Raw genomic sequence first — 69,689 nt, forward strand, 5'->3', positions numbered from 1 at the left:
GAACAGTCGAAATAAGATTTTTTCAGAACGAGGAAAAATTTCGAGAATATTTTAGATTTAGACTGTCCAGGGATTTATTTGAAACTGTATTACAATTTATAAGGGATGAAATTACTAAAAACCTTACAACAGAAGACAACATCCGATTTCTGCAGAAGAAAAATTAAGCGTAACTTTGAAGTACCTAAGTTTTTTTTATTTAGAGAAAAAATAAAAATACAGTGTTTAAGTACAAAAAAGAAAACTTCTTAAAAATGTATATCACAAACGTATCTTACATTTCTGCATTGCTATAAATTAATTCTGGCGAAAATACAAACGAATGCACGCTCTGAGATCCTATATTGGGTTCCAAAGAATTTTTTGGTCACAAGAAATATTTGTTATGTATAGGAACCAATGTTATGAATAGAACCAATTCATATACCTAATTAATTTGCAGCCAGCTCAGTTTCATATCGCGAAACAATATTCATGAGTTCAGCTTTTATTCTTGCCTTTTCAATCGTAAGAAATTTCGATACTGTGGAAGCCACACTTTCAAAAAACATGTGTAAGTTTAGAAGGATCACCTGATTTTTGAGCCAATGTCGATGATGTTTCCGACTTTTTAACAAGTTTTTCAATCAAAGCGGTTCGTTCCTCTCGTCCCATTTTTAATTCACTCTGAGAAATTTCTGTTTTTAGACATTGACTGTTTTCGATTAGGAGACTCCTTGTCAGACTGAAATGTGAATGTCAGAAATTTCTTCAAAATTTCTCTTATGTGGAAGTTATTGACCATTTGTATTTTATATTACCATTACATTGACCAAAATGGTTTCGAAGTAAAGAGACTTAGCAAGTGTATACTTCTGGCTCCTGGCGACAGGAACCAGGAGTAATAAATCGTATAATACAATAGTAATAGAAATTAGATGTTCGCTTTCCGTGAAGCATATGGTGTCTTTGAAGGGCACTACTGAAAGGTTTATAGTATCTTTTGTTAAAGGCAACCTGCTTTTCTCTTTGAATATTTACCCAAAGTATTGACCTGAAAACAGGTCAATTAACAGAGAACTATGTACATATTTAAAAATGTGAAAATAGAATATTAATAAATAATATATTTAATCAAAGCATACTTTAATAGTGATCTTCTTCTTCTTTAGGTGCCGTGTCTGTATTCAGACGTTGGCCACCATCATGTTTACAATTTCCTGAAATCTCTCTCTATCGGCTGCTGCGCGAAATAATTCTTCTACTGTGCAGCCACACCATTGTCTAATATTACGCAGCCATGAAAGTTTCTTTCGACCAATCCATCTCTTTCCCTCCACTTTTCCTTGTATTATAAGGCGAAGCAGATGGTATTTAGGTCCTCTAATTATATGGCCGAAGTATTCTGTTTTTCTCCTCTTTATGATGCTTATGAGCAGACGTTCCGAATTCATCATTTGAAGAACATCTTCATTGGAAGTGTGCGAAACCCACGATATCTTTAGGATTCGTCGATAGCACCACAATTCGAATGCTTCTATTTTGTTTAGCATTGTGGTTTTTAACGTCCATGTCTCACAACCATACAATAGGATAGACCATACATAACATTTCAGCACCTTCTTTCGAATATTCATGGACAGGTTTCTATTACATAAAACTGGTTTTCAGGTCATAAAAGCCTTCCGTGATATTTCGATCCTAGTTATTATCTCTTCATCAGAGTCACAGTTTACATTTAACCAGCTGCCAAGGTACTTGAAATGATTTACCCGTTCTAACTCCTCTCCATCAAGAGAAAGCTGACCTTGATCTATATTAATCTTTCCAACTGCCATCCACTTTGTTTTTAAAATGTTGATTTTAAGGCCTCTCCGATAGCTTGCTTCACTGACTAGATTTAGTAGTGTCTGAAGATCTTGTAAATTTTCAGCAAGAATGGCTGTATCGTCAGCGTATCTAATATTGTTGATTACTTCTCCGCCTAGCCTTACTCCCTCTTGTCTGTCATCCAAAGCCTCCCTAAAAATTTCTTCAGAGTACAGATTAAAAAGGGTGGGTGATAAAACACAACCTTGTCGTACTCCACGTTTTATCGGCAGTTTTTCAGTACGACTGTCTCCAATTTGCATAGAGGCTACTTGATTGTAATATAAGTATTTCAGCAGTCTTATATCGTAGTGGTCAAGTCCTGCTGCCTGCAGGCAATCGAAAAGTGTATCATGTTGTACTCTGTCGAATGCCTTCTCGAAGTCGATGAAACAAACATAAACGTTCTTTCGGAATTCACAACTTTTTTGTAATAGAACGCGCATACAAAATAGTGCTTCTCTAGTTCCTAGACCATTTCTAAATCCAAATTGCTTATTACCCATTCTAGTTTCGCACAGAAGGAATACTCGGTTTTGTATAATACGTAAAAGTATCTTAAGTGTGTGACTCATCAAACTGATTAGTCTAAAATCGCTGCATTTGGTGGGCCTGCTTTTCTTTGGTAATGTTATAAACAGTGACTCCAACCAATCATCTGGTATTTTTCCTTCGCTGTAAATTTTGTTAAAGAAGGTAGTCAAGTAGGTAATGTTTTCCTCATCCAAAAGTTTAAGTAGCTCAACAGGGATTTGATCTGGTCCAGGTGCTTTATTGTTTTTGGCTTGTTGTATTGCTTTTATGACTTCTGACTTCAGTATACTGGGACCTCTGTCTAATTGGTTGTCACAGGTAGTATTTGGAGCATTTTCTCGAGAAGCATCGTCAAAAAGGTCACTGATGTGTCTCTCCCATTCTTTGCACTGTTGTTCGTGATCACAAATTCCGTCTGCGGTTTTAAGTACGTGAGCATTTTTCTGTTTTCTATTTCCGGAGGTATATTTAAGTTTCTTGTGGAGGTTGAAACTGTTATGCTTTTTTTGGAGGTCTTCTATTTCTTTACATGAATTCTCGAGCCAGGATTCTTTGGCCTGTTTAATTTTTCAGGGATAATAGTGATCAGGGATCTGTATAATATGGCAAGAAAAAAAATTGTGTTACGTGTTGAATAATAACGATACACTTTATTTTGTACCAACGTTGTTTTATTACAATGCATGCCTCAGTTTAATAAATAATAGCAATAATACCAATTAATTTAAATACCAATTAAATACTAATAATATCAATTTAATACAAGTGACTTTTTCATTTACTTTGTGCAATTTAAAATATGTCAAATCATCTAAACTTATTTTTGTTTGAATGAAATTAGTTTACCACCATATTGTATTTACACCGTGAGTTCAGCTGAACGTTTGCGTCCAAATCAACCCCCAGCTGATTCCAGCGCACACCGTCGACCTACACTGCTGTCGGTCTTCAGAGCGCGTAACTCAGCAGAACCTAACAATCCGTTAACACAGCGTTTCCCAAATAGTGGGTCGCGACCCGGTACCGGGCCACGAACGCAAAATGCCGGGTCGCCTCGACGTTTCACATCTTGCTGTTTAATGCCGCGCTCTGACTGACGCCAGGCTTTTCTGAGAATCAAAGCCGTAGCCCCAGAATGTGTTTGGGTTCATTGTAGTATCCCAGAGAGGAATTAGCTGTCAAAAAAATGCGACTGTTTTTAACCAAATCTATGCAAGAGTGTGTAAAATTTATAAACTTCATAAAATCTCGCCCACTGAACTCAAGAGTATTCTCTGCTTTGGTTATCAAAAGGGAATGTTTTTGAAATACATACTTATTCAATTGAAGGAAGAAATTTCAATGTTCTTAGAACAACATCCACCAACGGCTAGGGATACAATATTTCAATTTAAATACAGTTTTCATTATGTCAATTGGTTAATCAAGGTAGCCTATCTTTGTGATGGAGAGAGAGAGAGAGAGACATACTTTATTGATACAATGTATCAAAAAGCCATCGACCGAAGTCTTTCAGCCATGGTCTTTGTGATATTTTTAACTTCTTGAACAATTTAAATATGACATAACAAGGTAGCAATGTGACTGTATTTAAAGGACAAGAGAAGGTGGAAGCTGCAACAAAAAAACTTAATTTGTGGACACGCCATGCGGAAGCATCATATTACAAATCTTTTACAAAGCTAAGAGTATAACGTGAACTCATTGCCAGATGAGATTCCAGCGACTTTCAAAGAACACCTGCTAGAACTGGAGGCAAATCTAAAAAAATATTATCAACAGCAACAAAGCATGGATAAGGAATCCATTTACAATGGACGTAGAATCCGAGACAGAACTTGCGGATTTAGATATTGACTCAGTAAATTGAACTATCGTGTGATAAGGCACTAAAAGACATATTTGATAAAATACTACTGATAGATTTTTCCTTTTGTTACGACCTATAAATGTGAGTCAGGGATTTCAACACTGATTTTCCTCAGAAATAAATATGAGAACCGTTTTGAAGTCGAACTGGAACTGAGGATAAAATTAACATGTTTTCCTCCAAACTCGAAGCTCTTATTTAACTAGAAACAACTGCATACTCCTCATTAATAAAGTATTTGATTTTGATTTTGATTTATTACAATTTTGTTTGGGCTAATGATTCTCTATTAAATTATATAAAAGTATAATAAGTATTTAAATATGTTTTCTTGTACACACACACCAGGGTATGCAAAACAATTAGTGGGTCACGAAGGATAAGAACAAAAATAACCGGGCCGCGGAAAAATAAGTTTGGGAAACGCTGCGTTAACATACAGAAGCCATTCCTTTGATTTGGACTGACGTGCGCGGCGTTCGAATGACTGTGAGTTGTGCGTCGCTCACTGTTCTAACAAACCGTGGCTTTACACGACGGGGAAGCTCAACGGTCTGGCTATCCCTTTCCTTCTCATGACCTAGGTATTCATAGGCCACTACCTGGTCGAGGGATCTTGTTCCTATGCATATCTCTCCGCTGTTTTAGATATATTTATTTTCAGTGGCCCTTCTAGCAAGGAAAGGTAGAGCTGATTTAAAATTTCTTTGGTCTCATATATCCTATCAGCTCTTAGAACAATATCATCTGCCAACCTCAGGTGCCTAAGCTTTTCTCCGTTTAAGCATTAGATGAGCATAAGATTCCGTGTAAGCACAACAAAAGAACATTTCTTAATTTAAATTTAAAGAAAATAGGGTAATTTTAGAGTTGAAATAAGTGAAAGTTAACTGATTTTTCGAGCACAATACGGCAAAGGCAAAATTTTGAAGCTGAACAATAAAATACAACTATTTGTATAGTTTATCCTTGTTAATGTCTGTCTATAGAATAGTATTTGTTATTTGTTAAAGCTAAATTCATTTGTACTGCACAGATTAATTTGTTATATTGATATGTTTAATTGACTTGTTGATACGTGTAATCCATGTCCTTCATCACCACTAAGGTATTTGAGCATTAAATTGAATTGTATTGAACAAATTTGAATTTTATTTATTTCCTTCTGCTCGTGTTTGTTGTGGAACATTGGATAAAGGCAAAGGTATTTCTGATCTCAATCACGAACCCTCTGATCTCAATTCAGAAACTAAACTTTTATATTTTGACCTTTGAAGCCAATACCTTGTCAGTTTGAAGCCAAGATGAAGACCACACTATAGTACCACTACATTTCTAAATTCTTTAAACATCGACTTATTGTCGACATTGTTGTAGCCGAAATGGCCTAATTATGGTCTTTTGACCTAACTATGTAGCTAGTTCCAACTACTTTGGATCTACAGTTTCTGCCTGATGATGGACTTATTGGTCCGAAAACGTTTGTGTGTTTTTTGTACTATAGATGTACCCACTTCAATCCAATTTGGATCATTTTAGATAAAAATTTTAATAAATTATACCATCGACCTACAAGTGAAGTTTTACTTCCTTAGTAAAAAACTGTAACTCTTCGTCACTGGAATTTATTTCTATTCTACAATTTTTAGAACTTTGACATTTAAAATTCTAACTGCTTTCAAACCCCAAAACTGTCAAAACTTTTGTCGTAATTTATTGCTCATTATGTCATCACCATGACAACGCGAAAGTTAAGGATATTTGATTATATATGAAAGTGTGTCAAAAACAGTGCGAAAAAGTAAGTCCCATTTAAAATACATTGTTACTTCACGCACACTTTAAACACTTCACGCACTGCTATCTATAATGACAGTTTTCACAAACTAAAAACTTATACATATTATGACATAGAGTAGATAAATTAAGTTTTTTAAAGTTATTTGGGTAGGGTGTGTTTTCTTGTGTTGTGTAATTTCAGATATACCTATGTATATTATTGTATATACATACATATCTACTATATAAATGACTGCTGTTGTATAGCCAACTGAGAAAATATCATAACTTTACTAAATATACAATTTCCCCCTCTTACTTTCACAATATAATCCTACTTTAAAACGTTTTCACGTTATATAAAAATTGTACTAGACACTGAACTTGATTCGTTTTCACTCTTTCTTTTGTTATAAGTCAAGGAGGTAAAGAAGAAGATTTATAGCGAAGTTCCTCAATTAGGATACCCACGGGGCACAGCATGATACTAATGCCGCTAACCAGTGTTAGATTATAGAGCTGCATAAAATGAGAAATCTTTAACAGTTTATCTTTTGAAGTTGAGTTTGAACTACAGGTAGCAATCGCTTCATAATTTGAAAATTATTTCAAGAAATGTAACATCTATTGCAAAAGATTTTAAACGCTTTTTTATTTAAAAGTATCTTGAAATCTATTAACCCTCCGTTTGTCGCTAGGATAAACGGGGCATCAAGAGTCGCTACGGTGTCAGAGACCGACAATTTAAAAAAAATAGTTATTGCTATAAAATTCATACAAATATTTTATATTGTGTATAGAAATGACTGAAAAATATTTTTGAATATGTTTTATTGAAAAACAACAGATATAAAATGAAAAACCCTAGTATAACAATTTCATCGATTTCAGTTTCACTTCCCTCATCGTCAAAATAATTTTCATCGTCGCGTCGCTAGGAAATATAGGCCATAATTCCAACAAATGTTTTTGTTCGGCTTCAAAGGACATCTATAAATAAGATTTGACCAAAACTTATCGATAAAATGCAATAATAAGATGCTAAATCTTTACCTGAACTGCAAGTTATGCCAATAAAGTAATAACCACACCGTTAGTCGCTACGGAGTATTGCACCGAAAGTAGCTATAAAACTCGCACAACTCTACCCAAGTAGGTAAGAATGTATACTAACACGAGGTTAGTTGATAGGAAGAGGTAAAGAAAGTGGCGATAGAAAAAACCAGTTATTTTGTAAATCCCGAATGAATAATTCTGTCGTCGGTGTGTGACACCGATAGCGACTAACGGAGGGTTAAGTATCAACAATAAATAAAAGTAGTGACATTGACAAGCAGGATTTTAGGTAAAAGAAAATACAATTATTATAAAACTACACAGGAAATCGATATACATGTTATAACTACTAACTAATTAGTTTACAAGTTTACTCTAAATGGTAAGTCCCGCTTGGTGATATCTGCAGTGCTACGTTTTTTGATGACTTTTGTAACTTCTACGTTACAACAAACTTCAGCGCTTGTGAGAAGTATGTATTTTTCTCATTTGTTGTACAATTACCAGAGAACGGCAGTTCTCGCCAGTGGCGCACACCAGCACCCCCCTACACGCGACACTATATATACACGAAATTTTCGATTCTCTAAATCTGACTGATTTGAAGGATGGGACAAGTCCCATCTTAAAGCTCAGGAAAAGACTCACCCATTCATATGTCAACCATCCATTTTGGTTCAAGGGTGTGGATTTTACGGCCCTTTCTATTTAGGGTTTGTTTTTCGTTCTCGTCCCCAAAACTCCCAAAAACTTCAAAAATTTAAATCCGACCTTTGCGGCTTCTAATAGTACTGATCATTACCTTTCCAACGCATGTCTAATTTTGAAAATCGGTTATACCATTCAAAAGTTACCGAGCTCAGAATTATGATTCAATTTTTATTTAAAAAAGGGAAAATGTGGATATACATGTATGTATGTATGTGTGTTTAAAAGTTAAACCGATTTGAATTTTTTTTTGTGTTTAAAGAGGGGGTCAGGGCCGATTCCGAACCGGTGTAGTTTGTGACTTTTGACCACCCATAAGCCAGCTAGAAGACTTGGTAGGTACAAAGCGGCATATTTTTCGGGGGTATATATCCTCGGATCAAGAAGAGACAGGAGAACCGAAAATACACTAAATTAATAGTGTTGAGTTAAGCTTTCAAATGTTGTATAAGCCGTCAGGATCAGATATACACACGGCTCAGTATAGCCGAAAAACTGAAAAACGATACTTTGAAAATTTTGGTTTTTTGACAATTACTCAAAATTTCAACCTACGAATTGCGCCAATTACTAAGCGTTTGTAGAAGGACTCTAGACGAATCTAAAGGTGTATACGTCATATCCGGAAAAATTCGAATTTTTAAGTTATAGGCTTCATAAATATGATCAAATCTATTTCCTACGGGAAAAACGGTTCCTCAAGCTCAATAATTCCTGTAATAGCTTCAGTTATCATACTTGACCTTAGATCCATCAGATATTTCTGGTAAATACGTTTCAAACTCATGTTTACTGATCAAAATTGGTTAAGCCTTTTAGAAGTTATTAAGCTACAAAAGTATAATCCAATTAACGATTATTCCCGAAATAAAACCGCTAATCGCCTTAAAAATGAGTGGCGCATACAATATTCCAGCTACAAAAGATCTGATATGAATATTACGTGGCGCGAAAATGTATTTTCATTTTGATGTAAAACAAAATTCAAGTTTTATTTTAAAATATGTTTCCATAATATTTGCTAAATTTGAAGTAAACGCGCCACAAGAGTTTCAAAATTCAAACTGTATCAAAGTTACTCTTTTGTGGCGCGTTTACTTCAAATTTAGCAAATATGATGGAAAAATCTTTTAAAATAAAACTAGAATTTTGTTTTGCATCAAAATAAAATTACATTTTCGCGCCACGTAATATTCAAATAAGATCTTTTGTAGCTGGAATATTGTATGCGCCACTCATTTTTAAGGCGTTTAGCGGTTTACTATTCTTGTGTACTATTTTCTATGGATGCTATACAATAAGCAACTTCTCTCACTACTTACATACATTCAAAACGAACAATTTACAGTGGAGTGAGAAAAGTCGGCCATTGCAGTGAGAAATATTTTTTCCCACGGGTTCTTCTACGGTTTCCATACATATGATTACCAGAAATTAGGTTTCAAAACTATTCAAAAATAACTGTTAATTAGAATTTTCAATAAATAACGTATATAAATTTTAAGAATATTAAATACCTAGGTACACTTGAGTCCAGGAATGTTTACTAGTGCGCATCATTTAAAGCATACGAAATAAGTCGATGATAAGTCGGAAATTGAAATTTACTAATAGTGGAGTCAATGAAGGTTTTCACCTCCGATTTCGTTGAACCTTCATCGATTTTCATGAAAATTGGTGAGTAGTTAGAAGATACTTCAAGGAACAAAGGTAACATGATGCCAACTTGCGCTTTTACCTTGGGGGTGGATGCCACCCCTTCTCGGGAGTGAAATTTTTTTTATTAAAAATAATACCAGAAATCGATAGAGGGGCAACTTCTAAGCAAAATCTTTTATATAAAGTTATTAACATAAATCAATACTTTTTGAGTTATTAAATATCAAAAATTTTATTTTTTCTTAAAAAAAATGCATGTTTTAAAGCTGTTTTTCACGTATTACTCAAAAACTATAACCTTTTGTAAAAAACCTATTATTACCAAAATTAAAGACAATAAAAAATTTAATACAGTCCTCACTTAAAAAACTAAACTAATGTTATTTCAAAGTGAGTTATGGATAATTGAATGTATATTTTTTTCGACGGGTACTCAAATCTAAGTATTCAAGCTTACATAACGGGAAAACGATGCATTTTATATAATATACTTGTTAAGCACTTGTCAAAATACTTTAGAATACCTATGAAATGAGCTTCAGTAGAAGTTAATAGCATCAAAATTAAACAAGTTATGGTGAAAATAAAGAACCCTTTCGATTTTTTTAGGAAAAAGTGAAAAATAGAACATAGCCATTTCCACAAAAATTAAAATTTGTAGTAATCCTCACCAAGAATTTCTTTATGTTAACATAGTTAATGATTTCAACAATTTTGACCGGTTTAGAATGCATATTTTAAAAAAAAAGGTATAATTTAAAAAATCAGAATTTTTAAAATTATCGTACTTCTCATTTTCTATTGATAATAACTCTAAAAATACTCAATATACGTAAAAAAATCATAAATCACTAAATTTTAGTTTTTTCTGTTCCAAATACTTTATCCATTTTACTATTTCCGTAGAGTAAAAAAATAACCGAGATAGAAACGTTTAATATTTCAATTTTGCTGCGAGAACCATGCAACCGGGGCCATTTAACCTTGTATTTTTTAAAAAGTAAGAGGTATAAAAGACTATTTTTAACATTCTTTAATAGCTCTTGGAATCAGCTTTTAATTAATTTTTAGGTAAACCTTATATCTTAAAAATTAACGGAGTTATTTACAAAAAAACAATAATATTTTTTGGAAAAATTTTTAAAGGATACATTTTCAAACATTTTTGGTGCATAAATTTTAATGTTATCAACTTGTTCGAGGGCTTATTTGATAGATATTTCTATGAACTTTGACAAATGTTTAATAAGTTTATGTTATAAAATGCACCATTTTCCCGGTATTTAAGCTTGAATACTTAGATTTGGGTACTCGACGAAAGAAATATACATTCAATTACCTATAACTCACTTTCAGTTAACAATCAAAGGTTTTTCTAGTAAGGAGTTTATTTGATTTTTTATTAGCCTCAATTTTAATAATAATAACTTTTTTGCAAAAACTTATATTTTTTTAGTTATTTATGAAAAATCAATTAAATACATACATTTTTCTCACGAAAAATTAAAATCTTTGATCTTTAATAACTCAAAGTTTTGATTTATTTTACTAAATTTATATAACAAATTTTTCTTATAATTTGTCCCTCTATCGAATTGTGGGGTTATTTTAAAAAAAATAATTTTCACCCCCGAGGAGGGGTGGCGGCTACCCCAGGGTAAAAGGGCAAGTTGGCACCATGTCACCTTTGTTCCTTGAGATATCCTCTAACCACTCACCAATTTTCATGCAAATCGATGGAGGTTCAACTAAATCGGAGGTAATAGCTCATATCCACCTTCAGTGACTGCACTATAAACGCAACAGCAAGTGACACTAAGTGACTTGCTGTTGCGTTTAGTAAATTTCAATTTCCGATTTATTTCGTATGCTTTAAATGATGACGCACGGATAAAGATTCCTGGACTCAACTGTATATTGTATATGTATGTCTTTCTATTTTATTCCAATTTATGCATATAATATACCTAAAAGCACCTAAATTATTTAATTTTGAAGTTTGAACTCTTGAGAAAACCGCATCCATAGAAAAAGTACAGTGTACAACACATGAGAAAATGACATATTTCTCCCTCGTTTGATTTGCGACACGCGCCTAGTGCCTCGGCTCGTGCCAACACACTTCTACGCGCGTGAGAAATATGCCTTTTTTAAACGCTTTTCTTAACTTCAATAGTTTGCATCAAATTTTAGACGTTAATTTGACTGACTTTTCTTCAATGCAAATGAATGAAAATTTACAGACATATGCGTTTGCGGGAACAATACACAAATAATAGTCAATAATTTTTTTTATGTTTATTAATTGTTTAAAAAAAACATTTTAATAAAAAATGCTTAGATTCTCTTTTTTTACAATGTAGAAATTTGAAACTTTTACGGATTGTAGCTAATGATATGAACTATACATAATTTCACTTTTTACGTTAATTGTTTACGTTATGCTTCATAAATAAACAATAAAGTTTTAAATGTTTTGCCGATCCCGACTACTTTCCATGTTTGTACATCATGTTTTATACATATTTTAATAAACATGACGATATATTTTAATGATTGATAAGTGTAAGACTAAAAAGTAAAAAATAAAAAAATATGAAAAAAATATTTTTTCTACAACCGTGTTAAAAATGCAATTTTTAGCACTCCATAAGAGCGTTAAAAATGCTACTTTAAGGCATTAGTGCTTTAAAAATTTTATGGCACTGCAGTTCGTATTGACCGTATAAGGAATTTTGATGTAATGTCAAAAAATATAAAAAGGGAATGTCAGTCAAGTTCAAGTAAAATTTTTTGTAGATATTGTCCTGTAATTACGTTTGTAGAAAAAATATTGTATGATATGCGTGTTAAAAAGTACATTTTTATGGCACTCATGTGAATTTCAGAACTCGCTTCGCTCATTCTGCAAACTTTCACATGCGTGCCTTAAACGTGTACTTTTAACACTTATATCATAAATAACTACTTAAGAAACGCTTTTCTTTAGTTACGAGTGACTAAAATTAAACATTATAAAAAACCAACCAAAAAGCACAAAATTAAAAAATTTAAAAAGTCTAACACATTCGTTCAAGAAAAGCGTGGTGCAAAAATCGTTTATTCGATGAAGGCGCGCCACTCTTTTCTTTGACGAATGTATTAGATTTTTTTAAATTTTTTAATTTTTTGCTTTTTGGTTGATTTTTTTATAATATCTTTAATTTTAGTCACTCGTAACTACAGAAAAGCGTTTCTTAAAAATATTTTTTTCATATTTTTTTATTCTCACTTGTTGTACAATATACTATTCTGTATAGTTATTTTTAGTTTCCAGGTAACGGCTAAAATAATATAGAACGTTTCTTTCAATAATGTTGTCAAAAATATATAAATTCCTGACTGATTTTGGGAAAATACATTTGTTATCCATTTTATTTCCTGTCCATCCATAAGTTATAGAAATTCTGCAAAAATGTCAAATCCTACAGCTCTACCATAATATTTAGTATTTTTCGTTTTTTTTTTTTAGTTTATTGTGATAACATAAAAGCTCTAAACTCTAAACAAGAAAAGCTCCGTATTTTTAAAAGTACCTCCTTCTCAGTGTACAAGGATTAAGGTTGTTGGAGCGTAGACGAAAAGAAAGAACAATAGAAAATCAGAAACACAATAATTTGAATAACCGATTGACCTGGGGGAAGAAAAGTTGGAAACTTTTACGTCGGAATCGTACTTCTGTTTTCCGGCCGTGTTTGCGAAAATGGAGTTATATAATAAAATCTATATATCTCAGATGGAAATTCGATTTGCGGTCGTTTTCTACATTTTATGCCAAGATAAATAGTTGAGATTCGGCAAGGTGCGCCCTATCTTTAAGGAAAGTAAATTTAGATGAAATTGTGTGCTTAAATTGGCAATTTTATGTATAGTTAATAGTTTTAATAGACTTAGAAGTAGGTATGTATTACATTATGAGGCAAATTTTCACAGTAAAGTTCTCTTTGGGCTTACATTTAAAGAGTTGCTTCTCAATAATTGGTGTTAATAAAATACTCACCTTTTAAGTTATTTGCAAAAAAACGTTTAAAAACGTGTTTTTTTGTTGAAGCTCTTGAAGACCGAACATACTCGCAAATAACTCGAAAAGTATCAACTTCGTGAAAAACGCTATAAAACAAAAGTTGCTTAGACTTAATCAGTTTTTCCATCTTCGGACTTATTTTGTACTTACGTCCTTACGTGTATATTTTCACCCCCGAAAAGGGGTGAAAGTGACCTCCAGGGCAAAATCACACATCAGCACAATATTACTATTTTTTGACATGTTAGCCATGTGTTTGCAAATTTCATGTCAATTCAAGCGGTTCTTTAAAATTTAGAGGCTTTGCAATATTTTACCGTTAGTGAATGAACTGTATTAGTTGACATCATCTTTTATTTGTCCCTGTCATTTTTCTTTGGTTAGATTTGCAGTTAAAATAAGGCGTACCTATGGCCCAATCGGGATAGCATTAGACCTTGCGTTACGAGCTGCCCCAAATTTTATTTTTCTAATCTTTGGGAGGGGTCAATAGTAGTACAAATTTAAAATCTCGACTGAATTTGACCGTTGCGTTAGCCGCCATCTTGATTTTAAACGAGAACCGTTTGTGCTCAATATCTCCGCCATTTTCAACTTTTCGACAAAAAGTGTAAAAACTGAAAAATTGTTGAAAATGCGATTTTCTATAATTTAGTTTATTACATTTTTTTTTCGTGCGCTCGTTATTTTCCGAGTTATGGGGAATAAATAGTGACAGTTAGAGCATAATTATTGATTTATTGAATTATCTCGTTTATTATTAGTTTAACAAAAAATTTGGATCTATACAAAAATGAATAGAATTAAATTTTGTACAATTTTGATTTCTCTCATTTTTTTGATAAAATCAATATTTAGAGTAGTACGTATGCGGTAAAAGCGCGAGCGTAAGACCTGATTGATTTTGTAGCAATTGTTTTTGTTCAATATCTCCGCCATTTTCAACTTTTTGAGAAAAAGTGTAAGGACTGAAATTGTTGCAATTACGATTTACTGCAATTTTTCGAGAGAACCAGTGGCAGGTCTACGAGGGGGGATGGAAAAATTAAAATATGTTAGCTGACATGAAACTTAATTATCTACAGACAAATTCAATCAATAAAACCCGCTAGTTAATAAAATTAAGTGAACTGAATGCATATAAGTTATTTTTTATGTCTTTTATGTACTTAGTTTGGTTGGTGTTTTATTGGAAGTTTTAAAAATTGTATAAAATATAATTCTCTTTATTTTTGTTTATGTACAATTATGTCGTAAAGTTAATAATAAATGAGACAATTCAATATTAATGCTTCCCTTCCGCTTCCACTATTTTCCCCCTTAACTCGGAGAATATTAATCGCATAAAAAAACTGTTGAAAAGAAATTGTAGAAAATTGCGTTTCCAACAATTTTAGCTCCTACCGTTTTTGTCGAAAAGTTGAAAATGGCGGAGATATTAAGCAACAACCGTTCTCCTTTAAAATCAATATGGCGGCTAATGCAACCGCGGAATTCAGTCGAGATTTTAAATTTACTATTATTGATCTCCCCTAAAGGACAGAATTATAAAATTTGGGGCAGCTCGGAAACAAGATTTAATTCAGTAATTATGCTCCCAGCACCAGTCTTTACTATTTTCCCACTTAACTCGGAAAATATCAACTGCATGAAAAAAATTCTAAAAAAGATGTTGTAGGAAATCATATTTGAAACAATTTTAGTTGAAAATGGCGTAGATATTGAACAAAAACAATTGCTACAAAATCAATCAAGTCTTAAGCTCGCGCCATTATCGCATACGTACTACCTTAAATATTAACTTAAGCAAAAAAATGAAGGAGATCAAAATTGTGTAGAATTTAGTTCTCTCTATTTTTGTATGGGTACATTTTTGTCGTAAAACTAATAATAAACGAGATAATTCAATAAATATGCACTAACTGTCACTATTTTCCGCCATAACTCGGAAAATATTGACGGCACGAAAAAATTGTAACAATAGAAATAATAGAAAATCATATTTTCAACAATTTTAGTTGTTATACTTTTTGTCGAAAAGTTGAAAATGGCGGAGGTATTGAACAAAAACGGTTCTCGTTAAAATCAAGATGGTGGCTAACGCAACGGCGGAATTCAGTCGAAATTTTAAATTTACGCTACTATTGACCCCCCCTAAAGATTATAAAAATAAAATTTGGGGCAGCTCCTGATGCAAGGTTAGGCCTGTTATTCGTCTAACCCGACCCATCTACTATACTAAGAGAATAAAGCTAGTCGAAGCCTAAACAATTAGCACCCAATGTTATTTGGAGTTATTTTGTTACAGGTTTATTATGTTGGTCCAATTAAAATAAAAACATTTCCCCTTACTTAGTTATATAATTTTAATAGAAAATACAAAATAAAAAGAATTTAACATATTTTAAAGTTATCTAATCACTAGAGAGCGGAATATATGCAAAGTGCATATAGATGCATATATTGCATATTTTCAGACAACAAACACAACATTGCATATTTAAGCTAAACACGATTTATTTTGCATATTTTAAAAATAAATTATATAAAATTTTAAAATTTTCCTCTCTTAGTTGGAATTTTATAACTTCGATATGAACGAGCTCGTTATTTATCTATCTATCGCTCATATGGACTTTCCCATTACTACTTGAATTTAACAATTATGGGTGTTCCCAGAAAAATATTATTTTATTAGCGTAGCAAGTCGTAGGTACCTATACCTGCTTTTAAGGGTCTAATAATTATTTTGTCAGTTTCCGGCCAACATTTGTTTAAAGTAAACTTTGTATCGTTTTTAGTGTTTTTGAAGTGATTGGTATATATTAAATTTAAATATGTCTACCATTCAAAAAAGTGCTTGGATAAAGTGTTTTCCCGAGTTAAAGCTAAGTGGAGACAAAGTATTTTGCAAGGCCTGTTCCAAAACAGTAAGTTACATTCATTTTCACATTTCATTTTTAAATGAGGAACTGACAAACAACAGCATCATGTCCCACAAAAGAAATTTTTCTGGAAAGAGTGTTTTTATTCGACAAATTCGCTTTTACTTCTATAAAGACGGACATAGAGAGAAGCATCAAAATACAAAAATCCATCAAGTTGTAGACAATTCCGCTTTTCTTCTTCAGCTTAAGTAACGTACTTTGTTCTTTAAGTAACGTACAAATTGCTAAAGAACTTATGTTCATAAAAGTTAATTTTAGTTTTTTACCAGATCTAATAATGTCATTAGAACAAAGGAATTTACAATTAAGTGATTCGGTTAATCTTGTTAACACTTTTTCTGCTCATTGTCAAAAAATTACCCGTGTTGAGCTGGCCCCCCCCCCCCCCACTTGCAAAAATTAAAAAACAAATAGCCCTGATTTATGAGCTATTTATGAGCTCTCATATTCCGCAAACTAAAAATTTTGAGCTCGTTCCACTGAGCAGGAATTTAATACCATAGTGGGGGGGATAAGTCAGCCCCCCCACTACTTAAAAATAGGAATATTGAATCGGTTTTTGCTGCAGAATTACGAGCTATTTATGAGCTCTTGAAATTATATAGTTTCGATTTTTGAGCTCATCCCCTTCACCCCCAAACAACTCTTTAATTGATTTAACTTAAGAGAAAGATGCTGAAAAAACTTAAAATATATCGTATTGCGGATAAAATTCCTATAGCTTATATACTCTAAGAATAAACTATTAAATCAAGGGCATTTCGATTATTGAGCTACAACCCCTTCGCAAGAAAACCACCCTATCTTCCCGGCTTAAGAGAAAGTTGTACTTAAAATGCGTTAAACTAATTATTTGGCGACTACATATCATTTAATAATTTATAAGCTTCCAAATTACGCACATTTAGATCAGTAAATTGCAATTTATTTTGTATAGTGCAGTCACTGAAGGTAAAAATCAACGATTACCTTCAATTTCGGTGAACCTTCATCGATTTTCACGAAAATTGGTCAGTGGTTAGAGGATACGTCAAGAAACAAAGGTGACATGGTACCACCTTGCGCCTTTACCCTGAGGGTGGATACCGCCCCTTCTCGGGGGTGAAAATTATTTTATAAAAAATAACTGCACAAATCAATAAAAGAACAAATTAAAAGCAAAATTTATTATACAAAGTTAATAAAATAAGTCAATACTTTTTAAGTTATTAAAGATCAAAGATTTTATTTATTTGTGAAAAAAATGCATGTTTTGAAGAGGTTTTTTGTAAATCACTGAAAAACTGTAAGTTTTTACAAAAAAGTTAATAGTAGTTTAATTCGTATAGCTTATATTCTAAGAATAAACTCTAAAATCACGCGCCTTTCGATTATTGAACTACAACCCCTTCGCAAGAAAACCATCCCTTATTCCCTGCTTAAGAGAGGGTTGTACTTAAAATAATTTAAATTAATTATTTGTCGACTATATATTGTTTAATAATTTATGAGCTCGCAAAATATACGCATCTGAATTATTGAATTGCCATTTTCTTTCTATAGTGCAGTCACTGAAGGTAAAAATCAACTATGACCTTCGATTTCGGTAAATCTCCATTCATTTTCACGAAAATTGGTGAGCGGATTTTGATACTATCGACTTTTTCTGGATCTTATTTTTGATGGGTATTTCTAAGTACTTTGACAAGTATTTAGTACCTAAGTGTTATAAAATGCATCTTTTTCCCGTTATTTAAGCTTGAACCCTTAGATTTGAACAGTCGCGGAAAAAAATATACATTTAATTACCAATAACTTACTTTAAATTAACATTAAAGGTTTTTCAAGTAAGCAATTTATTATATTTTTTATTAGCTTCAATTTTAGTGATGAAAACTTTTTTGTAAAAACTTACAGTTTTTGAGTCATTTATGAAAAATCGCTCTAAAGCATGCATTTTCTTTCCAAAAATTAAAATATTTGATCTTTAATAACTCAAAAAGTATTGATTTATTTTAATCACATTCTATAACAAATTTTGCTTACAATTTGTCCCTCTCTCGATTTGTGGGGTTATTTTTAATAAAGTAATTTTCACTCCCGAGAAGGGGTGACATATACCCCAGGCTAAAACCCCAAGTTGTTATTGTCAATTCGTGAAAATAAATGGAGATTTACCGAAATCGAAGGTAAGAGTTGATTTTTACCTTCAGTGACTGCACTATAGAAAGAAAATGGCAATTCAATAATTGAGATGCGTATATTTTGCAAGCTAATAAATTATTAAACGATATGTAGTCGCCAAATAATCAATTTAAATTATTTTAAGAACAACTCTCTCTTAAGCCGGGAAAATGGGGTCGTTTTCTTGCGAAGGGGTTGTAGCTATGTAATCGAAAGGTGCGTGATTTAAGAGTTTATTCTTAGAATATAAGCTATGCGAATTAAACTACTATTAACTTTTTTGTAAAAACTTACAGTTTTTCAGTGATTTACAAAAAACCTCTTCAAAACATGCATTTTTTTCACAAATAATTAAAATCTTTGATCTTTAATAACTTAAAAAGTATTGACTTATTTTATTAACTTTATATAATAAATTTTGCTTTTAATTTGTTTATTTATTGATTTGTGCAGTTATTTTTTATAAAATAATTTTCACCCCCGAGAAGGGGCGGTATCCACCCTCAGGTTAAAGGCGCAAGGTGGTACCATGTCACCTTTGTTTCTTGACGTATCCTCTAACCACTGACCAATTTTCGTGAAAATCGATGAAGGTTCACCGAACTTGAAGGTAATCGTTGATTTTTACCTTCAGTGACTGCACTATACAAAATAAATTGCAATTTACTTATCTAAATGCGCGTAATTTGGAAGCTTATAAATTATTAAATGATATGTAGTCGCCAAATAATTAGTTTAACGCATTTTAAATACAACTTTCTCTTAAGCCGGGAAGATAGGGTGGTTTTCTTGCGAAGGGGTTGCAGCTCAATAATCGAAATGCCCTTGATTTAATAGTTTATTCTTAGAGTATATAAGCTATAGGAATTATATCCGCAATACGATATATTTTAAGTTTTCTCAGCATCTTTCTCTTAAGTTAAATCAATTAAAGGGTTGTTTGGGGGTGAAGGGGATGAGCTCAAAAATCGAAACTATATAATTTCAAGAGCTCATAAATAGCTCGTAATTCTGCCGCAAAAACCGATTCAATATTCCTATTTTTAAGTAGTGGGGGGGGCTGACTCAGCCCCCCCCCCCCCCCACTAGGGTATTAAATTCCTGCTCAGTGGAACGAGCTCAAAATTTTTAGTTTGCGGAATATGAGAGCTCATAAATAGCTCATAAATCAAGGCTATTTGTTTTTTAATTTTTGCAAGTGGGGGGGGCCAGCTCAACACGGGTCAAAAAATTCCCGGAAATACAGGGATTACAATTAGAAATAAATTAAAAAATGTTTTAGAAAAAATGAGGGCTTCGATTGTTTGAGGAAAGTTGTACGTATTTTTGAAGGCAACTTTTCTGAAGATCTTACTACTTAATACATTGTTTTATTTTTGAGTATTTTTAATATGCACTTGCATATTTAGACAAATTTAGAAAAAATACCTGCATATTTGTAGTAAAAGTAATGCATATATATGCGCATATTTTGGTAATGTTGTGTTGCATATATTCCGCTCTCTACTAATCACTTAATCAGTCTACCCCATACGGCTTTGCATTTTTATTGAAGTGTAAATATTGAGAGATTTCACACTGAATTCTAGGAACGGTGGTAAAATTCTTTATCATATAAAAATTAGCTCGGTGCAGAAAGTTCCTTGCAACTCTGAAGAAGTCAAATTTTAAGAGATATAATAAGACAAACATAAAATAGTAATAATATATCCAGGAAAACCAGTTCATTTCCATAAAATCTGGTCTTGGCAATTTGGAACCATTTTTTGGTTTGGTCAAGTTAAAAGTATAGTTGGCAGCGGATTTTGGTTCCAGATCTGGTAATATTGGTGCCCAGCAATAACCAACTATTTTAGTAACCATTAAATATTCTGGGGTCCTTTCTGCCATCGCGGGATTGAAAACTTTTGCCAGTATTATTTCGGATATTTTTCTTGTAGTATCTAATGGAACACTGCACACGTTATAGCTGTAAGTAAAAAATATACTGTTACTCGTCATATTAATAAACATTATCTTAAACAGTTTAATTTTAAGAGTATCCCCCGTTAAGTAGCAAAACGCCCTCACTCCCGTAATTCTTTACATTTTGAAGTTATACTTCTATAGGCGCAATTGGGAAAAATGTTGAGTTTGTGAGTGAATTTAAATATGCGCAAATTCATCAAAAATTTTCAGCCCCATGCACAGATGAACGTTATACGTTTGCTCTAATTGAGCATTCCAATGACCTGTCAAAACTTATTCAATATCGTGGCTGTGGTAAACAAAAAAATGTTGTGTTTTAGTTTTTATTGTTGTGATAACAGAGACAAAAGTAAGTTTATAGTTGTGATGACTTTTAGAATAGGTTTTAAAAGCAATAGGTACGTAACTCTAAATGTTTTAATATTGTAATAAAAAACTTATACCTATTTGGAAAATGTAAGATGTACTAGTGCTTCTTCTTTCTTCTTGTAGTGGCTATCCGTTTCAGATGTTGGCGATCATCATAGCAATCTGTACTTTGCACACTGCTGCTCTGAAAAGATTTGTAGTGGTTGTGTTGAACCACGTACGTAGATTCTTCAGCCAGGAAATCCTTCGCCTTCCTGGTCCTCGCTTTTCTTCTACTTTTCCCTGCAAGATTAGTTGCAGCAGTCCATATATTTCACTGTTCCTCATGATGTGACCGAGGTATTCGATTTTGGCTGTTTTTATTTTGATTAACAGCTCTTTTTCTTTTTGCATTCTCAGCAAAACACCCTCATTAGTAATGTGGTCGGTATAAGATATCTTCAGGACTCGAGGATAAAGCCACATTTCAAAAGCCTCAATTTTCTTGCAGGTGGCATCTGTGAGAGTCTACGACTCAACTCCGTACGACAGTATAGGAAAGATATAACATCGTAGTAATCTGACTTTTATGGGTATAGGTGTTAACAGATGTATAACAGAGTAGATGTTAAACAGCAGTGGGGATAGTATACATCCCTGACGGACCCCACGTTTGATTTTGATATCGTCAGATTCTCCTGCCTCTGTCCGGATAGATGATGTTTGATTCCAGTACAGATTGCTGATAGTCCTTAAATCACAGGTTAATATCTCCATTCCAATATTGGTTAATATCTCCATCAGCTTGTCGTGCTTTACTGTATCTAACGCTTTATGGTAATCAATGAAACATGCGTAAATATCGCAATTTATGTCTACATCTTGAAATAGCACTTGTATACTAAATAGAACCTCTCTTGTACCCACTGCATTTCGAAAACCAAATTGTGTTCGGCTGATTTTTTCTTCGCACAGTCTATATATCCTTTGATGTATAATTTTTAGAAATAATTTTAAAATATGGCTCATTAAGCTGATGGTTCCGAAATCACTGCAGTACATGTTCTTGGTATTACTCCGCTTAAATATATGTCGTTAAATATTTTGGTTAGGGGTTGAGTACCGTCGGTGTTAAATAGTTTTATGAGTTCAGCATATGCATTGTCAGGTCCAGGAGTTTTGCCATCTTTTAGTTGTGATATTGCTCTTTCCACTTCATCTGATGTGATTGATAAGTGGTCATCACATATTATATAGGATGAAGATTGTTCGGATCTAGTATAATCAAAGAGTACCTGTATGTATTTTATCCATATGCAGATTTCTTGATTTCTCTCTGTTATGATATTCCCCTGTTGGTCTCACAATTTGCTAGCTGTGTTGGATTTATGAAGACCAGATGCTTGTTTCACCTTTTAATGCATGTTAAACGTATCATGTTTTTGTTCTTACAACTCTATCTCTTCACACTGTGATTTGAACCAATTTTCTTTGGCCTTTTGTATTTCAGTTCTTATTTATCTCTGAATCGTGTTGTACATTATTCTGTTGTTTTTTTATTTTCTTCTTTCTTCCATTAGTTGTAGTATATTGTCATTCATCCAACTTTTTCTCATATCTTTCTTTCCTATTATATGTTCTTCTCTGATGTTGTTAAAGGTTTTACATATATTTTGGAGTGATTATTTGGCATTATAGTGCTTAGATTTACACAATTTGATTTCCAACAAACAGTCTGCCAATATTCATCTAATATATTGTTTTCTCGCTCTATATTTTGTTGTATTTTAGTATTTTAATCCCGAAAAAATCAAACTAATTTTATTAGTTCAAACAATAAGCAAATATGACCAACTGTCAAAAAGTTTAAAACATGCAGTTGGCGTGTCTAATTGGGTGCCTTTTAACATGCTTGATTCAAAACCTAATATCAACGGGTTCGATCCCCAACGCAAATTATTTTTATTCTTTATTTTTGATGTTATACTTCTTTAGGCGCGGTTAGGAAAAATTGATGGGAGTGAATTTTTATAAAAATCAGAGTATGAATACGCGCATACTCACAACAAGAAGTTAGTTGCTAAATCTTTCAAGTTACGTAAATATAATATTTATTATAATTTTTGTGTCTTTGGATTTGTCTTTGTTGGGAATAGGATAATTATTATTAAAATATAATGAAAAGGAAATTAAAAATTTGTGTAGAAAGTCTGATGTTTTCTAGATTTTCTAGGATTCAACGAGGGAAAAGCAATTGCGGGGACGCTCCAGTTCATAAAAAAATGACGTATTAACGTTATTTTTAATTTTTGGTTTTATTTTTATTTTTAGTATTAAAATTGTTTAATATTTAAATAATAATAATATTAAACTGTTTAAAATATGTAGGTAGTAGTTTCATTTTATCTTTGCCCATGCGCCACTATCCATTTTCAAACAAATTGAGTCAAAACATAAAGTGAAACATATATGTCGATTTGTATATACATTGTGTATACTGTATACTATACACATCGACGTACGTTTCACTTTATGTTTTGATTTAATTTGTTTGAAAATGAATCATGACGCATGGGCAAAGTTAAAATGGAACAACTATATTTATTTCGTTGTAATCTTAATTAGGGGTCGCCAAATTCTTGAAAATTTCAAGATCAGGTCTTGATCTTGTCGTGATTTCAAGACAAGATCAAGACAAGAAGTAATTTTAGATTTCAAGATAAGACAAGAAATTTTATACCAATACCAAGATTTCTTGTCAAGAAAATAAGAAATCTTGAAATATCTTGACTAATAATGAAAACTCTAAAACGTATTTTTTGTAAAAAAGATAACATTATTTTAACAAACATATTTTAATTTATTGAACACTTTTTTTGCTAAAACGATTTACAAAAATGTAGATTAAAAATAATAATTAATGATACTTATGTTAATTATATTATATTAATATAAGTTATATATTATATTAATATAAATAATAATTAATGATACTTATGTTAATTATATTATATTAATATAAGTATATTATAATAACATTATATTAATGATACATTACCTAATCCTGTTGAAAATAAAATTGCACACTAGATTTTATTTTAAATAACAAATTTAGCACATTTTTAAATCGGAATTGATAAGCCATAAATTAAGGGAGATAACACTTCTCATGGAGTCAACGCCAAGCAGATTTCTTGGCTTTGTTATTGTTAAAGCTGCTCTTGAAAATAGTATTTCCGCAGGTACAGATGTTGCTGGCGTTCCGAGAAAATCCTTGGCCATTTTCGATAATGACGGGTAGATATTTTCGTGTCTTCTCCACCAATCAAGTATATTGTCAGACCAGTATATTCTGACCTAGGCTCATTTATGTATTTCTCATGTATGTATGTATTTTTACATACATGCCATGACTCATTTATGTATTTTTCAATTTCATACTTCCAACATTGTAAGTTATCATTGTCAGCGTTCTTAAATAGGTAAGTAATATCTAAATCAAATTCGTTATCTTCTTTTTTTAGACTAAGTGCTGGCTCTGATATTGGATTCTGTAGATCATTCTGGGATTTATTAAAATAGCAAGCTTTAAATATTTCTTCAAATTTTTGTGCTGCGTCTGATTGTAGAAGCTTTCTCCAAGATGAAGAGGAAAATGCCTCTGCTTTATGCCGAGGATCCAAAATAAGAACTATATAGTATATCCAATTAGTTTTGTTATAGTGTTTCAGTATTTTATCTCTCGCAGCTTAAATGACGTAAATTAATTACTCGTCGGTAGTGTCTCTATCAATTTAATTATCAAGTTAATGAGCCCAATATTTCCAGTTTGTCTAAAAGTAAGTTTACTTCAATTACCACCAATAGGAGTGTGCAATATTTTTCCCCTTCGAGCCTTCGAGTATTGAAGAAAGTGTTTTAAAACTTCTCAGATACTGACAAAATTTACTGATCAGAACCCATTATTTATCTAATATTTTGCATTTATTTAGATTTTCGATCGGGACTCCCCCCAGTAGCCGTATTAGCATGCAACTCAATAAATAGGTCGCCGGGGAATCACCGGACCGGGTAATCAAGAAATTTCAAGATCTTGAAATTTCTTGAGTCAAGGCAAGATATAAAATATCAAGAAAACGTCAAGACAAGATTTTTTAAATTTCTTGATTTTTTTCTCAAGAAAAGACAAGAAATTATTGTCAAGACAAGAATTCTTGTCTTGTCGAGCCCTAAATAATAGAAGTATAACTTCTTACGTACATACAAAGTACACACACTCTTTTTTTACATTCTATGTGAGTAAAAAATAAGATTCAGCGCAATTTTAACATTCCATCCTCTCCTCCCCCTCCGCCCACCAAAAAAAAACTAATTTTTACGTTCTTATTATTTTAGCTAGGATGCAATCGATTTGAAATTTCAAAAAATTCATACGCCTAGTTGAGACGTACAAAACATGTCTATTTTTATAGACCCGTAAGTTCAGTGTACATAACCTCAAAATGAATTTTTGTTCACATGTATATATTTCCTTTAAGTTAGATGCATGTCTAATTATTGTGTATTTTATCAAAAACTTTTGAAACCCTCAAACCCAAAAAACCGGTTTTTTAGGGGTTTAAAAAAACGTGACGGGTTTTTTGGGAGTCTTTTTGCGGGTTTGAATGTGTTTCGTCCAATTTGCGGTTATCCTAAAGGATTCAGTTATTTCAAATTATATATAACTTATGATTTGGTATATTTGAAGTTTACAAAATAGAGAAAATCCCCAAAATCCCACAAAAAAGATTTTCTCATTTTTAAAAGTTGCACACCCTGGTAAAAATCTGAAAGAAAGTAGCAATGTAGTTTTTGATAAGATACCTACATAAAAAAATAGACCTGCAGCTATCTCAAAAAAAAATGTTATACACTATTTTCGAAAAAGAAAATGCATTTGGAACTTATATACTCATAAATTTTTTGGTGCAAAATGGCCAAAATTTTAAATTGATTACATCTCACCTAAAAAACAACAGAATTACATTTTTGGCTGTGGGGATGGTGAAGGGGTGGAGGGTTAAAGTTGAGCTGAATCTTATTTTTAATCATATAAAACGTAAAAAAATTAAAAAAAAAACTGATTTCTGGGCGTAAGGGCATTTTGCCGGCCTTAACGGGGGGTAAATAAAACAAAAAATTGCTCTATTGTTGAAATCTATCGTTGAAAGCATCTATACATACGGGTCAGAAATATGGGAAGTTACAGATAAATAGACGAATAGAACAAAGCAAGATACGGACAGATTGTTATCCAAGGAACTAAGAAGGATCTTCATTTAGGCAATATAAACCTAATAAGCCTTCAAAGTATTGAAAAAAGAGTTTTTTAAATAAAAAAGTATATACTGAGAAGCAACCCGATGAGACTTACTCCATTAGAAGTTCACTAAGTGATGTGGAGAAAAGGTTTGATCCCATCAAAACAACAAATTGTAATTTGACTAGATATCTGGTATACTAGTTATAATTTGGCTATAAGCTTATTAAAAGATTATGCAATATTGCTCCATCTTTGGTTTCCAAAACAAGCAATTATCGTCTCGTACATCACAAAAGTAGGCAAGAATATTATGCTTATTATTACAACGTACATACATAATATCAGTGCACACCCACAATGTATCATATTTCCGGAGAAACAATGACGCCAGACTCCGCCAGAAAACATTTAACAAGCCGAAAGGGGGAATCTATACTTTGGAGTTTATGCAATACGTCCAAAAATAGTAGAAGGTGACCATTACTAACCATATCATATAAAGGCATTTGAGATTTATTGCATAAACAACACCAAAGTTATGCGGCGTCGATGATTTAAGTGACTATCAATTGCAAAGGTATATAGTGTAAATAATAAACTGTCTGACAGCTTTGAAATCAACAGTGGACTCAAACAGGGTGATTCGTTATCTCCACTACTTTTTAACCTTATATTAGAGAAAGCCATGAGGTCGGCCGAAATAAAAACATAACTGCTATGGGTTCAAGGTCCCAAGTTATTACTAGCTTACGCAGATCACATTTTCAACAAGGTGGAAGGAGCAACAAGCGAAGTAGGGCTGAGGATTAATGAAGAGAAGACGAAATATATGTGTATAAATAGAACGACACGAAGAGACAGGATACGACAAAATTTGACGGTCAACACCTTCAATTTCGAAAGAGTACAACGTTATTAAGTATCTGGGGGCCGTAATCACAGGTGACAACGATGTTACTCAATAAATAAAAGACAGAATAAAATCAGCAAATCGCTGTCTATTCGCACTGTATAAGCTTATAAAATTAATAAATCTTACAAGAAGTTCCAAGATCAAAATCTATAATTCCATCGTCAGACCTGTACTAACATATCTATGCGAAACGTGGACCAGGACCAAATCAAACGAAGAAAAGCTCAGACGTTTTAAACGAAAAACACTTAGAAAAATTTTCGGACCTCGCCACGACATTAACACAAACCAGTATAGGATCAGAACCAACATCGAATTAAAAGCACTCTACAATGACACCGATATGGTCCAAGAAATTAAATCACAGCGACTAAGATGGGCAGACCACTTGCACAGACTTCATAACGAGATACAAGTATGACTGGTATGGGAGGAGATTCCTACAGGCAAAAGACCACTCGGACGTCCCAGAATGCGATGGAGAGATAACATCCAATCAGATCTCCGAAAAATGAACATTCCATTTGACTCTAGGTTGATGGAAGACCGGACAAATTGGAAGAAAGTTGTACAGTCAGCCAGGACCCATCCAGGGTTGTAGCGCTACGTAATGATGATGATGAATTGCAAAGGGTAGAAAATAAAAATATTCCCAAGAAAAAAAGGTGTACTTTAAAGTGATTGGGAGGAAAAGGCGAAGAAGAAATCGCAATTTTACCTATCTAAACCAAAAGACGTAGAATATATGTTCTCGTGGTAACGACCGAAAATCAAAATATTTTTGTAAAATGTATAAAAATAGCGTGTTTTTGCAAAATGTAAATATACATATTATGCAATATTGACTTGTTATGATAATAAGAATTGAAATTTTCAACAACTTATTGTAAAAAAAAATTATTTTTATTTGACGATTTTTATGTTTTTAATTTATCTTACTGTTCTTAATTTAAGTTTTGCTTATGTCCTTTTTATAGAAAATAAAATTCTGCAATGCAATATACTGTATGACACTTGAACAAACACATAAAATGTATAATTGGAAATTTGGGGTGTATTAGACCCCGTGTACTACTGTCGCGACAAACATAAATACATTTCTCTAACGAGACAGATGTTTCTTACCGTTCATCGATTCCCATTAAGTAGCCAATCACCCTCCAATAATGATGAAATCCCCGCCATTCTTCTTCTGAAACGTTATGGATACCAGCGATCTCGCCTCGCACTATCACAAATCCAGCAATAAACCATTGTCCAAGGACCATTTCTTTTTGGGTCAAAGCATTAAAACCTTGTTTTATACTACCTTTGCTAACTGCATTGTGCCTAAGTTTCGTCTTAGTTATAGCTTTCCATTCTCTGCAATTGAAAAAGTTATTAAACAATGACATCATAATCAAAGCTATAGGAAAACGTTACAAGGTAAGGTTTTGGTTTTTAGTCTTTTTTTTTATTTATTATCTACTCAAAAATTTACCTTTGAAGTTTAGCACCAAATAAAGATTACCGGTTAACTAGTTTTGATGGGAAATAAGCCACAATTTTACTAAAAAAATTATTTTAAGAAAATAGCTTCAGAACAACATAAAGATTACCGGTGTGCGAATCTTTATTTTTTTTTCAAGTCGATTACACCTACTATATGACACAAATTTACCACTGGATATCATAAAACTGGTAGAAAACATATATGTAAGAAATAAAATAGAAGTGAAAGTTAATGGAATAATAACAGGGCCCGTAGAACAAACAAAAGAATCAGGCAAGGCGATTCACTAAGCCCTCTACTGCTTAACATAATAATATAATGTTGGATGCAATAATGACACAAGTGAAGAAAAATAGAGGGTACAAAATGGGCGATAGAGAGATAAAAATACTCTATTGCGCTGATGACACCGAGTTAGTAGCGGAGTGCGAAGACGACCTATAAAGATTACTGCACGGATTCAACATTAACACAAAAGAGATAAATATGAAAATCTCAGCCCAAGAAACAAAAAGTTTAGTAATAGCCAAAGAATCAATAAGATGCAAATTGGAGTTAGACAATCAAATTATACGAGTAATGAATTAACACCTGGGAATTAATCTATAAGCCGACAACAATATCGAAGAAGAGGTAAAATATCAAATAATTAAAGCCAATAAAACGGAAAGCTAAACACCTAAGAGTGGAAACAAAAGCATGAATATAGGTCAGTTATTAGGCTAGTTATGACTTACATGGCCGAAACAAGACCAAATACAAGCAAAACACAAAAACATCTGGAGACCAACGAAATTAAGATCTTAAGAAGGATTGCTGGAAAAGGACTCTAGGACAGTCACAAGTCACCGTTAGGCAGAAGAAGTATAGGACGCCCAAGGAATAGATAGAATGAAAATTTCGGGGCAGAATAAAAGGCACCGTTGAATAAAAATGGGCAGTATTGCCTTTATAAAAGAAAAAGGAGAAGAAGAAGAAGATTACAGTACCTAGAGTACGAAGATGCTCAAATTTCCATCAACTGAGCGAATTTTATAAAGGCTGATAGTTGATTTAACAGAAGCCGGAATTTCTTTGCACGCCTAAGAAAATGTTAGGTATACAGTGTACTATACTATGGAGTGGAATCATGGACGTTAAATGTAGAGACATGAGACGACTTAACGCCTTTAAAATGTGGACCTATAGAATAATTATAAGGTTTTCCTGGGTAGAAAGAGTTACGAACAACGAAGTACTAAGAAGAATAGGTAAAGAGAAGGAAGTTGAACTAACAATTAAAGAAAGAAAACTGTAGTATCTCGGACATGTGATACGGGGCGAGAAGTATGGCATCGTGCGACTCATAATGCAAGGAAAGATTGATGGCAGAAGAATCATCGGAAGAAGACGAATTTTATGGCTGAAGAACCTGAGAGATTGGTTTGGATGCAGCTCAAAACAACTATTTAGAGCTACTGCCTCAAAAACTAAAATAGCTATGATGATTGTCAACCTCCCTAGCGGAGATGGCACCTGAAGAAGAAGAAGAAAGACTTTCTTTTCGTGAAATTGCAAATAGTGATATAAGAAATCTAGATGCTGCGTTAGGCATGAAACCAAGAAATCTAAACAGACAGATTGAGGGGTACAGGGCTGCGCCGAAGAATTTCAAAATCGTCACCTAAAGTTGATGGCTCTGAGAGACCGGTTGTAGCATTACAAATTTCTGCTACAATGTTTTGTAAATAGTATCCATTAATTTTATATTCTATCCCAAGAAAAATATCTAATTTATTTTGTGAGTTTATATATCATTAAAATATTCTGAACCGCCCCTGGTTCTGAGTATAACGGTTTATTTCACAACATTGAAAAACGTTAGGAAATTTCCTGTTTGTTTGTGTAAGTAAACATTCAGTAGAATGAATCCTTGAAAAGGTTTGGTATTTTTCCCTTAGTTTTGAGCGCGAAGCATCGTTTGATATTATTGGTCTGAATTTTGAAAGATCCTTGAGTTGTAGTTGACGATTGATCAATAGTTTTGGTCGAACGATCGAGAAGAAATGCTTCGGTTTGACGCGAGAGAGACGTGACGATGCAAGAGTAAGTTCTAAAAGTATGTTAGAGGGTTGAACATATCTTTTTTGTAGAACTCAACAGACTCACAAAGAAACGCACTTTACCGGTTTAAAATGGCTTTTTTTGTTATGGAAAACACAGAAAAGGACTTGCATTTTGTCCAGTAAACATTAAGGAATAATAGTTTCAGAGTTTCACAGCAATAAGTTGGATATATTCATGTGAAACAGTGTGACGCAGTTTGGTTTGCCGGTAGAAAAGTGCGTGGTTCCTGTCTTTTCCAGTTTTTATGATGTTATGGTAATATTCCTGTAAGAATTCCTGTATTGAAGTACCCCGATGATATTTTATTTGGTATCTGCTTATCCTGTTTCCTGTTTGGTTAGGATTGAATGTCTCCCCTTTATTTTGGATGGAAAATTTTGGTTAAGTTCCAAGTGTGGCATGTGACGTTGGATTTTGTTTTAAAGATAAAGGTATGAAATAATGTTTATTTTAATTAAATTCCAAGTGGATATAGATTTGGTAAAGGTTTTAAATATTTATATAGTTTGTTTTCAACATGGATTCTCGGAAAATTTTATGTAAAATAAATAAAATGGCAGTGACTTTTGACAGCCATAAGTCAAATTTTTGTTTAGAGATACACTGCTAAAAATAAGGTTAAGAATTGTAAAATCGTATATTTGTTTTATTTATTCATTTCTTGTTTGAGAATATGTTTATTCTCAAAGTAAAAATAATAAGGTCTAAAGGTTTGAATAAACATTGTAAAATGTACCTATTTTTATTTCTGTAACCTCTTTTTAAAAAATTATTAACCATATATCTAATACAAATGAAATAAGTTTTAGAATAAAGAAAAAGAAATGGCATAGAAGCCATAGGAAGGTAAATGATAGCCCAGTTTGACCCAAACGAGGAATCTAAGATGAATGTCCCTAAATTGGTTTCCATAAGTACGGAATATGTCCAGTAAGTACTCGATACGTGAATTTGAGGATTTTTCAAACGGCGTTCAAATTTCTTTAAATAGTAGGAAAGTCCTCAAGTCTGTGTAAGTATCCTTTGCTTATTTGGTTATGTAGTTAGTCTTCTTTAAATCCTCTTACCCCCCTAACGATTCCACGACCTGCCAACGCACAAAAAATGAGCTGCCGTGTGCATGAAGCTTTACGTGTCTGTTCCTTCTACTAGCCCCATTTCGACCCAAAGTATTTTTATAGTTGGTTCTATCCTTGATCCCATTAGAGCAGACATGTAAAACGCTTCATGGTTCTACACTATGAGGTCTATTGATAGTCTACCAAGTATATATCGATGGTTTGTAGAACATATAAAATCAAATGGAATGCGCACCATTTATTTTAGAATTCGCAGTTGTAAGCTTTTTCATTTCGGATACTACCTCTTACCCATGAACATCTATTTCTCTCTTCAATCCTGATCCCCCGGAGGGAGTGTAGTAGTCGACGTGATGTCGTGTATTGTCTGTCTACATAGATCTCTGTCTCTGGTCATTTCTTTTAACTCATGCATAGGTCTTTTGCATATTCCCGTAATTTGATCGATCCATCTTGTTGGGGATCTTCCTCGTGATCTTCGGCCTTCCACCTTTCCTTGTATAATGAGTCTTTCCATGTTTTCTGTGTTTGCTCTCATAACATGTCCAAAGTATTTTAATTGTTGGAGATGGACTTTACTGGAGAGTTGTTGGCTAACTTTTAGCTCTCTTAAAATTGAATTATTTGTTCTATGGTCGGACCAAGGAATTCGTAGCATTTGTCTCCAACAGAACATTTCAGTGGCGTCTATCTTTCTTCTTTCCGAATTTCTCAGGGTCTAAGATTCACATCCGTAGGTCAGTATTGGGAATATTAAGCAGTTGATCAACCTCATCTTTAACGCTCTTGAAATTTGACAGTCCTTCCATATTTTGGTCATTTTTGCTGTGGCTGGCGACTTTTGCTAGAACATCTATTTAATCTACCTGAATGGTGCAGAGAATGATTGGTTTGGGACCAGGAATAGAACGGAGATGTCTTTAGTGATGAATGTCCATTCTGGGATACATAATGGTCGAATTGGGGTCAGAAGAGGTCATGCTGAAAGACGAAATCCACAGTTTTTTGTCGAACAGCATATACAGCGCACTATTGGTATTATGGTCTGGAGTACCATTGTTTATGGTTCAAGGTCACCTCTAATCTTTGACAAAGGGAGCAACACAGCTCAATAATACATTAAGCTCAGGACAACACAAGGCTACATGTTGCGAGAGTCACCATGGATTTTTTTGAACAAACTTGAGTCAATATTTGCACGCACCACTAGATCTCCAAATTTATTCCCAACTGAATATGTGTGGGACGTGATGGGTCAAAAATGTGTTCCTCAAATTTTGGAAATACTTCAAAAGAAGTTAAGTAGGGCATGGAACGAGATACCTCATGAGGATATTAACCACTTAATCAAAAGCATGAACAGGCGCATCCAAGGTGCATCAAAACATTAAGCCATATTAAAATTTTAATCATTTTTTTATTTTGTTAACCTGTATAATTGTACAAAATATTTTCAATATATAGTAATTTATAATGGGTGTTAGTTAGTACATTATGTCACTTATGTAGTATACCTACACGTGTCCCAAAAAAATTTATTTACAAAAAATTGTTCTGAAAGTTTTACTTTTGTCTTAAATTATGGTAAAAAATCATAAAATATTTATGCACAGAGTGTATTACTTAATATCTCACCTAGATCCTGGTTCAAAGTCTGCATCATAGAATAGCTGAAGATTCTTATTGGTATTCATTTGTCGTATGTAGATGTCATACACAGTAGCATCGGGACCTGTTGCAGCCATTGCTACGTCAAAAGCTGACTTGATGGAATATAACAACATGACTCCAAAGCAATGCATTACGTCCATGGCGTACATATGTTTTTGATATAGCTTCTGTCCACTGAAATCAGGGTTAAAGGTTTTTAATTTTACTTTATATAATATACAGAAATACACAATATCACCGAAACTTTTCAATCAGGCTCTGGAAGATATCTTTAAAAGATTAGAATAGGAAGAAAATGGTATAAAAATTTGTGGACAACGCTTGAACCACCTAAGGTACGCCGATGACATCGTATTGATAACCGATAAAAAAGATGAATTGTTTGAAATGATTAAAGAACTGGATATAGAAGCCCGAAAAATAGGCCTTAATATGAATTACAGCAAGACCTAAATCATAACAAATACAGATGATGACATCACAGTGAGGATCGAACAAGATGAAATAGAACTTAACAAGGAAACAATAAACAAATTATAAAACTTAACAAGGAAAATCAAACAGCAGAGATCAAAAAACGAGTTAGACTGGCATGGCGGCATTTGTAAAACTAAACTACATCCTTAAAAACAAAATATATCCACAACATCTTAAGACCAAGTTATACAATCAATGCGTACTCCCTGTTCTCACGGTTCCCAAACGTGGACGTTTACGAAAGCAAACATGGACAAGATCATAAAAACACAAAAAGCAATGGAAAGGCAAATGTTGCATATAAGACTATTGGAAAAAAGAGAAACGAGTGGATAAGAGAGAAACCCAAAGTTAGGGATGTTAGACAAGAAGTTGCAAAGTTGAAATGGAGATTTGCCGGACACACTTTAAGACAAAAAGAAGAACAATGGAACAAAATTCTCATAAATTGGAGACCGTGGGAATATAAACGAAGCAGAGGAAGGCCACAAATGAGATGGGCAGATGATGTCAGGAAGAACGTGGGCTCTAGGTGCATAACTGTAGCGACAGTCAGAGAAGAATGGAAAAGGGTTGGGGAGGCCTATGTCCAAAGATTGACCGAAGAAGGCTAATTAGATAGATAGATAGATAATATACAGATAATGGATAGACACAGCGGATACTGGAATTGAGACCAAGAGATGATGCCTACCGAAGCAGAGGTCGTCCACCAAAACGGTGGACTGATGATATAAAACGTTGTCACAAGAATTGGATGCAAGAGGCACAATATCGAAACGGATGGAAAATTAGTAGGAATAACTATGTTTAGCAGTGGACAAGCTAGGATTTAATGATATAATATACTTTATGTAATTTAATTGTTTTATACACGTAGACCTTTTCCCTTGTTAAGACGAAACTTTTTGTTTTGTTCTTTTAATTGTCACTCAACTGAAGGATCGGCATATTCACTAGAACTAACGAAAATGTTAATAGCAATGATGATTAAAAAACACTACAATACATAGGGTGTCCCAAAAGTAGTGGAACGGTCGAATATTTTTTGAAATAAACATCGTATCAAAAAAGTGGAAAATACTTGTTCAATAATTTTCAAAAATCTATTGAATGACACTAAACACGACCCCCACTTCACCCCCTAGAGGAGAGGTGGGGGATAAATTTGAAATCTTAAACATAAACTCCCCGTTTTCATTTCAGATTTGGATTCCTTACGTAAAAGTAAGCAACTTTTATTCGAGACTTTTTTAAGTGTGGATGGATGGCTCTATAATCGGAAAAAACCAATTATCCTGATACCATAGATAAATTATAGAAACTGTCTAATATCTCGAGAAATACACTTCCAAATGAAAAACTAAAAAATACATGTTAAAAATACTAAAAAATATTTTTTAAAAACCTATCAAATTACACCAAACACGAACCCCCACTCTATACCCTGAAGGTTGAGTGGGGGGTAACTCTAAAATCGTAAATAGCAACCCCCATTTTTTATTGCAGATTTGGATTCATCATGAAAAATTAAGCAACATTTATTCGAAACATTCTTGAAGATATTCTTCTTTAGCGGCGAATCGATTGAGGGTAAATTTTGATTGATCCGCGCTCATGCGCACACCGACAGTATGGTATTAGTTGTTATACGGGCTCTGATTGGGTGTTGAAATTTTGAAATGATCTGTCAATAATTGTTCAATATGGAGGTTATCGGTAAACAAAAATATTGTATAATATTAGTTTTTATTGATGTGTGGACAGAAATAAAATCAAATTTACAATTATAGTGACTTTTTAAATAGTTTTGAAAAGCCGCAGGTACGTAATTCTAAATGTTTCAGTTGGAAATACCTAATAGTTTCAATACCTATCTATTTAAAAAATGTAAACAAAATAATGTAGTTACCTATTAGTAGGCAATGCTTTAATTTACATAATCTGATTACGAACAAACTTTCTACAAATCTTCATCTCATATATCGTTTTCTTACTCTATATATCGTTTTATTATAAATAATTTTATTAAATTCATATAAATTTATGCTGTAAACGTTTAGTTTGTGTATATTCCCACATGACGTATACGAGAGTTTGGTGCAGTTTGAAATGGCGTCAACTTTCGTACGGCGCGGTAGACGTGAAGGGAGTTCAAGCCCCAAGCAAGTTATTATTTTTTTATTTTTTTTATATAGATTTTATGATTATAAGTATATTATTATATAATTTTTGAAGATATTCTTCTTTTTTGAAAGTGGTAGATAAGAAAGTTAGTTTGATTTTTAAATAAAATAAGTACAAATAACCTTTTAAGTATATTTACTTCGTTTAAATTACCTATTATATAATAGAAGAATATCTTCTTACGTGCGTACAAAGTACACACACATTCTTTTTTTAGAATTGTTGATAGTTGGCCAAATATAACGTATTTTTCCAATTATAGCGCCATCTATCAACAATTCTAAAAAATGTTTCGAGTAAATGTTTATTTAGTGCTGATTTTTTCATGAGGAATTCAAATCTGCAGTAAAAAATGGAGGTTGATATTTAAGATTTTAAAGTTACCCCCCACCCCACCTCTATTGGGTGGGGTGGAGGATACTGTTTGGTGTTACTTGATAGGTCTTTAAAAAATATTAAACACGTGTTTTTTGGTTTTCCATTTGAAAGTGTATTTTTCGAGATAATATACCGTTTCTATAATTTACCCATGGCATCACGATAAATCGTTTTTTTCCGATTATAGCGCCATCTATCCACAATTCGAAAAAAGTTTCGAATAAAAGTTGCTTATTTTTACATAAGGAATCCAAGTCTGCGATAAAACTAGGGTTTTCTATTTAAGATTTCAAAGATACCCCCACTCCACCTCTAGGGGGTGGAGTGGGGGATCGTGTTTGTTGTCATTGGATAGATTTTTAAAAATTATTGAATACGTGTTTTTCAGTTTTTCGATCCGATGTTTAGTTCGCGAAATATTCGACCGTTCCTCTACTTTAGGGACACCTTGCTTGTATAAATAGAGGTAAAGCACTTGAAACAGAAGATATCCCTGTATAACGGCCGGTTTCACAAAGTAAAGTTAACTTGTGGTTAAGAGATAACCTCAAAATTACTCCAAAATATGCGTTTCAGTTTCATAATTATTACCCTTCTGCGTATACCCATAAGGGTAACATACTCCAACCTCTGGTTAAAAATTTTGTGAGTTAACCATACTTCGCCGTTGACCTGAAACTAAAACGCATATGTTGGGGTAACCTCTGGTTATCTCTTAACCACAAGTTAACTTTACTTTGTGAAAGCGGCCCTTAGTGTGCATAGTGTCAGAAAAGACAGCAACAAGTTGGCTAACCTATTTGCATAATACACTAAGCGCCAAAATTAACGCACCACCTTAAAAATGGGACATTTTTAATGTCTCATATTTCCTAAACCTATTGTCCGATTTTAATGATTTTTTTAATATGTTATAGCTTTATTCTTCAAGAATATCGATGTAATAATATTGTTGCTAAACAGATAACTGTCATTGTATACCGGGTGTAACAATGATAGTGTGTTATTTCCTCAAAGTTTGGAACACCCTGTGGAATATTCTAGCGTATATAAAATATTTAAATTACAACTCAACTGTAACCTTAAACTATCTTAACATTTTTATTTTTGATTCATTCGCTTATGTTGTATAATAAAAAAGTTAGGTACTTTAATAACTAGCAACGTTCTTCATCAATACAGGGTATTTCTAAATAAGAACGACAAACTTTAAGGGGTAATTCTGCATGAAAAAATAATGACCGTTTGCTTTATAAACATATGTCCGCAAATGCTTCGTTTCCGAGATACGGGATGTTGAATTTTTTCTTACAAACTGACGATTTATTTATTGCTCTAAAACCGGTTGAGATATGCAAATGAAATTTGGTAGCTTTTAAGAGGTAGTTATTGCGCATTTTTTGGCATACAATTAAGAATTTTATATTCACCATTGGCGTGCATACGGGTAATATGACCGGGTAATATGACCCGTGTGCACGCCAATGGTGAATATAAAATTCTTAATTGTACGTCAAAAAATGCATAATAACTACCTCTTAAAACCTACTAAATTTCATTTGCATATATCAACCGGTTTTAGAGCAATAAATTAATCGTCAGTTTGTAAGAAAAATTCAACATCCCGTATCTCGGAAACGAAGCATTTGCGGACATATGTTTATAAAGCAAACGGTCATTATTTTTTCATGCAGAATTACCCCTTAAAGTTTGTCGCACTTATTTAGAAACACCCTATATTGATGAAGAAAGTTGCTAGTTGTTAAAGTACCTAACTTTTTTATTATTCAACATAAGCGAATGAATCAAAAAGCAAAATGTTAAGATAGCCTAAGGTTACAGTTGAGTTGTAATTTCAATATTTTATATACGCTAGAATATTCCACAGAGTGTTCCAAACTTTGAGGAAAAAACACACTATCATTGTTACACCCGGTATACAATGACACTTATCTGTTTAGCAACAATATTATTACATCGATATTCTTGAAGAATAAATCTATAATATTTTTAAAAAAATCCCTAAAATCGGACAACAGGTTTAGGAAATATGAGACATTAAAAATGTCCCATTTTTAAGGTGGTGCGTTAATTTTGGCGCTTAGTGTACAATTGAAGACATAAACTGGAGAACTGAAGAAATATCTTCATATCAATAGACAACAATAAATAAGATGTTCAATAATATTAAAACCATAATATAAGAGCAATAAACTAAATACAGTCGGAAAAATAAAAGAATTGTCACACAAAAAATTGGCCAGCGAAAGTACATGTAATAATTATTGTTACATGTACTTGCACTGGACAATTTCCTTTGTGATACGGTGACAGGAAAATACAGCGTGTTTTATATGTTCGTTCATGGGTATTCTTTCATTTTTCCGACTGTAGGTAAAGAACCCATAATGTCAAATTCAAGTTGACATTTTGGTTCCTTTACATATTTAGTTTAATATAATTTTCTTACAGTCCAACTAGCATTGGACACTGCACCAATACTGGAAATACACAGGAAAAAGTAAAGTAAGTGTTGAATCATATAATAAAGAAATTCCAATGATAGACATTTCGTTTTGATTAATATATGCTGGTTATGCACAGATTATTAATGAAAAATACTGGAAGGGAATTAGAACAAAGACTGAAACAGTGGAGAAATAAAAATATATAATATGCTCTTAAAGAAAATATATTAAAACTTACACGAATAGGACAAAAATAGAAATCTTAGGATGTTCATTTGAAGATGAAGTGATTTTCACTAGATTTCGATTTGGATGCTGAAATGACTGAAAAGTGTTAGTTAGAGCTATCCTTGTAGTCTACTTGTGGCACCAATTATTGCCAACATGAAATAATATTAATATGTTAAGATAGTGCAGACACGTTCAACTTAGCCCATTACAAAGAATCGCTCAGTGTCAAGCCCCTGGAATGAGTAGGGGAGTAAGACAAAAGAAGGTAGTGAGGATCCTTATAGAAGACATATCTATGAAGATGTATGATGACCTAAAATCCTATAAAAGTTAAAATGTGTGTTAATTGTTACGTACATTCTAAATAGTCGCTTATCAAAATAAGGAGGAACGGCATCGCCTTGCTGATTGAATGATTCATTCGTGTTATCACATGGTATCCTTGAACCCTCATTTAACAGCTGGTCCACAAATCCTTGTGGTGAAATATCTGAAAAATATATTTATACAGCATTGAAATAGCTATTTGAATAACAAGGGAGGAAAGTGCTACTTTTCCTCCCGAGAATGAAGTTTACTGCCCGACACGTAGCGGAGGGCATTAATTATTCAAGGGAGGAAAAGGCACTTTACTCCCATGTTATACATATGGTTTTTCCACCTTCCTCAAAGAATAAGTCATTTTTTCATTTTTACTTAAATTATTTATGTATCTAACCAACAAAATTTATTAGAACTAAAACTAACAAGTAGCTACAATACAACTGTCAACTGTTAAATATAAGTCAAATTATTAATGTAAACATTGTTAAATCAAAATAACAATTTACTGTTTTTTACCATTCTGCAAAATACAGGGTGATTTATAAATAAACGTTAAAATGTATAGATACTTACGTATTGTACCCTCGGAGATCGCTGAGAAAATTTACACTCAAAATAACAAAATTCAGTTTGGCAATACTGTGTTAATGTTGATAGTAACATATCTGTTTTAAGATAAACGGAACTGCAATTTAGTCCAGAAAAATTAATATATTTTTTTGCCAACAAAAATGAGATTGTTCAGCTAAATAATGTTTCAAATATGATGTGCAAAATTTAAATTTCACTCATTAAATCATTATCGTTTTAATTATTTTAACTGTACTAATATCCATCCACTAATTCGGAATGATTAATGGCTTGTTAAAACATTTTATCTGTAGCGGCTTCTGGAATGTCTTAAAAATATCGAATTTCATTGATAAAATGCGCATATCCCACCGACCTTCGCTTCGATCAAAATAGAAAATAGTTATTTTCTGAACGCAGCGAAGATCGGTGGGATATGAGCATTTTATCAATTAAATTCGATATTTTTAAGACATTCCAGAATACACTACAGATAAAATGTTTTAACAACCCATTAATCATTTATAATTAGTGGATGAATGTTAGTACAGCTAAAATAATTAAGACGATAATGATTTAATGAGTGAAAGGACATCGCACACATCTTATGGAAAATATAATGTCACTCAAATTCAATAAAATTTATACCAATAGGTTCGTTTTAAATTAACGATCAAATCTTATCATTGCGCCAACTCTCTATTTTCAAAAATAAGAGCAGAAATTGATATAAATAAATCTGAAATCAAATGGATAGGTACATAAGTTAGAGAGAGAAAAAATATTTTAAAGTACCCAGATTTTCGGTACTCCATAAATCAGCGGATTAGTTTCACTAATCCGCTTAGGCCCAGCGGGATTTAAGCTGTTATGAATAGCACTCAGAGCAATAATGATTGTAAACTAACATTTTATGGACTCCAAAAATGTGATTTCGATAAACTTTAATTGCAATTTGCGCCGTAATTAATCATAATTAAGAGTTGGCGCAATGATAAGAATTGATCGTTATATTAAAACGAATCTAATCGTATAAATTTTATTGAATTTGAGTGACATTATATTTTCCATAAGATGTGTGCGATGTCCTTTAAAGTTTTTTCTACTTTAATGACAAGAAAAGCAATTCATTAGTAGAACCCAATTAAAAATTATTTTACACATCATATTTGAAACATTATTTGGTTGAAAAACCTCATTTTTGTTGCCAAAAAATATATTAATTTGTCTGGACTAAATTACAGTTCTGTTTATTTTAAAAGAGATATGTTACTATGAACATTAACACAGTGTTGGCAAACTGAATTTTGTTATTTTGAGTGTAAATTTTTCCAGCGACCTCCGAGGGTACAATACAGGACGTCAATAAGTTATATTTCATTAATGAAATACCATGACGTCACTTTTACTTTTCCTCCCTAGGGAGGAAAAGTACAACTTTGCTCCTCCCTACAATCAGGTCCGGAAAAGTATACTTTCGGTAGAGGTAGGTGGAAAACATTTTTTTTAAACAAAAATCATTATGTCGATGCTTTTAAGCAATAACATTCTGGTCTATCAGAGCAATGTCATCGATTTGGCTTTGTGAGTCCTTAAATTTATGGACTTACATTTATGATTAAATTCATGGAATTCTGACACGATTGGGACTGTTAAATGGGCAATATGCAAAATCTACCTAATTATAAACTAACAAATTATTTTATTGGATAAAATAATATCGTAATAACGCAATAAAATGAACTAAAAGGACGGTATAAAAAAAACCTAAAAGGACAGATAATAAGAAGCAATAGCTCAAATGTATAGTAATAAAGATTATTCAAAAGTTTATATGGGTCAGATACGTAGAAGTTTCGTAAAACGTTAACTAAATACGATGGAGTAGTTTTTAATTTTTGTTTATATTTCTCGGGAAAATTGTAAATGCTCTACTGTGAATGCTACGCCAACAGTTCTCGACAACAGACTCGATGCAGTTTCAGCTGTAGTTTTCTCCAGGTGTACAACGTTCTGGATATTAAATTCACAAATTAATACAAATGTATGTAATTAAGCACCATGAGAAAATAATGAATGCAAATTTCAAAAATAAGTCTTCAGAAATCAACGTTGAGTTGATCATTAACAATTTTACAGTTTTATTTAAATAATTTTTAATGAAGTAGATATGCTCTGGCTCTGCCGAAATTACTAGAAGAATAAGGTTAGCGTGGGCAGGATTTGGAAAACTGAGTTGGATCTTGAAAAACACTAAAATAGAACAATATTTGAGAACCAGAGTTTACGATCAGTGTATCCTCCCTATACTTACGTATGGTTCACAGACGTGGACACTCACCAAGGCCAATATGGATAAAATTGTAAAGGCACAGAGAGCGATGGAAAGATCAATGCTCGGAGTGAGGCTCATAGACAAAAAAACAAATACATGGATTAGAAGCAAAACCAAAGTAAAAGACGCAGGAGAACATGATGCCAAATTAAAATGGAGCTTCGCAGGACACAATGCCCGACTGAAGGATAAAAGATGGAATCACGAAATATAACAATGGAGACCGTGGTTAGAAAGAAGAAGTAGAGGAAGGCCACAAATGAGATGGGCCGATGACATAAAGAAGTTTGGAGGACACAACTGGAAACAGGTGGCGCAAAATAGACAACACTGGATTGAATTGGGGGAGGCCTATGTCCAAAGTTGGATTACTGAAGGCTGAAGAGGAAGAAGATATGCTCTGGTGTAAAATGGTACATATTTAAAAAAAATTAATAAAAATTGAAATTATAGCTATTAATAAATTTATTATTAAACCTTATTAAGTAGCCAGTTTCAAAGACTAACGATGTTTTCACTGATGATGGTCTAAGACCGAAAACATTCTAAAATGTTTAATTAATCTGATCATTTTAATTTTTATAAAAAACATATTAAACATAATATACCATTATAGACTAGAAGAGTTTTATTTGTTTGTATGTTACTATGGTAAACAGAAAAGCATAGTCCATTGAAATGTTACATTTAGTGTGCATTTCTTAGAGGAGTCAATTTTATTTTTTTAATGTGTAGGGGGTTCAGTAGAAGCTTAAGTTCAAGTTTTTGGGGTTGAGGCCCCCTTGTCCCCCGGCCGCCATCTTGGAAAAAGAGGTGCAAAGGGCTTTCGCGCTGTATCTCGTAAACTAGCTACCCTACAGAAAATTTAATTTTACATAAAATGAAGCAAATTAAGTTTTCTACAATTTTATTTATATTACTTTTTATCGTAAAGTGACCAACAAAAAAGTTATAAACAAAAATAAGAGAAAATTTTGTAAGAAATTTCCTTTTGGAGGTTATAACTTTTTTAGGTTCATTTCAAAATAAAATAACATCATAGCGATTTTGTAGAGGATTTTTCAGTAAACAATTTTCACTATAAAGTTGTTTAATTTTATTTACTATCTAGGTTTTACAGCGCTCCAAACTTGACCAGATTCTCGAATTCTCGTAGAAAAATAATGCTTTTCTATCTATATATTAGACGAGCGGCATTAACCGTTATGCCAACCACGAAAATCAAATTTAAGATGAATGATCAATTTTGGTCTATTTTTATGTTTTCGAGGTCGCTAAATCCGAATATGAACTTATTTTTATCTAGAGTTGGTGGAACATGGTGGTTTTTATCTAGAGTTAAAAAAATAAATTTTATACAAAAATGCAAAAATCATTTTTGATGATTTTTCAAATTTACCTCGCTGTATCTTTGGTCGTTGTAAATAATTCCTTTTAAAAATTTTACTGTCGTCTTTGAAGTGTGTAGATAACAATGAAATTTGTCCAAAATGTTTAAACAAATTAAAAAAGAGTTGTTAATTTATTAACATTTTGTCATCAGTCATCATATTTCGTTAGTTTCATGTTTACTTAAAAAAGTTGAGTGACAAACTTTTTAGTTTATAATTTTAACCAACACAACAATAAAATATAGTTCATGAAGAAGTTTTTTGGAAAATTTTAAGTCAAAATATATAATAGGCAAAAAGTTATGTTACTTCATATACAAGCGGCACTCCCCAAAAAACGCTCGAGATCCTGACCACGGTGTGGTGAATGGCTAATTTTTATCATACTTTATGATTTTGATATCAAAAATCGTTTTTTTGCTCTGCTTAAGAATTTTGCATTTTGCAGTTGCGTCATTCTTCTTCTGAAGCGGCGAATTTGTCCTCAAACAACTTCTTGGGCCTTTTCTATATATGCTTAGAGTTATAAGTTTTATAGTGGGAAGAAAGGTCAAAAACATATTAATAATAGCATAGGAATGTTAAGATCATAATAAATTGTATGAATAAAAAATATATATAGATAGAAAAGTAAGCCTAACTTTTGTTTTTATTGTATCCCAATGAGCGTTCGAGAATCTGGTCAAGTTTGGAGCGCTGTAAAACCTATATAAATAAACAGAATTAAACAACTTTATAGTGAAAATTGTTCGCTGAAAAACCCTCTACAAAATTACTATAATATTATTTTATTTTAAAATGAACTGAAAATAGTTATAACCTCAAAAAGGAAACTTGTTAAAAAAAATTTACATATTTTTGGTTATATCTTTTTTGTTGGTCACTTGACGATAAAAAGTAATAGAAACCAAATTGTGGAAAATTTAATTTGCTACATTTTATGTTTAATTAGATTTTACAAAGGGTTGGTAGTTTACGAGATATAGCGCGAAACCCCTTTGCACCCCATTTCCAAGATGGCGACCGGGGGACAAGGATGGCGACCCCAAAAACTAGAACTTAAGCTTCTACTGATCCCCCCTACACATTAAAGAAATAAAATTGACTCCTCTAAGAAATGCAAGATACGGCCTAAAAAATCTAACATTTTAATGGACTAGCAATGGGATTTCCGCTTTAATTTGCATACTCGTATTGAATATTCGAATAAACAATAAATTATTTAGAATGTTAAGAGCGTAAGTACAAAATTTGGGGCCAATCTTTTTAAATGCAAGTATTTTTGAGAAATTTAAACTCAGAATGAAAAATTGCGTTATTACTGACGGCTCAGAGACCCTTAGAATAACCAAAAACTGTATTTTTAATATAAAGCTAAGAAACACTGAGTCAGACCTTTTAACAAATCTGGCTTTATTAAACATGGAAAACTTAACTGGTAAATATTGGAGAATAAAAAATTCACCACCACTAACAGATGCATTCATTGAAACCAGGAATTATACAGATTTACACAAGAGTAAATTATTACCAATTTATAAATTTCCGTATAAAACTTTGATAAAAAAACCCAGAATCATAATTCCTAAATATACAGAATCAAATCATTTAAATAATATTTTAGTAAAATCTATACTGAGCGACTTTGTGGATTACACAGTAATTTATACAGACGGTTCTAAAAATCAAACAGGAGTAGGATGTGCTATGTATGTGCAAAATACCCATCAACATAATAATTACAAATTATCTACTGTTAGTAGTATTTTTACAGCTGAGATTATAGCCATCGAAAAAGCTCTAGAATGGATCAAAGAGAATATATTTTAGTTCATACAAATCAAAAATTTTATGTAATATAAAAAATAATTTGTCTAAAGTGGAAGTAGTATTTATATGGGCAAAAGGGCATGCCGGTATACTGAAAAAAAGGTGAGATACTAACTCACATCTTATCGACAGATGCAATAAATGACGTCAAAGTTAGAATAAATAAAATATGGAAAAAAGAATGGAAAAATATTACAAGCATGTCAAAAAATTTATATTTTTCTTTACATCAAGAACTTCCTTTGCCACCTGAATACATATTTAAATATAACCTGCCAAAGCAAGATATTTCTACTATCGTCAGATTAAAAACTCGACACGGGAAATATGAGGCACATCTGCACAAATTAGGAATAATTAATTCATCAGTATGTTTTTGTGATAATGTTTCGATTAGAGATTTAAACCATATTTTCTTGGAATGCAAAATTAACGAGAGATATATAAATCAATTATATTACAATTTACGACAAAAACAAGTTCATTTTCCAATTAGTATAGAATATCTACTAAGTTTTCATAAAATGGAAATATTTAAATTACTCATAAACTACTTGAAAGAAACAAATATAATCATTTAAGTGAAATACGTATAAATATAACAAAACTAATAAATTGAGGTAAAAATAAAATAAAAATCTGTTGCTAACGGACTCGCATCCAAGCCATTTTTTCACACACACACACACTGTATTTTTAATGAGATTTTTTAAATTAAAAATCACACTAAAGTTTATGTTTTTTTTTGTCACTCCTGTAACTTAATAAAATAAACATTTAAAAGTTTTCAAGGACTTTCGTTAAGAAGGCTACAAAAGAATTGCCAGGTGATAAAGAACATCAAAACAAAAAAGCTGGAATATTTGGCCACATTATTAGAGGTGCGAAATATGAGATATTAAGGCTCATAATGCAGGGAAAAGATCCGTAGGTAGAAGAAGAATTTTCTGGCTGAGAAACTGAAGAGAGTGGTATACTTGCAACTCAGTAGATCTTTTCAGAGCCGATAAAGTACGGATAGCTGTGATGATAGCCAACCTACGATAGGAGAAGGAACTACAAGAAGAAGAAGAAGGAACTTTCGACCCTCGGGAATAATGTAATCTTTATTTCAGCGTTTAAGTTTTTCAAAAATATTTACTACTTTTTTCAGGATTTGAAAAAGATGGCCAATTTAAAAAGCATTGGCCCTAAATTTTGTGCCTACGCAAAAATAAAAATGGGTTAATTATGGAAAATTTGAATCCTGAATATTTATATGTCACGATAGTGTGCAATATTTTTGGTTGTTTATTCGCTAACAGTATATTTCAATTGTATCGAAAACAAACCACTTCAATATCTATAATATTAGTCGAGGAAATGAAGCATTTTGGCTCGCAATTTTTTCGTCCTGCATGGATTTACTTGAATTTTTCAAAAAAGGTAGGGAATAGTCCAAGGATCTTTTTCTATATAATACCGCTGTACGCTAACCTTGGGGGTGTTTGCCACCCCATCTGGGAGGTGGGAATTTTTTATTAATTTTTATCCATGTAAATTGATGTAAAAGGTGATTCTTAAAAAAAAATAATTTTTTACATTTTCTTCGTAAAACTAATATTTTTCGAGTTATTCGTGCTTGAAAGTAACAGTTTTTCAACGAAAAAATTGACTCCTTTAGAGAGTTTTTTGAGAATACTTCGAAAAATATGCATTTAATCAAAAAAACTGTAAATATCAAAATTGTATCTTTTAGTAACACAAATCAAATTCTTTTAGATTACGTTAAAGGTTAGTTTTTTTCGTCAAATGTATAATTTGACATATTCAAAACCACATAGGTACCAGGAAAACTTTGCATTTTTGAGGAAATTTAAATCTTTCTTTAAGCATACAATTAGATCTTTCAAAATATAATAATAAAACGTTTCTAGCATAAAAATTTAGCGACTTATGATCAAAAATAGGTCGGTACCTGCTTTTCCCTAGGAAAAAATCAATGAAAACAACCCCCTAACTACCCTCCTAATTCAAAATTAATCTTAACCTTTCTGTAATTCGTTGTATATTTACATTACCAATATATCCAAGAAGTTTGACCCATTTGAGAGAACTAATTTTAGAAAAATTGAAGTTTAAAGAAATATTGATTTTTTTCAATTTCGTATTTTTTACCTTTTATTTATAAATATCTCCGAAAATACTGGAGTTACGAAGAAAATTATCGACTACTAATTTGTAGCTTTTTTGATAGCTAAAATTTACTTGTACATAGATTTTCATTACAATGAACAGTTAGCGAGGTATGGCTGTTTAAAACCTCTATTTACGAGCAAACACCCCTTATTGGAGCCCTCTAAACCCACCCGAATTAAAAACTAAGGGATTTAATTTACACAGTCTTATAGTTCTTCAAAAATGCTACAAAAGCATTTTTGAAAAAAATTTTATCGCCAAAAATGAAGGAGCTATGTTTATAAAACCCTTTTTTTTTCGAAAAATTCGAATAGTCCGCTTATGAAGCATTTTCAATGTATGTACAGTCGAACCCGCTTATTAGAGTACCGGTTATAGGAATATCCCGGTTTATGGAATATAAATTCGAGGTCCCGAAACGTTTCCATTTACGCCTTAATAAATTTATCCGTTTATTGGAATACGTATTAATAAAACAAGACCGCTTATTAGAATATTATTCAGGTCAACGAATAAATTTTTAAGTACAATTTCGAATTTCCTAAAAATTTAAATTATGTCTTGTACTATGGGGATGTTTCTCGCCAAGGGCTTCGAAGGCTTGTAGTGCTGTTTTATTTATATTATTTGTGTTTGTCAGATAGGTAATAAATATTTTATTGCGTTGTTATGAGTACCAATTCAATCGTTTACCGACAAATTCAGTCGTAAAATAATGTCCTTTGTCTACAAACTATACATATTGCCACCCTCTTGCCTGTGCCTGTTATAAAAATTTTAAGAAACAGTTCGCCCATCCTAATTGCTTGTAAAGTTATAAAACGTTTTCGGGATGGCCAAACCATTGTAAATTTTTCTAATTTTTATAATAATTCAGAGCAACAAAAGTGACTAGTATTTTATGTAACAAAAAAGAAGCTACAATTACCTATTATTTTTCAAGACTAAATAAATAATTTTCCTATTAAGTATATTATGTATTTTAATATGAAAATATTTACATAATCTATATGTTCATTGCATTAATTTCATATTAATTACTGTATGCATCCACATAATTGTGTTGTTGACATAAAAAGACCTAAAACCATATACATATACATATACATATTAACATAGTATGTACTATTATTACGTATATTCGGTACACTTTTTATGGCTAGCCACTAATGATCGGTATTAGAATATCCCGGTTATAAGAATATTTTTGCTTGGTACGAAGGCTAGTCCAATAAGGGGGTTTGACTGTATAATACCACAGAACCGGTTCGTATACTGGAAGATGACTAAAAAACTATTTGTATTTGTATTTGTGCACATTTGTAAATTCGTATTTTTCTGTAAATAAATGTTTTTATAATTCTTTAATTCTACTTTTTTTCTATATAGATCAATTAAATTATCTACTTATAAAAATTTTAACGTTATTAAGGGTGGTTTTTAAGGGTTTTTTATGATATTATATCCTAAAGCATAAAACAATCATTATTTAACCAATCAACACCAAATTTTACCCATAATTAAGTTTACAATGTTTTTGTATAGTTTTTGACAATAAGGGGTAGTTTTCACCCCTAAAAATAATCAACGCCCTTGAGCATGATATAAAATAAGTATAAAGTACAGAGTGAGATAATCCTAATCCTAAATTTTTATGTAAATCGATGGAAGCCGAAATTATTCTTTTAGGATAGGTAAATCTTTTATATATAGCTCCAACAAGGGTGGTTTTAAGGGTTGAAATATTATGGTAGTATATCTTAAAGCATAAAACAGTCATTATGTAAGTAATAAGAACCAAATATTGTCAATATTAAAGTTTAAAATATTATTTTATAATTTTTTACAATTAGGGGTAGTCTTCACCCTTAAAGACCAAAGCGTACAAAGGCTCAATATAGAAAATGAACTAGAGGGTAAAATGAGCCTACTCCCAAATTGTTGTACAAATCGATGCTGGACGAAAAAAATGCGAGGTTTTGCCATTTTTTCAGTTTCATTTCCTCGACAACATACGTTACAGTTCAAGTTGATTCTCAGTTAGAGTTGACTCCAACTAGTTGGAGTCAACTCCAACTGAAACGAGCAGTAAAAGTTGATTTTAAAAATTTAAATCAACTTTTACTAGTTGGAGTTGACTCTTACTGGATCGATTCAGTAAATGTTGATTATACGAGAATCTCAAGTGCTTTTTTGATGAGTGTGCGTTTCTTTGTTCTGACCGTTTCAACTACTTATTAGTATAGTCTGTAACGTCGCCCCCGTTAGGTAAATTATTCTGATTCGATTTTTTGCACAAACTTACTCAAAGAAATATGTACATCCGTATAACAATCCTTATAACAAATACACAGGGTGTCACGCGGTACCGCGGTCGAAAAATTGTTTAACCAATTTTTGTTAACCAAATTCACAAAAATAATTTTTATCTTGTCCTTGTGGGATCGGTACTCACCGGAGGGACCGCAGACGTTCGGAAACAATTAGCGTCTCTTTGCAAAGACAATGACGTCGACTTTGCAAAGTAACAAGACACTTACTCAACACATACACTACACATTACTCCCCTGACTAGTGATAAGTTATACAATTACGTGGCTAAAGGTTCTAGTTCTAAACCAAAGCCAGAATCAGAGAAAAAAAAATTTTTGTCTACTCTATCTCATATTATGTAATTGTAAAGGTTTTATTGTGTGAAAATTGTAAATATAGATAGCAGTACATGAAGGGTTTAAAGTGTGTCTGAAGTAACACTGTATTTTAAATGGGTTTTACTTTTTCGCACTGTTTTTTAGCACACTGTCATATAATTAAACATCCTTAACTTTCGCCTTCGGGACGAAATCAGACACGCCCTTGCAACGGCAACTGAAATGCTCACAAAACAGCGACCACGGAAGCAAAGATGGATGACAGAGGAAATATTGGATTTAATGGATGAAAGAAGAAAATGAATATTACCATCCTTGGATTATAAGCTTTCATTTGACACATCATTTGTCATATCGGAAAAGAAATGAAAGGCCGAATTTACAAATCAGTCATCAGACCAATAATGACATACGCGGCAGAAACACAACCCGACACAGAGAGGACAAAAAGATTGCTCGAAACAACCGAGATGAAAACCCTTCGAAAAATCGATAGTACGACTCTATGGGACAGAGCTAGAAGTACAGATATACGACGGAGATGCAAGGTGGATAACATTAATAACTGGGTAAGGAACAGAAGAATAGAATAGAATGTAGTCAGGACAGCGAGAGACGGTTCCCCAATAGGAGGACGTTCAGTGGGAAGACCACGAAAAGGATGGAACGACAACTTATTAGAGGCACATTGAAAAAACAGACAAAGTAATGTCTATACAAAAAGAAGAAGAAGAAGAAGATTTGTCATTCTACCTGTTATAATGACGGAGGAGTTATATTCGCGGACGGACGGATAGACAGTCTAGGTTAAATTTGTCACCTTTAGTACCATCCTTGGATATTAATCTTACCTTTGACACCTCATTTGTCATTCAACCTGTTATAAGTAACGAGGAGTTATACTCGCTGTCGGACAGATGGTACTAGGCAGTACCGTGGTCAAAAAATTGTTTAATAGTTATTTATGTACCAAGTCAGTAAAGTGGCTCTTTATCGAACGAGTCTGATATTACGAGCAGAGGAAGCGAAGCGAGCAACAGACGCGTTCGATAAAGAGTATTGAGGTGGTGCGTACAAAATTGTATCGTCAATCATAAAAAACATTAACACTTACTTACAACTTTGAGGAATTTTTTTTTATTTTAGACGAAATAAAAAATTCGTATGACAGTAATGACAGTAATGACAGATGACTTTTGCACGATGGCTGGTTTTGATGTTTAATCGATAGTTATCAATATTGTATACCTACCTAATTACTAAATCTGTAAAGTTTTGATTTATTTTGTATGAATATAATTGCGAATCACTACAGAATTTTATTTTTTGACATAAATTTTATTAATAATAAGATAAATTTTGTACAATATTTTTAATAATTAAAGTACATAAATAAATTTTAATTTCACTCAAATAAATAATCGATTGCTGCCATTGACCACTTACATTCTATCTCGGTTAATTTGATTATTAATCGCGGCAGCTAAAGTAACATTCTTCTTTCGATACAACAAAGTGATACTTTACTGCTGAAAATGAGGGCAAATGAGTACAATAATGAATGATTTTAGTGACGTTTGGCGATAAACAATGATTTTAAACAAATTCGCAAAAATAATTTTTTCACTTCGTACAAATTTTTCTTTGATCCTTTGGGCCTTTTTTTCTCTAAAATTGACTGTTGTCGAGTTATTAGCGACTTAAAATTTGAAAATCGCCAAAATAACCATTTTCAATGTTTAATAACTCGGTTAAAGATAATTATTGTGAAAGTCGAGCGAGCGGCCGTGGAGTAACGGCATAATCGCTGGCCTCATATGCCAGTGCACGTGGGTTCGAGCCCTGCCAAAGACAAACCATTTTCATTTCCAATAATGACACGAGCCGTCTCACCGTGCCTCGGAGAGCACGTTAAGCCGTAGGTCCCCCTGGGCTAGTGTACATCGACACTAGTTACTTGAAACAGGTTTAAAGGTGTAATTGGCGCCGGAACTGTCCGAAAGGCAAAAATGCCATACGATATTATATATTATGAAAGTCAGAAACTAAAAAAAATTCAAAGATTAAAGCTACCTCTATAAGATCCTGAAGAAATTTTTGTCACTATTTCATTAATAAGATATTATTTTTAATTATCAACAATGAGCGCTAACCGTGTATTGAGGCGGCAGTCAATGTGAGTGCGAGTGACATTCACCATTGGACGGCTGGAATGGTGCATCTCGTTAGCACTCACCATTGACGGCCGCCTAATACGCACTTAGCGCTCATTGTTTATAATTAAAGATAAAGCTTAGTAATAAAATAGTGACAAAAATTTCTGCTGGATCTTGTAGAGGGGGCTATAAACTTGGTCACTTTCTGACTTTCATAATAATGGATTTTAACCGAGTTATTAAGCCTTGAAAATGGCTATTTTTGCATTTTTAAAATTTTAAATCGCGTATAACTCGACAACAATCAATTTTAGAGAAAAATCACAAAATACCTTTTTTCTACGAGCGTGAAAAAATGTCTACTTTCGCGAACGCGTTTTAGTTTAGAAAGTTTTACTTCTCCGCACGCGTGTTACTTTTCTGCACGCATTTTACTTTTCCGCACGAGTTTTACTTTTCCGCACGCGTGTTAATTTAGATATGTTAATATGGCATTAAAGTAATTATAATACATACAATAAACTAATATTTAGATATTATTTACTAATTTATTTCAAATATATCTTATTGTGTTCATGTTTTAATGAAATTAACGCGAGAATTCGATGAAATAAAATAATTTTGACATAATATTCGAAAGTCAAATCAGTAGACAATAACAGTGGTTTTGAATCGTCGTCATGGGAACCAAGATCGTCGTCATGCTAACCAATTATGCTGAAAATTATTTTGTGAAGTGAAAAAATTATTTGTGTGAATTTGTCTAAAAAAGTTGTTTAAACAATTTATCGATCAAGGTACTGCCTGGCACCCAGTAGATTTGTTACAAGGACCTCTTTTTGAGTAAGTTTGTGCAAAAAATTCGAATCGGAGTAGTTTACCTAACGGGGGCGACGATACAGCCTAGACTAATTTGAACATGTCAGTAACATTTAATTTCTAGAATCGGCTGTTTGTGTGAATCAGAATCAACTTTTACTAAATGGCATTGGGAAGAGTATACTTTTCCTAGTTGGAGTCTACTCTTACTAGTAAATGTTGAATATAAATCTTCATTTTATATTTGTAATCAACTTTTACTGAAACCAGCCGTTAGAGTTGACTCCAAATAGTTGGAGTCAACTCCAACTGGATAATCAACTTGAACTGTAAAATATATACAGTGGAACCTCGATAACACGGATTAATCAGGACCGCGGCCGATCCGGGTTATCGAAAATCCGGGTTAGCCAGAAAATATGGTAAAAATTTATAAAATACGGTATACTTACAGATAACCTCCATTTTAATTACAAAAACATGAAACACATATGGACAGTACACATCTAAATTACGTATAGTTGTATAGAGTGTAGAGTATTGTTCATTTCTTGGTAAAAAACTCAGTCATACTGTAGATGTACCGACACCATATAATGCTGCAATAAATTGATTTTAAAGATTCGCCTTTATCAGTCCTACCTAATGCTTCTAGTTTCTTTTCCATTGTCACTACAACATTTTTACGTTTTGTTGCCGTTACGTAGACAAAAAACACGCAAACACAATCTGAAGCACGATTACAGAACGGAAGTGAACAATACGAAGCGACTGTACTACACACAATACGGTCACAAGGAACAATGTTGTTATTTAAGAACAGACTAAGACCATTGTTTTAAAAAAGAATTTTTTAAATAGTCTTTTAGTCTATTTTAAACAATGCTAAGACAGTTTGACATAACAAAGGAAAAGAAATACACACATGTGCCTGTTCCTTCCGATAAGCCGAGACGGTCGCTCTGCTGCCGTGTGCCATGAATCATTTTTACTATCGTATAGTTCAAATTACACAAATACACATTATTATCTCTCAAATATTATTTTGCCTACATACATTTTTATTTGATAAAATTGTTAATTTGTTTATTTGTTAAAATGTTTGTCTGATGAAAATAGGTCCGGGTTAGCCGGACTTCCGGGTTATCGAAGGCCGACTTATCGGGGTTCCACTGTACTTTATTACATTGTTAGTGTAGATATTATAGGTCTTGGACCCACACTTAAAAAAATCATTATTATCTCCCTCATGAGACATTCTTTATACAGTTTTTCATCTCGATTCGGACAACTTTTCTAATACGGAACATTTTCGGGAGGGGTGCATTTCGTAAATATAAATGTTTCTAAACTTTGGCGCGTCCGACAATTGGAGTACCCTTAAAAAATTGTCGGACAATACTACCAGTTTGTAAATATTTTTTCCACCTACCTCTACCGAAAGTATACTTTTCCGGACCTGATTGTAGGGAGCAAAGTTGTACTTTTCCTCCCTAGAGAGGAAAAGTAAGTTGATAGCTGTTATTATCTCCATTTTGGAAGGGGACTCGCAAGATATATGCAAATCTACATTCTGCGGGTTTTCGACAATTTCATCCACGTTATCCCTGGGCGTGCCTAGCATCTCCTGAAAGTGCTCTTTCCATCTCTCTACTTGATCATCCGTTGTAGTAAGTAATTCACCTGTCTTGGATCTTACAATGTTCGAACAGTTGGGCCCATTTTTTGTTAATCGTCTGGTAATTTGGTACAGCTCTCTAGTCCTGTTGTGTTGTGCAGCTGTTTCTGCTTGTTTTGCCAGTTCTTCAGCCCACCTTCTTTTGTCTCTTCTTGCATTCCTTTTAACTGCTTTATTTAGTGTTTCATATTCTTGTTGTCGGTTCGTTCTTCCTTCTACAGTCCTTGCTTGCAAGATATCTTTTTTTCGTTGTTTTCTTTCCTCGATAAGATTCCAAGTTTCATCTGATATCCATTCCTTTCTATCTTTCTCTTTTTTACCCAGTTTATCTTCAGCTATTTCTGTCAGAACATTTGCCAAATCTTCCCAGCTATTTACTTCACGTTCTCTTGTTTTTACTTGAAGCTCCTCCCTAAACATGTGTTTTCCTGGAAGAGTTTTTAATTTGTTCAGGTTATATGTGGGTCTGTTGGTGTTTTTTGTGATTTTGTTTTTGTTTTTTGCCATCTTGATTATAATGGTACCAATTAACAGATGGTGGGCACTTGCGATGTCTGCTCCTCTTTTATTTCGTACATCAAGAAGAGATGATCTCCATCTTTAACGTTTATTTATAAAGCACCCAGTAGTTTGCTGAATGGTAAAAAACCGTAAATTGTTATTTTGATTTAACAATGTTTACATTAATAATTTGACTTATATTTGACAGTTGACAGTTATATTGTACCTACTTGTTAGTTTTAGTTCTAATAAATTTTGTTGGTTAGTTACATAAATAAATTAAGTAAAAATGAAAAAATGACTTGTTATTTGAGGAAGGTGGAAAAACCATATGTATAACATGGGAGTAAAGTGCCTTTTCCTCCCTTGAATGATTACTGCCCTCCGCTACGCGTCGGGCAGTAAACTTCATTCTCGGGAGGAAAAGTAGCACTTTCCTTCCTTGTTATACAAATAGCTATTATCAAAATCTCCTGCAAAAATCAGTTATGTAGTCATAAATAACGATTTTTTGCAGGATTCTTTGATAAAAATACTGAACTATTGAACTTATTTTATTTATTTATTTATTTATTTATTCATTTATTTATTTATTTATTTATTTATTTATTTACTTATTTATTTATTTATTTATTTATTTATTTATTTATTTATTTATACAGTAAAATCTGTGTTAACGGCCACCTGTCAAAACCGACCACCTGAACTAGCCGGCCAGTTTCAAAATTCCCCAAACCAAAATTTGTGGACTACAAAACCTGGTATTAGCGGCCACCTTTTTATATCGCCCAATAGTTCTGTCATTTTTAGTGCCCGTTATTGACAGGTTTTACTGTAGTACTATACACATGACCTGATCTCTTGTGACTAATCCAGGTCGTTTTCTAATTGGATTACATTATTTTACTTTTACATAATTATTACTTCAACAATTTTCTATTTGACTAATCAACAACAGCCCTAATCTACAAAACTGATTCTGAAAAACTACAAATTATAAAGAATTCTAATAAACAATTCTAATGAACAATTAATATCAATTAACTGAACTATTGAACTATAAATATTGAACTATAAACATTCCCAATAACATTCTTCACTGAGCATTCCCAATTCATTTTTTCAAATTTACTATAACTTTACAGCCCGGGCACAATAATACAATAAGTTGAAAATTTTAGAAATTTTTTTATCCGGATATTTTAAGTTGTATTGTAAAAACTCGACAAAAATGATATAAACATAGTGAGAAATCTGTATTGAAACCAACGGGCTGTAGTATTATTAAAAGGAAATAGCACGTATGCGCAATGGATAAGTAGAGGAGTGAGACAAGACTGTTACTTTCACCGTTACGATTTAATATATACTCCAGAGAGTTATTTACTATCTATCGCTTAGGCCCAATCTTTCGGACAAATGTTTTTTAAATGTACTCATTTTTTTTTGGAATACTGAGAAAACTATAATAAAGATTTTTGAAAAATTTAAATGCAGAATGAAAGATTACATTATTACCAAGGGCCGAAAGTCCATTAGAATAAACAAAAATTCTCTATTTTTCACCCCGTAACTTATTAAAATTAACATTACAGATGTTTTCAGGGACTTTCGGCCCTCGGCAATAGTGTAATCTTTCATTCTGCCTTTACATTTTTTTTTAGATACTTAAGTATATATTAGTGTTCTCGGGATTCGAAAAAAATGAATACATTTAAAAAGCATTGGCCCGGAATTTTGCGCCAACGCTCTTATTTAATATATTAATGTTTTATTTAGGAAAAAGAGGTCCTGGTAGATGACAAATATCATTGTCGCTTTCAAGCAGAAAATAGAGGCGAATTTACATAGTGTAGGAAACAAAGGTTGAACCTTGCAAAATGGACACAAGTCCGGTTTTATTTTTTTTCTGGTATGTCAAGGGGTGCTTATTATAAAACTAACTTTTTCTGAAAAAATTTCGCCCCGGAACCCCCTTTTTCACCCCTTTGAAGGGGGTAATTTGTGGTTTTTGCGGAACGTAGCCCTTCCTGTACCTTTTACAAAACATTTTTTTTATAGAAATGTGAAGGGGACTATATTTTCTACGATTTATTTCCCGACAGCATCTGTCTATCATCCACCGTTTAGCGGGGGTGGCGCCCCAAAATTGACAAGTTTTTAAAAAAGGTGTTTTTAAAAAAAATATATAATTATTCACAAATATTTGATTGATTTTTTGGTATAGGTTTCACTTAAGGGTAATTGCCCTTTTTTAATTACAGGATGTTACATTTTAAAAAACCCCTTTTTATACCATCTGAACCGTTTATGCTAGAGTAAAAATCTTTCAGCGATTACCCATGTACTGGTGCTATTTACAAATTTGTATAATGCACCCCATTTTCCCCGGAACCACCCCATTTTCTTGGAATTCTTTACACACAATGCGCTTTATTAATATGCTTCATATATCATTTTGTGCACGTTATTATTACCCATGCATGGACACCAAAAGCGATTTCCTAGTGCAACCTCTGTAACCAAAAAAATAAATTAAATGGGGGGTTCAACTTTTTTTTTTGTTTTTTGCTTTTTGATCCATATGGGCATATGCTTCATCAATAGTGCTTTTCAAAAATATATATGGTTATTGCAACATCCCAGCGAAAACCACCCCTATCCTTGAAAATATACTGCAGAAACTACCCCTATCCCTTGGCGAGAATGTTTTTACGATTTTCTCATTACCTATGCATTCTTTTTAAACAAAACTTATACAAAGTTAAAGAACACTATTTAATCTAAAAATTAGGTCCTATTCATTTTTTTCGTATAAGCAACCGTTACGGCACAGTGGCGCCGTAAACCTTATATTGTTTGGCGGGCTATAGTTTTTGTTTTTTTTTCATCTGTTCGTTTTATTGATAAAGTACTTATGTAAAATAAAACAACACAGTGTAACCTACAAATTATAACCTATGCACATTTTACATTATTTGCTCGCCAAAGCCACAGTGGTGGCCCAAAATCAATTTTTGCATATTTTCGCCACCTACACGCATTTTATTGCATTAATGCTACTTTAATAGCACAATATTCACCCTTAAGGGGTCACTAAGCAGTGGCGGATCCAGGGAGGGGTGATGGGGGCGATCACCCCCCCCCCCTCTCAAACCAAGTGATATATTTAAAGATTATAAAAATATTCATTTATTTTTATAAAAATTTAGCCAATTGGCACTCCCCTCTTAACGATGCTGTATCCGCCACTGTCGCTAAAGCATATAAAGTACGCCATTCTTATAAAAATAATAATATAATATAAGTATTTCTATAAAAATAAATGAATATTTTTATAATTTTTAAATAGAATATCACTTGGTTTGAGAGGGGGCGGGTGATCACCCCGATCACCCCTCCCTGGATCCGCCACTGCTTAGCGACCACTTAAGGGTGAATATTGTGCTATTAAGTTAGCATTAATGCAATAAAATGCGTGTAGGTGGCGAAAAGATGCAAAAGTTGATTTTTAGCCACCACTGTGGCTTTGGGGCGCAAAGAATGTAAAATGTGCATGGGTCATAATTTGTAGGTTACACTGTGTTGTTTTATTTTACATAAGTACTTTATTAATAAAACGAACAGATGACGAAAAAAAAACAAAAAATTGGAGCCCGCCAAAGCATATCTTAGGTTTACGGCGCCACTGTGCCGTAACGGTTGCTTATACGGTCCTAATTTTTAGAGTAAATAGTGTTCTTTAACCTTGTATAAGTTTTGTTTAAAAAGAATGCATAGGTAATGAGAAAATCGTAAAAACATTCTCGCCAAGGGATAGGGGTAGTTTCTGCAATATATTTTCAAGGATAGGGGTGGTTTCCGCAGGGATGTTGCAATAACCATATATATTTTTAAAAAGCACTATTGATGAAGAATATGCCCATATGGATCAAAAAGCAAAAAACAAAAAAAATTCAACCCCCCATTTTATTTATTTTTTTTTTTTTTGGCTACAGGGGTTGCACTAGGAAATCGCTTTTGGTGTCCATGCATGGGTAATAATAACATGCACAAAATGATATATGAAGCATATTAATAAAGGACATTTTGTGTGAAGCATTCCAAGAAAATCACTTTATTTATTAATTCTTCTTTTTTTCGGGTGGTTCCGGGAAAAAAATGGGGGTACATTATACAAATTTGTAAATAGCACCAGTACATGCTAGCATGCTCTAGCATAAACGGTTCAGATGGTATAAAAAGGGGTTTTTTTAAATGTAACACCCTGTAATTAAAAATAGGGCAATTACCCTTAAGAGAAACCTATACCAAAAAATCAGTCACTTATTTGTGAATAATTGCCGCAGGATTTGTTCTTAATTTCCGTTACAGTTAGGGAAAAATATATTTTTTTTAAAAACATCTTTTTTTAAAACTTGTCAACTTTGGGGCGCCACCCCCGCTAAACGGTGGATGATAGACATATGCTGTCGGGAAATAAATCGTAGAAAATATATAGTCCTCTTCATATTTCTATATAAAAAATTTTTTGTAAAAGGTACAGGAAGGGCTACGTTCCGCAAAAACCACAAATTACCGCCTTTAAAGGGGTGAAAAGGGGGGTTCCGGGGCGAAATTTTTTCAGAAAAAGTTAGTCTTATAATAAGCACCCCTTGATATAACAGAAAAAAAAATAAAAGCGGACTTGTGTCCATTTTGCAAGGTTCAGCCTCTGTTTCCTTCACTAACAGTGATTATAGCCAAACTTCACTAGCAAAAAAAGAAGCCTAAAATTACAAATTTGAAAGTCTAGCATACTATTTTATAAAGAATTTAGTAATATCGTACTTACCAAGATTTTCTTGGAGGTCGTTCATTATGGTAAAACAGCTAGACACTATTTTTTAAAGTAGTCTACAATAATTAATGTACAATTAAAATTATTTGTGTTTCTAAACATTAGTTTTTGATTAGAGTGATGTACTTAATGATAGCCTCACACCAGTTTTAAACGTGATAAGCGCTTGTTTAACAAACAGATGATACATTTTGTATTTATTCATTCTTGATGCATTGCTTATCACGAATATTATACAGGGTGGCCTATAGGAAACGGTCGTAACTTTTTCTATAAATGCTGTAGCGAGAAATACTATGTTTTTCTTTTAACGTAAAATCGCGTGTCTCTCATTCAGTGTAAAATCATCCCAAATTTTGGCATATGCAGATGATGTGGACCTAGTTGCCCGCACATGACGCAAGCTAGAAGAAATGTATACCATCTTCTCAAATGTCTCAAAAAATATGGACCTGCAAGTAAATGAGAAAAGTAAGATGATGGCATCAACACCCAATAGTAGAGCCAAAAACATCGGTCACCAATTCACGGTTGGGGTGGAGACTACCTTTAAGGTGGTGGACAAATTTACATCCTTGAGCTGGCTCTCTGTTCACCAAGCAGAACGTTATGACGGAAGAAATCAAGCGAAGGGTAATTTTCTTCTTCTTCTTATTCTTCTTCTTCTTATAGTGGGCCTCAACCTATTCCTTACCGATTTTGAGCTTGTATTCGTAGCTGTGATGTTGACTGCCAGCTATCTCGCCACCTTTTAAAGGGCCTTCCTATTAGTCTCTTGCCTGTTGGCTTCGAATCCCTGGCTATACGGGCTATTCTCTCGCTGTCCATTCTCGTCACATGCTGATTCCACTCTAGTCGTCTCTGTCTTCCCCACCATACTATATCTTGTATGTTACAGAGATCTCTTATTCTGTCTTTCGGTATTCTGTCTCTCAGTGTTTTCCCAGTTATCGACCTCAACGTTCTCATTTCTGATGTTCTCAGTATCCTCTTAGTTTCTGCAGTGTCACATCTTGTTTCTATAGCGTACGTTATGATCGGTCTTACACATGATTTGTATATGCGTTCTTTCCCTTCCAGCCTCATATCGTTGTTTCTCCAGATGACATCTCTCAGACATCCTGACACGTAATTGGCTTTATTTGCTTGCTTTCGGACGCTCTCTTTAACATCTCCATAACTACATATTTCGATTTCCAGATATTGGAATCTCGAGACTTGTTCATTTAGTTCGTTGTTAATTACTAATTTGCATCTTATGGGTTCCCTTGACACTAACAGGGATTTTGTCTTGGCTGTTGATATTTTCATGTTGTAGTTCTTTGCTATAGTAGTTCACATTTTTTCAACACAAAGAAATTCATAAATACACACGAGTGATGGATTCGCGGAACGAAAAATCCGTTATTGACCTAGTATTAGTACAGAACAGATATAAAAATGAAATAGCGGACGTTCGTGTTAAAAGAGGTTATGAGATCAGTTCAGATCATTTTCTCGTTGAAGCTAAAATAAAGACAAGGAAAGAACAGACATTTAATATTAAAAATGAAGAAAATCGCTATGAACAACCAAGTATTAAAGTATACAAACTTCAGTCTGAAAATATTAGAAAAGAATACTGTCGTAAATTAAATGAAGAAATACGAAAAACAAATTGGAAAAATGAGGAGGATATAGAAATATTATGGAATATTTTTAAGGAGCTGGTGTATGCAACTGGGAGTAAAGTATGTGGTGTAACGAAAGGAAGATATCTGAAAGGTACAGCTTGGTGGAATAATGACATAAAATTGGAAGTTTCGACGAAGAAAAAATTGTGGAAGAAGTATATAAGTAATAAAAGTGAAGGTAATTATCAAGAATATAAGGAACAGAGAATAATGGCTAAAAATAAAATTAAAGAAGCTAAGAATCGTCAATGGGAAGAATTTGGAAATAAAATGGGAAGTGATAGTAAGGGTAACGCGAAGTTGCTCTATAGGACCCTAAAAAACCTAAGACAAAAGAAATCAAACGGAGTAACAGGTTTAGAGGACAAAGATGGTAACATATTATTAAAAAATGAAGAGATTACCTAAAGATGGCGAGAACATTTTATGGAATTATTAATGGGAGACAACAACGAAATAGAAAATGACAGGGAGGAGTACAATTTAAATGAACAACAAGATAATGATGACATAACATAAGAAGAATATAGGGAAGCAATTTTAAAATTAAAAAATGGCAAGGCTGCAGGACACGATAATATTAAGGCTGAGCTAATTAAATATATAGAAGGAGAAGGATTACAGTTACTATGGAAAATCATAAGGAGCTGCTGGCATATCGGATGCATACCTAGAGACTGGACTCTTGCCACTATTCTACCATTACACAAAAAGGTGATAAACATAAGTGTTCTAACTACAGGGGAATATCATTGTTGGTAGTTGCTAGTAAAAGCTACGAAATAATACTAGAGAAAAAGTTGCGAGAAAATATCGAGGCCACACTGAATGACAGCCAATGCGGCTTTAGGCCAGGGCGAGGTTCAACCGATCTCATATTCACGGTGAGACAGTTATCAGAAAAAGCCCTACAACATAACAGTAAGTTGTTTCTATGTTTTGTGGACTTGGAAAAAGCATTTGATCGGGCGCCACGTAACAAGATCTGGGAAATATTAAACCGTAGAAATGTGAAACCGAAGTTAATCCAAGCAATAAAGAGTATATATAAATGTACACGTAATAATGTAAGACCGAAAAATCGCTCATCTCTAGAATTCTACACAAGGGCAGGTGTAAGACAAGCTGGTGTTCTGAGTCCTTTGTTATTCATCACTCTAATGGACGAAATTGCAAAATAATGCAGGGGTAAGGTAAAAATAACTAGGGTAGGGGTGTATAAACTTCAACAAGTTCACGTGTCAGAGTTGATATATGCCGATGACCTGGTAATTGTGGCAAAATCAGAAAAAGACTTGCAAGTGAATGTAAATGTTTGGAATGAAGCCTTTAAGAAATTTGGGATGAAAATAAATATTGAAAAAACAGAAGCTTTAGTAATATCGAAAAATCAAGAAAATATAAATGTAAAGCTGAATAATGAGACCATTACACAAGTAGAGGACTTCAAGTACTTAGGATCAACAATGAATGGACAAGGAAATATAGAACCAGAAATAAACAGCAGGGTAATGAGTGCAACAAAATTGTACTATGCGCTAAATAAAAGTTTTATTAGGAAGAAAGAAGTAAGCCTGAAAACAAAAATGAAAGTGTTCCAAACTGTATACGAGCCGGTGCTACTCTACGGTAGTTAAACGTGGACAATGAATGACAACATCCGTAGTAAAATTCAAGCATGCGAAATGCGATATTTACGTGCGGTATCCGGGGTGACCAGACGTGATCGTATAAGAAATGAAGACATACGTGAAAGGTGCAGTATTAGAAGGACCTTAGACAGACTTGAAACGAAACAGTTATCGTGGTTCGGACATATGACGAGAATGGGTGAAGGTAGAACTGTAAAGAGGGTATGGAAAGCGGCATCCGACCACAAACGAAGAAGAGGCAGGCCAGCAAGAACGTGGAACGCAGATATTGGAAAGGCTTGCGTAAAAAGGAATATTGGGTGGAGAGAAGCAGAAAGACTAGCTACTGACCGAAAGGCATGGAGACGTCTGATTTCTCCACTTACCTCGACACCGTAAGGTACTAGAGGAGGGCTTAAGTAAGTAAGTAAGTAAGTAAGTAAGTTCTTCGCTACTGTATTGAAAGTTTGTGCCATTCGCTGTAGGTTATCCTTGTTATCGGAGATTAAGATTGCGTCGTCAGCATAACAGGTGATTTTTATTTGTTTTTCCGCCATGTTATATCCTTTTCCAGAAGGATAGTCCTAGCACACAAATGTTATTTTGGACTGAGTACACGTATGAGAAGCAGAAATTTAAGCCAAAAAAACAAAAATAATACAAAACACTTATACAACCAGTGTTGACATTTGGATCGGTGACATGAACCATTTGCAAGGCAGATGAAGACCTTCTGTTATATATTCTGTGAAAATGGTGTTTGGAGGAGTAGGTAAAACTGCGAGATATAGGGGAGAGTTGGACAAAACCGGGTACCACTCCAAAAACCATCTGTATCTTTTGCTATGCGAGAGTAGCAAATTTTTGCTGCAGATTGAAATATTCTCAAATGACTTAAGTTTGATATGCCAATGTCAATTTTTAAAAATATTCTTAGATTTTTAATTTTTTTAATTTTATGAAAATATTGCAAAGTACCCGGTTTTGTCCAACCGGTATGATAAAACCGGGTATTAACTTAATTACCATGTAAAAAGACTAATGGGCAGAAAATAAAATATTTATTTAAAGTATGTGAACAAAAATCGAAAATCTATGAACAGAAGTCACAGATAAAAACTTCATCTACAATCTACATCATCATAGGCACTACATGCGTCATAAGCTCATTTGGTGCAAGACACACATTTTATCCAGCCTTCCTTCGCATTATAATTTGAAAATAGTTGATTGTAATATAGACACGCATCGTCATTATTATCTTCTTCCTCCAAACTCTCCAAAATTTTGTTTTTGGTGCAGCACTTTTTACGACGTTTTTTCTTTTTTTTTTTGTCCAGTTCATTTATTTTTAATTTTTTTACGACTGGAGATTTTTTTAATTTTTCCTACTAGCTTTCTTACTAGCTTCTTCACTATTCTTCAGGAGAAGAAGCCACATGTTGTAGTTAACTAAAAGCAAAAAAACCACTGCAGAAACTGGAAGTAACAACAGGTCTGATAAAATCGGGTACCCGGTTTTGTCGATTTTCGGACTACCCGGTTTTGTCAAACTCATACACAAGACATTAAATGTTAGGCATTTAAATTTTTAAGTTATGAAATAATCAAAATTTTTGGCCTAAATAAAAGTAATATACTAGGTTACATGTATTAAATTTTGAAATGGCCATTAGTTATTCATTAGAGGAGAAAACAGCTATAAACTTACCTTAAAAATCGAGTTTCCTGCATCAAAAAACAGGTGAGAGCTTACTGCTCCAGCACAGTTTACTCAAATGAGGTAGAAATGAATACACACGACTGTTGGTGGTAAAGGGACACCAATTTTAACATTGTCTAATATATAGCAGCAGACAGTTAGAAGAATTAAGGGGTACCCGGTTTTATCAGCCTACCCGGTTTTGTCCAACTCTCCCCTACCACAGATACAAACATATATATTGTGGTAAAGACGTAGCATCTCTTATAAAAATAGGAAGACTAAGATGCGCAGTACATCTAGCAAGATCACAGCAGAACAATGACTGGCGTAATAGACTTAGGAAGGTCGAGGCTCTTTTATAGGGTTGTAGCACCATTGATGATGATAAATATTACTGAATATTTGATATAACATTTATCACACTGTATCTCAAGATCATCATCATTCTCTTTGCCTTATCCCTGTGCGGGGTCGGCTTCCCTAATTGCATTTCTCCATACAATTCTATCTTGAGTCATATCAATATTAATCCCATTTACCAACATGTCCTGCCTAATCGTCTCCCCCCACGTCTTCTTTGGTCTTCCTCTCCTACTCCTTCCAGGAATCTGCACTTCAGCAATTCTTCGTATTGGGTGATTAGCGTCTCGACTTGCCCATGACCAAACCATCTCAACCTATGCTCTCTCATTTTGGCATCAATTGGTGCCACACCTAGACTTCCCCTAATATACTCATTTTTAATTTTATCCTTTTTTGTCACTCCACTCATCCATCTAAGCATTCTCATTTCCGCCACATGAATTCGTTGTTCCTCTTTCTTTTTCACTGCCCAATATTCAGTTCCGTACATCATAGCCGGTCTTATGGCTGTTTTATAGAATTTTCTCTTCAACTTCATTGGAATTTTCCTGTCACACAGCACACCACTCGCTTCCTTCCACTTCATCCACCCAGCCCTAATTCTGCTGAATGCATCTCCATCTATTTCTCCATTACTCTGTAATACCGATCCCAGGTACTTAAAACTATTGCTTTTTACAATCAGTTCACCATCCAAAGATACCATGTTATTTGAAGTAACTCCATCTTTAAATGTACATTGCAAATACTCTGTCTTTATCGTACTAAATTTTAAACCTTTTTCCTCCAGAGCTTGTCTCCACTGTTCCAGTTTTTGTTCTAAGTCTATTTCACTATTTCCTACTAACACGACATCATCAACATACATTAAGCACCATGGAATGTTACCCTGTAGTTTCGCTGTTATCTGGTCCAAAACTAATGAGAATAAATACGGACTAAGCACCGAGCCCTGGTGCAATCCTACTTTCACATGAAATTTATCAGTCTTTCTCACACCTGTCCTAACACTAGTCGTTACTCCCTCATACATATCCCTCACAATCTTTACATATTCACCAGGGACTCCTTTCTTATTGAGTGCCCACCACAGAATCTCTCGAGGAACTCTATCATATGCTTTCTCAATATCAATGAATACCATATGAGCGTTTGTTTCTTTACTCCTGTATTTTTCCATCAACTGCCTTATAATGAAAATTGCATCTGTTGTTGATCTGCCCTGCATAAAGCCAAACTGATTCTCGGATATTTCGATCTCTTCACGTATCCGTCTATCAATTACTCTTTCCCATATTTTCATGGTGTGGCTAAGCAGTTTTATAGCCCTGTAGTTTGTACATTGTTGTATATCTCCCTTGTTTTTGTAGACAGGTACTAGTATACTGCTTCTCCATTCGTCTGGCATTTGTCCAACTTCCATAATTCTATTAAATAAACCTGCTAGCCACCTTGGTCCTGTCTCTCCCAATGCTCTCCATACTTCTCCAGGAATATCATCTGGTCCTACCGCTTTTCCTTCTTTATTTTTTGAAGCGCTTGAGACACTTCCTCGTTTGTTATTTTGGTGACCATTGCTGCTACTGTCTTCGTTGACTCTACAGGCTCTCTGTCAAATTCTTCATTTAATAAGCTGTCAAAGTACTTTCTCCATCTCTTTTTGACATCCCTTTCGTGAACTAGTATTTTATTATTTTCATCTCGGACACATCTAATCTGATTAAAATCTTTTGCTTTCTTTGCTCTCTGTTTAGCTATTTTATACTGTGCACACTGTATCTCAAGATATTTCTGTTAAATTTTCCGTTACCGCTACAAGATCTGCAAGTAAAAACAACCACTATATTTATAATTCATTCTGGGAAATCCAAAATAATAAATAATACAATACCAGAGATGATAAAATTGTTAGTTATTTTAAATTGGTTTGTGTAAAATTGGATTGTAGGAAATATCAAAAATCAATAAAAATCGAAATCCACTGTACAAAAAATTGGCTATTGCAGAAAATTCCATCCATTTAGAATAATCTGTTTTGAGATGAAGTTCCGGAGGGGAAATCTAAACGTCATTTAGTTAATTAAAAATATAATTAATGTCCGACTGGTATATTATTTGACTAATAATGACATGATTTCGAAGTCAGTTTAGTATGACATAATCTGGCATTATTTTGAAACATAACGCCCAAGAGCATTAATAGTATATTAAGTATAGAGAACGGTAAGGGTTTATACCGATCGAAGACAATTGTTTGGAGAAGGAGAGGAGCGACGACTCCAATTATTGTCAGATCGGTTACCCTTAACGTTCGACATGCTTATAACGTTTTTTGCACAATTGATACCATTATAAATTATAAAATTAAACATTTTCGTCATATTGACTAGTTTCATTCATTTTATCAAGATAGATATTTTGGTGTTAGGTAGTAACTAGGGTGCATAACAACAATGGAGAATTGAGTTTTTATTTAGTTGTCAATAATTTTTTGCACGATTGATCATTTTTGACTGTTTACCGTGACAGATTTTACGTCAGTAGGTGACATTTACTAGCAACTCGACGGTAAGTAATCCAACTCGACGGTAAGTACTCCAACTCGACGGTAAGTAATTCACTTACCGTCGTGGGCACCGGTGCTTGGACTACTTCCTGACGCAGGTGCTCACCGGTCACGGTTGTTTCCGTTCGTATCTCTTCAGGTTAAAGAAAGCAGATACAGAAAAGTGCCCTTACTGTGGTTTGGTCGACACCGTGTCACATACGTTGCTGGAATGTGCAAGATGGAGTGTGGATAGATTACAATTGGAGAGAACGAATGGTGTTCGTTTTGACTCTGTGAGTGATATGATTGCGAGGATGTGTGAGGATGAAGGTACGTGGGCAAGGACCCATGCGTTCGTGAGACAAACGCTCCATCCAAGGAGACTGAAGGAAGACAACAACGCCTATAAAAAAATATATATGTATATATGGGAATGTATGTGTATATATGTGGTATTTAAGTCAAGCTGTTTATGTATATAAATGTAACACTAGATATTTAAATGAGACGTGAGGCGTATGCAGTGTCGCAGATATGCGGCACCAGAGCGGATCCCGGCCTGCATTCCCAGATCACAAGTATGTTTGGTTGAGAGGACGGAGGGTTTTTAGTGGGTAGGTTCTTGCCCCGGCGGGGATTGCGGTTCAGCGTACCACACGTGGTGGGCTGTGCAGCCATCTCAGCGGCGGCAAGGGAATCCCACATAACAAGGCATAAGACCGGTATCTTAAGAAGATTTCCCACCCACCTCTAAAAATATGAAAAAAAAATTCACTTACCGTCGAGTTAAAAAATCTCTTAATTTTAATTTATTTTTTGAAAGAATAAAGAAAACTAACGAATTATTTATTAATATTGAAACGTATGGTGTAATTTGTTAAATTATTTAATGAAATCCCACTTGTTTGGGCTGTGGTTTCACTTCTAACAGAAACTCCTGCAGAATCGCATACATTAGTATTATCCAACATTTTTTCTCTTCAAATACGCGATCAAAGTTGAAAACTTGGAAATATCAATGCCATCATAAAGAAAAACGGTGGATTTAATCATTGAATATTCTGCCCAGAGGCTTCCAGGAGCTTTCAACTGCATATGTCTTTGAACGAAATATGCCAATAGAATCTTTCCTTCGATTCTTAAATTCTTGCCTTCGCACCATTTTTTAAAACTTTGGTAGGTATTTTGATAACGGATTTTGGATTTTTCGGGAATAATTGCGGAACACCCTTCTTCCCAAGCCCGTTC

At 33.2% G+C, this 69,689-nt stretch overlaps 1 protein-coding gene across 1 annotated transcript; it reads right to left on the reverse strand.

The window, feature by feature from the left end:
- Nucleotides 1–19,747: 19,747 nt before the first annotated feature.
- LOC114337045 (uncharacterized) lies at nucleotides 19,748–60,703 on the reverse strand. The gene is made up of 5 exons (XM_028287432.2): nucleotides 60,516–60,703; nucleotides 39,606–39,738; nucleotides 33,472–33,681; nucleotides 28,285–28,521; nucleotides 19,748–20,597 (listed from the first exon to the last, which is right to left on the reverse strand). Exons 1-5 carry the CDS (start codon nucleotides 60,538–60,540, stop codon nucleotides 20,147–20,149), a joined length of 1,056 nt encoding a protein of 351 aa, XP_028143233.2. The 5' UTR covers nucleotides 60,541–60,703; the 3' UTR covers nucleotides 19,748–20,146.
- Between the last annotated feature and the right edge of the window lie 8,986 nt (nucleotides 60,704–69,689).

The sequence above is a fragment of the Diabrotica virgifera genome, chromosome 9 (assembly GCF_917563875.1).
Source record: "Diabrotica virgifera virgifera chromosome 9, PGI_DIABVI_V3a".
NCBI lineage: Eukaryota > Metazoa > Arthropoda > Insecta > Coleoptera > Chrysomelidae > Diabrotica > Diabrotica virgifera.

What these genes read in the sequence shown, in the direction of transcription:
- LOC114337045 (XM_028287432.2), bottom strand. Translation starts at nt 60,540, where the DNA reads ATGAACGACCTCCAAGAAAATCTTG. An exon ending in GACTTTGAACCAGGATCTAG is followed by an intron (nt 28,522 to 33,471) that starts GTGAGATATTAA and finishes TTTCAATTGCAG; the next exon opens with AGAATGGAAAGCTATAACTA. An exon ending in TTAATGGGAATCGATGAACG is followed by an intron (nt 20,598 to 28,284) that starts GTAAGAAACATC and finishes TTTTACTTACAG; the next exon opens with CTATAACGTGTGCAGTGTTC.